This window comes from Scardinius erythrophthalmus (assembly GCF_964197995.2).
Source record: "Scardinius erythrophthalmus genome assembly, chromosome: 2".
NCBI classification, from domain to species: Eukaryota; Metazoa; Chordata; class Actinopteri; order Cypriniformes; family Leuciscidae; genus Scardinius; species Scardinius erythrophthalmus.
In genome coordinates, this window is record NC_138222.1 from 57,793,022 (window position 1) to 57,865,110 (window position 72,089).

The 72,089-nt window shown below is 37.4% G+C and overlaps 2 protein-coding genes across 4 annotated transcripts; both read left to right on the top strand.

Annotated features, from left to right (window-relative positions):
* The first annotated feature begins 2,379 nt into the window (after positions 1-2,379).
* Positions 2,380-23,711, top strand: adisspb (adipose secreted signaling protein b). 3 transcript variants are annotated; one of them, XR_014029738.1, is made up of 7 exons: positions 2,380-2,567; positions 6,103-6,201; positions 13,706-13,842; positions 16,405-16,543; positions 20,346-20,471; positions 21,978-22,468; positions 22,657-23,711. XR_014029738.1 is itself a non-coding variant. In XM_081359934.1 (6 exons), the coding sequence occupies exons 2-6, from the start codon at positions 6,183-6,185 to the stop codon at positions 22,076-22,078; spliced, it is 522 nt and encodes a 173-aa protein (XP_081216060.1). In that variant the 5' UTR covers positions 2,380-2,567; positions 6,103-6,182; the 3' UTR covers positions 22,079-23,711. The 3 variants fall into 3 exon arrangements, 2 of the variants coding, with proteins under 2 accessions (XP_081216060.1, XP_081216061.1); XM_081359934.1 differs by having other exon boundaries at positions 21,978-23,711; XM_081359935.1 differs by lacking the exons at positions 2,380-2,567; positions 22,657-23,711 and adding an exon at positions 2,712-2,823 and having other exon boundaries at positions 21,978-22,338.
* A 7,108-nt stretch (positions 23,712-30,819) lies between these two features.
* vax2 (ventral anterior homeobox 2) lies at positions 30,820-51,212 on the top strand (the record flags this gene model as incomplete). The annotated part of the gene is made up of 3 exons (XM_081359937.1): positions 30,820-31,069; positions 33,986-34,173; positions 50,736-51,212. The coding sequence occupies 3 exons, from the start codon at positions 30,820-30,822 to the stop codon at positions 51,210-51,212; spliced, it is 915 nt and encodes a 304-aa protein (XP_081216063.1).
* Between the last annotated feature and the right edge of the window lie 20,877 nt (positions 51,213-72,089).

Sequence of the window (72,089 nt, forward strand, 5' to 3'; positions counted from 1 at the left end):
TTGCATTGACTAGAGTTATAGACAAAGGGAGTTCACACCTTGTCGAGGAACAGGAGGTCATTTGGATGAAGGACTATAGGGATAAAGTGCACACCCAGTAAGCAAAGTATCTCTTAACCCTTATTGCCATTTGGTTTACTTCTGTGGAAGTGAGACCATTGTTCCAGTCGCACTGAGACCTTTTAAATGAGACCAAACATGACTGCTAATTCACTTCTATTGACATAGAACATAATCATTTTTATATAATCTTTCTAAGAGAACCGAGTGAAGAGGAGGATGTGTAAAGGAAAGAAAGTGGGGAGAGAAGGAACAAATGTGAAGGAAGGAGAGGAGAGAAACAAAGCTTTCACTCTGGGGTGTGGAGACAAATGGCAGTGTGTGTTTGTTGTGTCCATATCTCAGGAGATCAGAGTATCTTTTTAACCACAGTTTACACCACAAAAGTGCTGTTGAAAATGCACCGTTCGAGTGAATGAATAAATGGGTTGAATTAAGTGAATTATTTGAAAATGTGTTGAATTTAGTGGAATTTTAGTGTTGATTCTAGCAATGACTGACAAGCGCAGGCCAGTAGTGTTCAAGTGCGGGTCGTCCTGTGATACAAGGATAGAAGAATGGCATTCATGTAAAATTAATAAAGGACAAAATAATGATTCACTTCACGTTAATGGCGTAATATGGAAGCTTGTTTCGTCACGGAATAAAAAAGGTAACTGTGACTTATCTCACAAAACTTTTTTCTTTATATGTTGCAACTCTGAAAAAGTAAAAATTGCGAGTTTTTAAAAAAGTAAAAATTACGAGTTTATTAAAAAGTTTTGTGAGAAGTCAGTTACCTTTTTATTTTTAACCTTTTTTTAACTGTGACTTATCTCACAAAACTTTTTTCTTTATGTTGCAATTCTGAAAAAGTAAAAATTGCGAGTTTTAAAAAAAGTAAAAATTACGAGTTTATTAAAAAAAGTAAAAAAATGGGACTCGGTTTTTCAGATTCCTTTTGTGTTCCCAGTAAAGATCATGATCTTAAAATGCCTTAAAATCTTGTACAATATCAATTTCGAACCTGTCTTAGTCATAAATAACACCATTTGAACTCTAATAATGTTAAAGTTGTTTTAAAAAAAAATATTTGAAACATTTTACAGCGTTTTGAACTGTCATATATCACACTTTTCCCATGTCCTCAGGTCTGTGTAGCCTATTTTCATGATACATTTTGATTAGATTTTTTTTTACATTGTTGGGTATATCATGATTCTCTCTAATGTATGTATTTATTTACGATGATTACATTTATTTTAACAATTAATCAAGGATTTTAGATTGCCCCTCCACCCTGTTATTTTTGATTACTTTCCCTTTAAATGAATGTTGGAAAAAATAAATGACATCATATCATAAAGCAGCCATCACGTCTTTGGAGGGTAAACAACCTCAATTATTTAAACTGTCTTTTTTTTTTTTTTTTTTTTTTTTTACCAGTTTTATCTTTCAAATCTGACGGTACATCCGCCCTTTTAAGGAAAATATGAAAAAAGGTTAGTAGAAATAATACAAATTTTAAAATGACAGTTTTACAGACAATGCAGTTCATTATTCGATAAACCCTCTATGTTAGCTGTTTTTTGCTCAGCGATGCAGTGGCTAATTTTAGGACTGAGTGTCCATCCTGTTATATCAGTGAGAGTTTACATAGTGATTGTGAAAGTAATTTATGTCTAAACTTGAAGAAGTAGTGCATTTAAGGTTTGTTGGTAATGTTTTACATATTGTTTCCTATCTAAATCCAGGTCAAAGAAAGTAAAATTGTAACCGGTTGTATGTGAGCAGGAAATCATCCATCCATCCATTCTTTATATCACTTGTCCACCCTGTTATCAGTTTGTCCACCCTGTTAAGCAGTTTTTTTCAAAATAATATCATAAAATCATAAAAAATCATATAATAATCATATTATTATACATAATAATAATTCAGTGACGAGAACATTTACTGTAGTATCAATAATGTATTAGGCTACTTTAAAAAGTAAAAACATGTGTCCCTAACAGGGTGGACATTTTTGATTTCCATTTCATTTATTTTGTTTCATAAATAGTTACATTTATTTACCCGAGCTAGACCAGAATATTTTTTTCAAATGTTTTTCATCAACCTATCATGACTACACAAAAACTTATTTTAAAAACCGAGTTTGATTTTCTACATTTTATGCTGGCCAAAAGGCACCGAATACCAGGAATGACCCTTTTTCCTCAGAGTTGTGAGATACAAACGCTATAAAGTCCGAGTTATTACTGTAATGAATAAAAATCCCCACTCAGTCACAAAAGTCACAACTCAGGCGTTGATAACACAGTTGCAACAGCAGAAACCACGTGATTAACACGGAAGTTGTGCCTTTATTAAGTGTGTGTGTATGTGTGTGTGTCGCTCGCAGAACAGCGGTCGGTCGCTTCTGACTGGAGCTTTGGGTTTTTAGCGGGTTCTGTTTCATTTCTGTAACATCTCGAGAAGTTATTGACCGTAATCAACCACAGCAGAAGCCCACTAGATGAGAATAGGTGAGTATTTCAAGCCGTGCTTTTAAAATTGATCGAGGTTGCATAAGTTTGTGATCGACTATCAGAAGAGGACTCGAGAAGATCCACGCGCTAGAAGGCAGTATTTCATTGTTTCACAGAGCAGCATTTCTGTCTCAACATCAGCAGGACCTGAAAGCTTCATCAAAGCTCTTTGTAATGCAACAGACCGAATGCCATTGACTGAAGGAGCTTGATGCATATTTAAATGGATAATATTTGCAACCTATAAATTCAGGTTAGGGCTCATTCATCTCAAAGTATTTTGCCTCAGGATAGTCACAGTTAACAATTAGCGAAGAATGCATGAAAGACAGCAAGCCCCAGCAGATTCTCCTGGGATTTCGTGTTTTTCCAGATGGCTTTCAGGATTAAGATGCATGCTGAGTATGTTTTGGTTGTAAAGGGTCAACATGAGCATATAAATGTCCTCGCTAAAGCAATCCATATGAGACATTGACCCAGTTCTCTCTGTAACTGGTTCATATCTGTTGCGGCGCTTGTGTTGACACTTCAGCCGACACTTCAGTGTGTGATGTAGAGAGAGATGATGGAGGAAATCTGTGCTTTGGTATCGGATTACATCTGCAATTGCGTATTATTTCTGCACTTCTTTTTCTATATGTATTAAGTCATTTGTGAATAGAGAACAGGGGAGAAAGAAAGAATCATTTATTAAGGGACACACCCAACCAACGCTGCATGTGTTTTTACTGTAGTTTCAACAGGAAACAAGTTCCTTGCATCTTAAACTTTAGTTGGGTCTATTATAACATATAATATTAAAGTAAAAAGACTGAGTGAGTCAAGGATAGCAGGTGTTTGTATTTGTGGACTTTGGAATTAGCAACCACACCCTTTGAAAAGTATGATTTAGTTATTGCACCAAATGCAATAATTGTTGCTGCATTTGCCATTTGATGCACAAAATGATTTAGTGCAGTTTGTGCGCAAAAGAAATAGTTAAAGGAATAGTTCACTTTAAAATGAAAATTCTGTCATCATATACTCATCCTCATGTTGTTTCAAACCTGTATGAATTTCTTTCTTCTGCTGAACAGAAAGGAAGATATTTAGAAGAATATCAGTAACCAGGCAGTTTCTGGGTCCCATTGACTTCCATAGTATATTTTTTTCCTACTATGGAAGTCAGTGGGACCCAGAAACTGCCTGGTTACTGATATTCTTCTAAATATCTTCCTTTGTGTTCAGCAGAAGAAAGAAATTCATACAGGTTTGAAACAACATGAGGGTGAGTAAATGATGACAGAATTTTCATTTTAAAGTGAACTATCCCTTTAATGCATTTAGTGCATATAAATGTTTATTTTGCATTTGGTGCACAAAAATGGTTATAACATTAACTGCACAAAAATAATCATAGCATTTGGTGTATAAATGGTTATTTTTATCGTTATTGCATTTGCTGCACAAAGAAATAAGATTGCATCTTGTGCATAAAAATGGTTATTGCATTTGGTGCACAAAAATATAGTTATTGCATTTGGTGCAATAACTCCACCTGGGTGTGCACCAAATGCAGTAGATAAATACATTTTTTACGTTCATAAGAAAGTGTGATGGTGTTTGGTCCATGCAAAAGTCACTGCTACAATGCCACTGTGTTGCTATGTGGTTGCTAAGGTATTCTTAGTGGTTGCTAAAACATTTATAAAGTAAAATTAAAAGTCTCCATGATATTTTTGTCAGCTGTATCGTCTGCCTGGGGAAAAATGTAAGTATGATTGCTTAGAAAAGTAACACATTATTCACTTCTTACAGCAGGGGTTTGTTCAGATCACTAACCCTAAGCAGAAGCAAAAGAAACAGTGAGGCTTCCCTTAAAAATGATTGTTTTCTACTGTCTACCTTCTGCAGTTTCTCTGTATCTTTCATTATTCGGATAAACAGGAACAGTCGTTCTTAAATGGCTAGTCTTGAGTGTTTTGTTATAAAAGAAAGAAAAAATCATTGCAATTCTCATTATGTTCCAGTGCTGAACGTCTGCTGTGGTTATGATGATCTGAGCTCTCTGCCACTTAATTACGTCATCAAGCTTTCTTCTCTCTGATGTGCATTTAACATCTTGACACCCTGATTCTTCTTCACCCTAGGCTCTCTCTCTCTCTCTCTCTCTCTCTCTCTCTCTCTCTCTCTCTCTCTCTCTCTCTCTCTCTCTCTCTCTCTCTCTCTCTGCTCTCTCTCTCTCTATCTCTATCTCTATCTCTATCTCTCTCTCTCTCTCTCTCTCTCTCTCTCTCTCTCTCTCTCTCTCTCTCTGCCTCTCTCTCTCTCTCTCTCTATCTCTATCTCTCTCTCTCTCTCTCTCTCTCTCTCTCTCTCTCTCTCTCTCTCTCTCTCTCTCTCTCTCTCTCTCTCTCTCTCTCTCTCTCTCTCTCTCTCTCTCTCTCTCTCTCTCTCTCTCTCTCTCTCTCTATCTCTCTCTCTCTCTCTCTCTCTCTCTCTCTCTCTCTCTCTCTCTCTCTCTCTCTCTCTCTCTCTCTCTCTCTCTCTCTCTCTCTCTCTCTCTCTCTCTCTCTCTCTGCTCACCGGTGAATTAGAAAGTCTCTCCATATTCTTTCATTCCAGTCACAGCGGTTTTCTAACGAGTTGCGGAAAGATGAGATCCGATAAAGGCGCATTCATCACCCAGAGATGAATAAGGGTGGAGTAATTGAAAGACAAAGACTGAAACTTAAAAAACGCTGACTGTTCAAACAGCATCTGTAGTCTGAACCAGCATAATGCCTGCTACAGACTGAGGGATTTTGGAAATCCAAAGATCAATACAGATCACACTGTACGACATGGATCTAATAATCTTGGATACGACATGTATGTTGACTGTACGATGATGACACTTGTTGAATGGTAGGCTACGACGCAATTAATAAAGAAGAATAAAACGTCATCAGCATGAGCTAGTGGTGAACAAACAGAGCAAGATGAATCACACTATGGTAATTGTGGTTTTTATGTGCGCTGAAAAAAAGAGGAGGAAGTGAAAGAAGAGAATATGGATGTGGTCATGGATTGGGAAAACGCCACGCCATTTCATGTTGCATGTTTATTGGCTAGTCAGTAGACGAGGCTCGTAGCAGCAAACACACTGAGAGATGATCGTGAGAAATTGTCAGGGAATTATCGCAGGCTATCTTTGGTCGCAAGACCGTGACAACAGCCGTCTTTGAGCCTCTCTCACTGTACGACGTAGATCCAGCGTTTAGGATCCACGACCACAGAGATCAATCGCCACGATTGGTCATATTTCATCTGGGGACGACCCAAAATCGTATAACGTGTACTATATGGTGTGTCTGTTCCGTTGCATTATGGTCCGTACAGCTGGCACTTTGTGTCATGGAAACATGCGGCAGATTTAACAAAAGAAATGCAAGCCTCTTAACTGTGTTCAGAGTATGATATACTCTGTACACAATAGTTTTGTTTTTTCTGTATCATCTATCAGCTTCCGTTTTTTGATTTCTTGTTCTCGTTCTGCTTCCATCTCTCTCAGGGTTGTTCTGAGGTCAGACGAGGTCTACGATGAGGTCGTAACAGAAGCTAATTCAGTGTTTGCTCCAGGTTGATGCCAGAATGGCCACTGCTAAGAAAGGTACGTCTCTCTCTTTTCCACACTCACAACTGAAGTTTGTCATTTTTGCAGCAGCTTTGCGTTTAATTTTTCAAATTGGCCAGAAATCAAATATAAACTTTTTCTTTTTTGGGGGGGTAAAGAAACTCACTTCCTCTGTGATTTATCAAATGCGATATATACCGTACTACTGCTGAATATATAAATGAACGTTATCATTAATCATTAGTGGTGCTTCAGTTATATTTCTGTTTTTGTTTGTTTGTTTTATTCAGCAAGGATGCATTGAATTGATCACAAGTGACAAGAAAGACATTTTTAATATTACAAAATATTTCCATTTCAAATAAAATCTCCTCTGTCAAACTTTCTATTCATCAAAGAACCCAGAATGTTATTTTTTTTAATCATTTTCTTGAGCGCAAATTCAGCTCTGCATCACAGGAATAAATTACATTTTACAATTATATTCAAATAGAAAACAGTATTTTAAATTGTAATCATTTTTCACAATATTAAATATTTGATCAAATAATGCAGCCTTGCTGAGCATAAGAGACATTATAACTTGAACTTTTGAACGGTAGTGTATGACAACTTTTAAAAATCCTGTTTAGGAAGGAAATTTAGGAAGTTGAATGCGTTTTTTTTAATGTTTATTTTTTTTTTATAATAATCCGGATTCCCTCCAAACTGACTTTAAACTGCCTTTCAGAAATGTCAATCTGCTTATCATGAGTTTTGACAACCTGCTGGCTTTTCATTCTCAGGAATGAGGCTTCAGAGATTTTAATAAAGCGAGAACAATAATGAATTCCTGCTCGGTTGGTGGTGACTCAGCAGTTGCTAAACATGTGGGCTGTTTCTTATTATCAGGAAATGTGCAAGAGCTCGTGTCTGTTTTCTCGTCTGTCTGAGAAGCCTTTCAGAGTCGTCGGAAAAACTCCCAAAAGATAATGTCTGGCTGCTGTCTTTTCACCACTGATTGTGGTAATCAATCCATCCTGGAGGCACAAAGATGGCCTCCATTTTGTTTGTGTTAGTATGAATGCGATAAAGTTTCATTTTGGATGAAGGCAGAGGGTCTGTTGTCATGCTGTGTATTGTTGCAGCAGAACATCTACGGTTTCTTCAGCTCTGGCAGCTGTGCGACATTCACAAAGCATCTTCCCATCCCAGCCTGCTCGAGGCTGTGTTGTTGTGTGTTAAAGCACAAAACTGACCCCAGAACAGCTTTTTGGAAATGTCCTGTTCCTCAAGGGCCAGATTTCTGGTCGTTGCCATGGCTACGGTGTGAAGTTTTAGATGAGGTTCATAATCTAAACCTCTATACAGCACCACTGAGCATTCGCTTAATAGAGAGTCTGTCGATCTCTGGTCCCTGCCAGACGGCAGCATTTCTGCTTTCAATCAGAAGAACCAAATTGCTTTTAGAGCATTTATAAAGAACAAATATGATTTAGTCCAATCCACCTTTTCAGACATTTATCAGGCATTTGGGCCTTGAAAGTCATGGACATAAATACATAAATTCCTTTGGCCCTACTAGAGGTCTTCTTAGGCCCTGAAATCTGTTCCCGAATCGACTCAAATCACTTCTTACCTGAACTCGACACACATAAATACATTTTTTAACAGAAAAACCCGACCCGAGAAAGAGTCGATAAAATTAGACCAGAGTCCGACCTGACGGTATTTATTTTCTAAGCCGACTGGACCCGAACCTAAACGGCATTGACGTGTCCACAGTCAGGAAAAATCCCGCTGTCCTTCTGACTGATTTGGCCGCTGCTCCATTACTTTCATTTATTTATTTACTTATTACGTTATATTATTGCCTCCCGATGGATACAAGTTATTTCTGAGTTCGCCTTTCAATTTTGACCAGGGGATTTCGGAAAATTAAACGTGATAGCTTAAATCGACAGCCTAATAAATCATTGATTCGCTAGTGTTGTCTGGGGTTCTGCACACAAAAAAGAAAAGCCCTGCAGGAACACGCAGCGTAATGAAGCGAGTGGCTTTTCCTGATGGATCTCTTAGCTATAAGATTCATTTCTGTGTGCGAGGTTACAAACTAGGGGCTCCACGATTAATCGAAATTTTATGCATAAAATAATCACAGCCTTTGCCAAATCGCGTGTGGTTTCATCGTATTTGATGACAGTGGTCCTGACAGAAATGTTTTCATGTTTGATGTACTTTTTTACATTAGTAATATAATCAAAATAAAATGTGTTTTTGTAACTCTTTTTGTCTGTGTATTGTCTTAAATATTCGTTATATCAAGGGCAGCAGACATAGTCATTTGGTATAACCAGCCTGGGTCATTTGGTAAAACTGATATATAGTAAATATTTAAATAGAATAATATTGTTTTTAATAACTAAAGGAACTACAATAATACAAATATAAAGCAAATTAGGCTTTTTTTCCCTACATTTCCCCTTTTCTCATTTCCCTGTGCAATGTTTTACTTGAATATGTAGGAGGGTTTAGAGTAGTCCAAATGATTACATTTATGAGATCAGTGATAATGTTATTTTATATTTCTTCCGTGACACTATATACTATCTCAGCATCAATGTCAAATCAGGTTTTTTCATGAATAATTATCTGCACATTAATAATTTTAGATTTATTCATGGTTAAACCGAATGACTTTTTTGGTGACGAATTTTGTCCATCTTGTAAATAAATATAAGCAGTGTTAACTGATTGTAAAAACCACATAATCTCATTGTTAACACTTAACAATTAAATATTAATAAATTAATTATATCTCCATTAATTATTTTAACACTTTTAAAAACCTTATTCGTCAATAGGCATGTTTCCATTACAGATTTGCGAAACTTTTGCGTTTTTTTATTTATTATTTTTTTATAAATGTCGACAAAAAACTATTGCGAAATGATGGTGTTTCCATTAACCGATGTGATGCGACTAAAACTTCATTTTTTCCTCTCGCGAAGTAAAGTCATTCCAAAAATCATAGCAACGGACGTTGATAGGTTTATGTACTATATCTCAGCCACTGCACTAGCCATTATTATTAATCGAAGGAGACGTATGTGTGTTCTCCAAGCATTAAGGGCAAGGAAAGACCCTTATACTTGTGAGCGGCACATATGAGGTGTTTCTGGGTGTTTCTGCCTCATTTCTGCTTCGAGGTCTTGATTGTGGCATTTCTTTGAGGTTTAGAATCCATTATTCCTGCAATTCTTCTGTCTTTTATCAATTTAATAAAGAACTCTGTCTCGTATTCTGTCCAAACACACCGCGCCATCTACGTCAGGTGACCTGTAAATGCGCAAAAACTGTTTCCATTGCAGTTTTGTGAAATATTTCCGAATTGCCTGAAAAACCACCTCATGCAAGCGTAAAATGGCGGAATTACAGCGGATGATCGGTAGTAAATGCTGCTCCATCTGAACTCCAGAGGACGTCTCACACACACACACGCCAAATTTAACCCCGCAGAAGAAGTACAAAAACACATACATTGAAATGCTTTGATTTATTGATTAAATGTTGTCTTTTGTTGGACAAGAGGTTCATAAATGCTTCTCATGTTTGGAAAGACGCATGTTGCTTTTTCAAATTCACGTTATAAGCGACTCAAACTCGCAGTGCTTTCAGATGGAGCAGCGTTCACTACTGACCACAGAGCCGTACGTCACTGACAAGCTGCACATAAAAAACAATCACAGCCTTTGCCATTTCATAATCGCCATAAGCCAAATCGTTTTAAGCATAATTTCATTTTAATTATGCAGCCCTATTACAAATGATTGTTCCTTTTCTACGTGAGTTTCTCGAAAATGCTCAACACGAACGCGCAAGTATGCGCTGAAGTGCTGTCGATGACAATCACTCATCATCACTGTATCCTCATTACATCCTATAACTTTTGCCGCAATGTTACGTGATCATAAGATGATTAAAGCTTATTTTAATCCATGCTGACGGTGCTCGTTGAAACGAGAAGCAAAAATGTGGAGCAACTGAGTCTAAATGTAGAAGCAATTAAAGCGTAGAGTCCAGATTCAGAGAGAACTTAGCAAAAGTGAGATGATAAAGTTGTCATAGAATTGTTTTAAATGATACAATTTTGTTAAATGCCCGACATAGTTGAAAAGAATTTGGGTCTTCTTGGGTCCATTCGGAAAAAGCATATTATTTTAAATTATCCGTGTCCGAGGTTCTTGGGTCGGACCCTGGGTTTGTGGTGAACCCGTGTTGGTGGATAAATAAGAAGCAATAAGATTCTTGTCTGTTGTGCTCATAGGTTATAAAATGTAGGCTGCAGTGCATATATATCTAGATATCCAGGACAGTATTTTAATGCTCTGTGTTGGTCATCTAGACCATGAGACACTGGTTGGCAGGTCTGTTAGTCATGTGTGAGAGTGTTTATAGTCTTGGTTGAACAGTTGGAGTCCCATAGCCTCTGTAATGAGGCCAATTATGTGATCACACATACTACAAATGTCATCCTGTCCCATGCAGATTACATTACATTATGTGTAATTTTACCTCTATGCCACATGACATACAGCTGCAGGCAAACCGGGTCAACACTGACCCTCCAGATTCATATCATTTCTATATTTGTAAAATATACTCATACTAAAATATACTCAAATATAGGTATCTTAAAATGGCTCTTCTCTTTTCTGCATTTCACTTCTGCTCCAGTTTGTGTGATAATCGTTCTCATACTCTAAACTTGGCATTGTGCAATTATGACAAATTGTTTGTGATGCTCTTCATTCGCAAGTTACTTTGGATAAAATGTAAATGTTACTTGAAGCTAGTTTGAGTGTGAATGTGTCTTGGCGACACCATCTTGTTGTTTTATTACTCTTGTTCATCTCACTAGACTTCCTCTGAATCTAAAATGTCATTTATTTTTATTCGTAGCGCAGGGATCCAAAGAGTCCCTGATGTAATCAGCAGTACGTCTGTCAATGTCCGCTCGTTTCATGAGATGAGTCCCCAGTGCCCACGCTACATTATAGCCCACTCAGTTTTAACAGCAAAGTATTTATTGTGCGATTGCCATGTGTGATAAGACACTTATTTGAATACTTTATAAGTAATGTCTGTAATATATTGCCACTATTGTTGTTGGTGAAATGGCCCAGTCTGTTGTGATCGGTCTGCCGCTTACAGTGCGTGTCTGAAACCAAACGGCCATTACCATATCTGAATTTCAGCCCTGGATCTTCCTCAGCACTTGATACACAGTGATAGGAATGATAGCGTTGGTTTTTCCAGATCAATTCCAGCACAAGTCCTCTTCCTTTTGAAGGGCATCACAGTGGATTCTCAGCGCTGAAAACAGCGTCTTCTCGACATGAACAACACGAACCAAACTCTTCCAGTCTCAGCTACAACTACAGTGTTTGAGGGTCAGAGTAGACGCTGTTCACGGGCAGCCAATGAACACCATAGACTGGCATTATGGGTATTTGTTACAAACCTACATGGGTTCATTCAGGAATTGAGACTGGAAGACAATAACTCCATTTATCGTGCTCTTTGATCTTTGAAACCGACCTTTTACATTGACAAACGGCTATATTACACATTACATTGAAGGTAATATCCAAGAAAGCCTAATAGGGGCACTTTAAATCATGTGGCTTTTTGTGAGAGGTGAGTTGTTACATTATTTATTGAATCCTATCTAGAAACCAGAATATCTTGGAAGTGGGCTCTTTTGACTTTGACAAGTAAGAAGCCCAAACTTCTTAGCTCAAACAGTGCAGCACGGCATTAAAGCCATGGGTCGATTACCAGGGAATGCATGAACTGATAGCATGAGAAGTCAGCATGCACGCGTTTTTTAGAAAATGTAAAAATCTAGTTATCTTTTTAATCTAGTTACTTGATAATTTAATTTAGATAAAAAAAAAAAAAATCACACATAAAAAGGAAATTAATTGCAATGTCTTATCGCCAAATTACAATAAAAGCAGTTTTTTTTTTTTGTTTTTTTTTTTTTTGGCAGAGGCTTTGAACAGACATGGAGGATTTTAGAGTGAAAATGAAGGACAAATCCCCAAAGCTGATGTTCATTACAGTGGGCTTTGTGCTCTGTTGGTCCAGATGTGAGCGTTTGGAGACCGTTCAAAAGTTTAGGGTTAGTATAAGATTCAAAAAGATGCATTAAACTGACCAAAAATGACAGTAAACACATTTATAATGCTACAAAATATTTCTATTTAAAATAAAGGCTGTTCTTTTTAACTTTCTATTCATCAAAAATCTTAGAGAAAAAGGTTTCCACAAAATGCAGCTCAACATTTTTGAAAACAACTTTTTCAATATTGTTAATAATTAGAAATTGACGCGAATCAGCATATTAGGATGATTTCTGAAGGATCATGTGACACTGAAAATTCATCTCTGAATTACAAAAATAAATTGCATGTAAGTAAATAAATAAATAAATGCAGCTTAAAAACATACCAACTTCTGAATGGAAGTGAATTTACTACAATGTAACTATACTGTACTTGAACATGTGGTTTCTCAAAAGCAGTTTTAGCCTAATCCTGCAACACAAATGGATTTTAAAAGAAGAATTAGCATTGATCTTGCACTTTAGTTCAAGACCTAGTTTGATCTGTGTGTGAGAAACACACCCCTGAAGGCCTGACTACCTGCTTTATTAAATCAGACTGTAAAAGAGGAGAGCCAGGAAGAACATTGCTAGGGATTTTCTTTCTCCCTTTTTTTTTTTTTTTTAGTTTTGATATTTTTAGTGCTGGTGCTGTAACTGGCACAGTGAATGTGCTGAAGGTGTTAGACAGCTTGCACAGTGAAACCCTCTCAGAAAAGATGCTTTTTTTTATTTGATTAACTCCTGCTTTGTTTCATTTTGTTGTGCTCCATCTAGCCATGTTTGAATGCATTCTTAGACATGCACATCCCCTAAAAACACAGAGTGAACCTAAAACCAGTTTTCAATCCCTAATAAATCCTGTGGAAAAGAGGAAAACAAACCATTTTGTTAGGCCCAATACTCGTCAATGTCATTTCCTGTTGTGTGCATCATTTTTAGGTGCTTGTTTGATCCAAAGCTTAAATTAAAAACATCCAAGTGTTTTAAACTGATTTAAAACACTTTGAATTGAATGTAAACCCATTCTGCTGTAACTTTCTTTAATTTAAGAAATTAAATGTAGTTATTTAATATACATTAGTCTATTTAAATAAAGTTTATGAATTCTGGCAGAAAAACTTCTAAATGGAAATGAAATTTTAAATTGAATGTAAGCCCACTCTGCTGGAACTTTGTTTGATTAAAGAAATGAAAATATCTCTGATATTAGACTGAAGAGCTTTCAGGGTTTTCGGGTGTCAAATGGCAAGGTCGATTTGAATAATTGCACTTTTGAAAGCTTCTTGTTGAGCATTTTTCATTCAGCGCCTCACAATCTGGATGTGTGTAAATCTGTGGGCAGTGTGTGTTTAGCGCGGCTGTAAGTGCTTTGCTTTTGTTCTTCTGCAGCGTCGTCTAAGACGGGGGGTGTTCGCTTCGCCGAGGAACCGGCCGCCGCTGCTCACTCGCATGTGCATTTTGACGAGAAACTGCACGACTCCGTCGTCATGGTGATACCCGAATCCAATGGGAACTTCCTGGTTAAGGTGAGAGCGAGTTATATAGCTGAGGTTATTCATTAGCCTTATTTGATGGTCTTTAGTCAAGTTTATGAGTTCATATTACAGGAAGAACACTTCCAGAACACTGAGTTTATTTCTCAGCTCACGTCAAATCTTCAGCTTCTTTGTTATTATGCCTTATCATGCGAAGGCATTGACAGAAGTCATGCCAAGAGCTGCATCTGGAATTTGAAGAGAGCGAACGGGGTCAGGAAATGACAAGCCAGATTGGTTGCATATGAGCTCCACAGGTCAGTATGTCAGCATGTGCACTAACCGCTCGGCCACGGCTGTGATGTGACTATTTTTATCTCTGATTAGTTGTTCCATAACTTTTTGGTGCAATGGATTGCCATCAAGCGAATTTAATTATTATTTTTTTTGTAGTGGTTCTCGTTTTAGTTAGATGGATGTTGGATGGATGGATGGATGGTTAGATGGATTGATGGTTGGATGAATGGATGGATAAATTGATAGATATATGGTTGGTTGGTTGGTTAAATGGATAGATATATGGTTGGATAGTTATTTGTTGGATGGATGGTTAGATATATGGAAGTATAGTTAGATGGATGGATGGTTGGTTGGTTGGTTGGTTGGTTGGTTGGATAGTTAGTTAGTCAGTAAGATGGATGGATGGATAAATGGATGGATATATGGTTGGTTGGTTGGTTGGTTGGATGGGTGGATAGATGGTTGGTTGGTTGGTTCGTTGGTTGGTTGGTTAGTTGGTTGGTTAGTTATTTGGTTGGTTAGTTAGTTGGTTAGTTAGTTGGTTAGTTAGTTGGTTAGTTGGTTGGATGGATGGATGGATGGCTAGATGGATTGTTGGTTGGATGGATGGATAAATGGATAGATATATGGTTGGATAGTTATTAGTTGGATGGATGGTTAGATATATGGAAGTATAGTTAGATGGATGGATGGTTGGTTGGTTGGATAGTTAGTTAGTCAGTAAGATGGATGGATGGATAAATGGATGGATATATGGTTGGTTGGTTGGTTGGTTGGATGGGTGGATAGTTAGTTAGTTAGTTAGTTAGTTAGTTAGTTAGTTAGTTAGTTAGTTAGTTAGTTAGTTAGTTAGTTAGTTAGTTAGTTAGTTAGTTAGGTGGTTAGTTAGGTAGTTAGTTAGGTGGTTAGTTAGGTGGTTAGTTAGTTGGTTAGTTAGGTGGTTAGTTAGTTGGTTAGTTAGTTGGTTAGTTAGTTAGTTAGTTGGTTAGTTAGTTGGTTAGTTGGTTAGTTGGTTGGATGGATGGGTGGATAGATGGATTGTTGGTTGGATGGATGGATAAATGGATAGATATATGGTTGGATAGTTAGTAGTGGTCGACCGATATATTGGCCGATATTTGGCATTTTAAAAACTATAAGCATGTTTATTTTAAAGATTTGTTTTCTAATTTATTTCTAATTTATTAAATATTGATTAAAATAAATATAAAGTATATATGTAAAAATATTGGCTTTATATAGGCCATCGGCCACCCTGCTCTCTAGATCTCGGCATCGGCCATCAAAAAAACAATATCGGGTCGACCATTAATAGTTAGTTGGATGGTTAGATGGTTGGATAAATGTTTGGTTGGATGTTAAATAGATGAATGTGTTTTATTAAAGTAAATGGGGTCTGTTTTGTTGTGACTCTTCACTGTACACAAGTTGCTTGTTGTTGTGAGAACAGTGAGTTTTTGAATATATTTGAACGCACAGAGTCTTTTCATTCCTCCTACTCGCAAATATCTGAGACGAGATAGACAAGCATGCTCGCGTAACGTTCACCCCACAGTGGGTGTCATATTCTGTGACTCTTTTCATCGCACATGCTCTCGCTCCCTCCATCTAACTGTCCCATTACTGCCCTGTGTTGCCATGGAGACAGCAGTATATGAACACCTGCACCTCTGGACTGTCTCTCTGTTCGATTATTATGTTTTGATGAAGACGTCATGTGATTCTGTCATCTTTCGCTGAGACCCAGATGCAGTTTGAAGGTTTCCTGGCATGAGTTCTGTCACTCTCTTTTCCACCAGTGCTCATTAGTTTTTAACCCTCAAATTATTAGCCCATTTTCCTTCCTTGGTTAATAAGATCTTCAACAAGTAATGAACATTTAATCTGACAGAATAGTTTTTCCGTTTGTCTTCTGCACCTACAATTCATTCCATTCAGAAATTAGTCAACTATGATGTTATAAATTATCATTTGGCTCTAAATTCATCAAAATATGTTGACTATATTTTCATCATTGATCGTTCAAGGCAGATTTCATTAATAATATCAGCAAACTATGATATCATCAATGATGCAATCAACTATGATTCATGAATTTGTTAATAATAAGTAAACTATGATTCATACGATGGTTTTATCAGTCAGCTAAGATTTAATTAACGTTAACGGTGAACTTATTATTATTTGTTTATCACAGTAAACCATGATCTTCATCAAAAGTAGCAGATCAAGTGCACACAGCAGTTTGACTCGTATCATCGTAGACCCGATGACACACACTCATAACGTCTCTGCTTCTCTCGATCTCCTCAGGTGGGCTTCCTGAAAGCGCAGCACCGATATGAGATCGTGTTCACACTGCCTGAGGTGCCAGAGCTCGGGAAAGACGTGTGTCCAGCCCCCGTCCCCAATCCACACCTGCGGATCACTAATATCACCGCGTCCCCAGATGGTACGTCCCATCGCTCTCTGACCCAGCACGGCTGAACATGCTGATGAAGAAACTTCAAGTTAGTTCTGGTGTTTGGTGGCTTAGTGAAGAGATTCCCAAACTTTTATTGTCAGCCCTTTGACCTAAAATATTTAAGTTAATATTTCAATCATTTAATGGTCACATGACATGATGGTAAACTATTTTTTTCTTCCAATTTGTTTTTATCTTAAATATTTTAATTTGACATTTTTATGATTTCATTAATCATTAGGTTTTTATATGAATTATTAGCTTTTCATAACTCGTCAACACTTCAGCAATGCAGTTCCCTCACGGTTTTAATGCAATTACATGTATTTTTAAGTGTCCAAATCCTTTAGGAGCCTTTTGAATGTTATGATGGATGGATGAATGGATGGACGGACGGTTAGATGGATGGTTAGAGGGATGGATGGATGGATGGATGGATGGATGGATGGATGGATGGATGGATGGATGGATGGATGGATGGATGGTTAGAGCGATGGATGGATGGATGGTTAGGGCGATGGATGGATGGATGGATGGATGGATGGATGGATGGTTAGGGCGATGGATGGATGGTTAGGGCGATGGATGGATGGATGGATGGTTAGGGCGATGGATGGATGGTTAGAGCAATGGATGGATGGAGGTTGGATGGATGGTTAGAGTGATGGATGGATGGATGGTTAGAGCGATGGATGGTTAGATGGATGATTAGAGCGATGGATGGATGGATGTTAGATGGATGATTAGAGTGATGGATGGATGGATGGATGGATGGTTAGAGCGATGGATGGTTAGATGGATGATTAGAGCGATGGTTGGATGGATGGTTAGATGGATGGTCAGAGCGATGGATGGAGGTTGGATGGATTGATGGTTAGAGCATTGGATGGATGGATGTATGGATGGTTAGAGCGATGAATGGATGGTTAGAGTGATGGATGGATGGATGGTTAGAGTGATGGATGGATGGATGGTTAGAGCATTGGATGGTTAGATGGATGATTAGAGCGATGGATGGATGGATGGTTAGATGGATGATTAGAGCGATGGATGGATGGTTAGATGGATGGTCAGATGGATGGTCAGAGCGATGGTTGGATGGTTAGAGCGATGAATGGATGGTTAGAGCGATTGATGAATGGATGGTTAGAGCGATGGATGGATGGTTAGATGGATGGTTGGATGGTTAGAGCGATGGATGGATGGTTAGAGCAATGGATGGAGGTTGGATGGATGGTTAGAGTGATGATGGATTGATGGTTAGAGCATTGGATGGATGGATGGATGGATGGTAGAGCATTGGATGGATGAATGGATGGTTAGAGCAATGGATGGATGGATGGTTAGAGCGATGGATGTTAGAACGATGGTTGGATGGATGGATGGTTAGAGCAATGGATGGATGGATGGATGGATGGTAGAGCGATGGATGGATGGATGGATGGATGGTTAGATGGATGATTAGAGCGATGGTTGGATGGATGGTTAGATGGATGATTAGAGCGATGGATGGATGGTTAGATGGATGGTTAGAGCGATGGTTGGATGGTTAGAGCGATGAATGGATGGTTAGAGCGATGGTTGGATGGTTAGAGCGATGGATGGATGGTTAGAGCAATGGATGGAGGTTGGATGGATGGTTAGAGTGATGATGGATTGATGGTTAGAGCATTGGATGGATGGATGGATGGATGGTAGAGCATTGAATGGATGAATGGATGGTTAGAGCGATTGATGAATGGATGGTTAGAGTGATGATGGATTGATGGTTAGAGCATTGGATGGATGGATGGATGGATGGATGGATGGATGGATGGATGGATGGATGGATGGATGGATGGTTAGAGCGATGGATGGATGGATGGTTAGAGCGATTGATGAATGGATGGTTAGAGTGATGATGGATGGATGGTTAGAGCATTGGATGGATGGATGGATGGTTAGAGCGATGGATGTTAGAACGATGGATGGTTAGAGCAATGGATGAATGGAGGTTGGATGGATGGATGGTTAGAGCAATGGATGGATGGAGGTTGGATGGATGGATGGTTAGAGCAATGGATGGATGGATGGTTAGAGCAATGGATGGATGGATGGTTAGAGGGATGGATGTTAGAACGATGGTTGGATGGATGGATGGATGGATGGTTAGAGCAATGGATGGATGGAGGTTGGATGGATGGATGGTTAGAGCAATGGTTGGATGGTTTGAGCAATGGATGGATGGAGGTTGGATGGATGGATGGTTAGAGCAATGGATGGATGGAGGTTGGATGGATGGATGGTAAGAGCAATGGATGGATGGAGGTTGGATGAATGGATGGTTAGAGCAATGGATGGATGGATGGTTAGAGCAATGGATGGATGGAGGTTGGATGGATGGATGGTTAGAGCAATGGGATGGATGGATGGATGGATAGATATTTCTATTTGTTTATTTTTGGAAGAAAATAGATTGGATAGTAAATAGTATATTTATATTATGTTGTTGCTTATTGGTATGTTATTGTTATAATGACTTTTTAAAAATTTTTATTAATACACATAAAGAAGTGTTTTATGACAGGATTTTTCAGTGTGCCTAGACTCGCCCCCACAAGTAAACTATGGTCGAGATTTACGTCCCCTCAAGAATAAAATCTCACGAGAGCCATACAGGATATTCCAGTGAAAGCCTCTCAGAACCGGTTTCAACCAGTCATTTCTAAGAGTTTATTTAATGTGAATGAATGAGCAAGTGTTTTATGAGGAAAGTATGATCACACAACGCTTTGAGTGCTGTTGATCTGCTGACAAAATGTTTTTAAAAACATACTTGCAGGTATTAGAATAACAAAGCGTTTACGGGTTATTCAATGCGCAGCTAAGTAGCTTTTAGGCAAATATGCACAACATTTGGTGAATTTAAAGGTTAAGTGTGTCACATTCAGTGGTCAATACGTTCTAATATTGCAGTTTAATATGTGTTTAAAAACTCGAGATGCAGGACAGCGGAAGTAGTTGGATTTCATTTAACAACGCCTAAGATGTTCATCTTTGACACACATTGGATTATCATATTTTTAGGAGGTTATGCACAGAAGTTAGTTGGATGAGTTGTAAGTGTTAGACATTTGTTTTAGTTTTTTTGTACATTCACAGATGGTTGTAAATCTTGAATATATGCTAAACTTGTTGTTGTTGGACTCTGATTCGTCATTGACAGTATTTTTAATGTTTTGTGTGTTTAAAAAAAAAAAAAGATATATAAATAATATTTGTGTTGTGTGGACCCCAGGAAGGCTAGCGGTGCTCTTGGGCATCACAAAATAAATAAACATAAAAAAAAATCTAGCGCATGTTTACATAGACAAACAATTGATAAAACAGTGCAATAGAATGCCAAAAGCGTTATTTGTGAACGACCACTAAAACATCAGTACTTTAACTTCGACTTATTAAAGTGTTCTGATACTGCGAGAGTCCCAACATGTCAACTTCTGTCTCAGCCAATCGTATTAGTTTGGGGGCGGGGCTAACTGTTTGCCACTGCAATGACAGCTCATATCAGCTTCAGGCATTTTCCATTGTGACGATAGATTGTGTGCGCATGATTAAATAATAAATAAACATCAGACAGGAGATGTGCCCATTAATGGAGACACTCTCGTCCAGCTGAACTCACGAGTGCGAGTCGTCGCCAGAGCTAAACAAACTTTCTGCCTGTGAGATGATAATCGTTTTACATCATTCATGTACAATGCCTGGAGAATAACCTGTATAAATGATGTTCCTCTGTGTCTGTGTTCAGGAGGTCTGAGGGTGACGTGTGAATATATGGCCCATCAGGAGGGAGTGATGTGTGAGGAGGTGCAGATTGTTAGCGAGAGCAAAGAGGACGCGTGTGTGAAGGTCAAAGTTCACGCCCGTGTCATGGGTAAGCGATGGATCTTAAAAGCCAAACTGGCTAATAACAGAGTTATGGTTCTTGTGATATTTTGGGACACTGTGTTAAATGATACCCTGAATGAAGGAGATCCGATGTGAGGTTGTTTGCTGCCCTCTACTGGCGTTCTAGTGCAAACATTGATTAAAGGAATATTCCAGGAGCAATACAAGTTAAAGGGATAGTTCACCGGAAGAAAAAAAAAGAAGAAAATTCTATCACTCTCACCCTCAAGTTGTTCCAAACCTGAATGAGTTTCTTTCTTCTGTCGAACACAGAAGAAGATATTTTGAAGAATGTCGGTAACCAGACAGTTGACGGCACCCAAAGTATTTTCTTCCTTCTATGGAAGTCAGTGTCTGCCATCAACTGTTTAATTACCAACACTCTTCAAAAAATCTTCTTCTGTGTTCAACAGGACCAAAGAAACTCATACAGGTTTGGAACAACATGAGGGTGAGTAAATGACAGAATTAGTTTTTTTTTTTCGGTGAACTATCCCTTTAAGAAAATCTGTGGCATAATGTTCATCAGCACAAAATAATTTCAACTTGTTGCAATTTGCCTAATAATTTGATAATATGAAATGTGCATATTACACTACTGTTGGTGAGATTTTTAAAGTGTTTAAGTCTCTTCTCACCAAGGAAGCATTTATTTGAGCCAAAATACAGTAAAAGCAGTAATATTGTGAAATATTATCACAATCTCAAACTTTGAATATTTTAAACTGTAATTTATTCCTGTGATCAGAGCTGATTACTCTAGTCTTCAGAGTCACATGATCCTTCAGAAATCATTCTGATATGATGATTTATTGCTCGAGAAACATTTCTGATTATCATCAGTGTTTAAAACGGTTGTGCTGCTTCATATTTTTGTGAAAACTGATGCACTTTTTTCAGGATTCATCATTTCTTTAATCATTTAACGGTTTATGGGGTTGTAAAATTGAAACTTTAGATCGAAACGGTTAGGAAGTGATTTTCCCTCACTAAAATCATGTTGGCACACATATTGAGTATTTTACTTTTGACAAAAATAGGCCCCATTAATTTCCAATGTAAGTGATTCAGATTTTTAAAGAAATGGAGGAACAAGTCCAAATTATTATTATTATTATTATTATTTTTGAAATATTTTATTTACAAAACACAAAAACAAAAAGAAAACAACGAAATAAAACAACAAAAACCCTCTCTCCACAAGGCAAGATATTAAATAATCATAAAAATAGAAATAAACAGTAATAAGCATAGATTTACATCTAGTCTGTGGTCATGTCAAGTTGGGTCAGGATGTTCAGAAAAGGAGTCCAAATCAGTTCAAAGTCATCTAGTTTTGTCCAAATTATTTTTTGTTGTAATAAACATTATGCCACAAATGCTCGCAATTGAGCTTAACTTGTACTGACGGCAGTATTTTAAAGAGTTAAAACAGCCTGTTTTGTGTGCACAACTGATAACGTTCACTTAAGAGACTCTTCTCCTCTGTCAGACCGTCTCCACGGGACCCCGATGCTGCTGGAAGGTGTGCGGTGTGTAGGAGCAGAACTCGAGTACGACTCTGAGCAAAGCGACTGGCAAGGCTTCGACTAAACGCCTGAACACACACACACTTCCCTCTCAGTGCCACACACTGCTTTCTGCTCGCAGCGTTTGAAAACACACTGTGGTCACTGGCTTCTTTACTGTTACAATGGAATGCAGGAATGATCTGTCGTTTACTGTAGCTCTCTGTGATTTGTCGTTTTTCAGGTTTGGAGAGGGAAAAAAACTATCAAATAGAGTGTTTTGCGCTGAATTCCAGTATTATGACTGAATGTTTCTTTTAGATAAAACAAATATAACATGCTTTTATGTCTGTGTTACTTGCTCGAATCTGTGATTTTAAACTCAATCTAGGGCATACCTGGCTGTCAACCCTCCCGTTTTTCCCGGGATTCTCCCGTATTTTACTTTGCTATCATCACGTTAAAATATTTTCCCGTATTTTTAATCTTTCTATAATTATTATTATTTTTTTTTTTTTAATCCCAGTTAAGTGGAAATCCCGCCCTGCAGCTAATTTCATTGGTTAAGGTTACAATGATTGGTAGGTTTAGGGATCAGTGTTTGGTGTAGGCAATCAGTACTGTGATTCACATGACCAGTAAAATCTTTAGAATCGGCTGCAGGGCGGGATTTCCTCTGAAGTAATTTGCGAAAAAAAAAATTCCCTTATTTTCAAATCCCAATGTTGACAGGTATAATCTAGGGTGATGCTTGTGCTCACTGTGAATCAGCCTCTTGTTTGTACCAGTAGGGGGCGCTGCTGACCACAACATCAAACTTAGATGTTGCACCATGAACTTTATTGTATTGTGGCTTAAAAGTGTGAATGTTTTGATTCATGAACTGAAATTGATTTGATAATTATTTACTCGGATCAAATTTCACTTTAGATCCATGTTTGCCCTGATATATTTTAATAAGATCATCACTTTAAGGGCTGTTCATAAATCTTTTTATGTGTAACATTGGTCTGTTTTGTAGAGCCGAAGTGCCTGAAATCATAAACATTATTAGTTTATTTGACTGATGCTGAATGTTTGCAGCGTAGTATTGTATGGAGCCCCTTAAAATATGAGATGGGAATTAAATCAAGTCAATGCTTTTGTTCAGTCGTACGGAGCCCGTAAAGGGTCATTGTGGTAGTGGGAGAAAACATATGAGATGGAAGGAAAAATAATGTCAATGCTTTTGGAAAAAAAAAAAATCGCTAAAAACTTTTCGTTCGCTCAGAAAACCGTTTGAGCTCTTTGCGAGCGAACGCAAAATATTTGATAGAGGACGCAAAAGCGTTGACAAATAATTTTTCCTCATTTTTTTTTCCTCCACCATCTTCTTACTCTAGCAAATGTTTTGTGTTCCCTCTCAAAAAACTTTTGCCTTCTACCGAGAAGCATTCGCTTCTTCGCGCGCAAAACGTTTGTGTTCTTTGCTAGCGAATGCAAAGCTCTTAGAGGAACGCAGACATTGTGAGAGAACGCAAAAGCATTGACAAATAATTGTTTATCCCATATCCTAATTTCCCCCTTCACCATGTCCGTTGTAGCTACTGTGTATTGTCCATTGAACTGCATTTATGGATCTCTGTAAAAGTGAATGCTGCTTTTCAAACGGCGTCAAACCCCCAAAAAAGTCTTTACAGAAAAGATTTCTCCCAGAGCAAATAATACGGTTGACTCAATTTGAGAGCTTTTTTTCTGTGTCTTACTGTTATTATTTTTTTTACTCTCAAATAAAATTGACTTGTTGACTTAAAATGCTTTTATAATAATTAGTGTGGTGTAATAGTTAGTGAATCATTGCGTTGAACAGCCACTAGTGGTCAGTGTACTCTAACTAATGGATCTATTCACAGTTTAGGATTGAACTTCTGGTGTTGTATTGGTAATTGATAAATGTACAAAACAATCACGAAATCCTAGTGCGTTTGATCATGCTTGATAATCAAATAAATAATGAATTACAAATGCACCAATGTCCATGTATTTTCCAAATAAGTGAGACATCCATGCAGAAAACTAAATAAGCTCATTGTCTCGTGAGAACAGGTGAGATGAGAAAGACCTTTTGTTTTCAGTGTGATGAAAATCTGACAGGTGAGCGTTCATTTAATCTGAAACCATTATTTCTGAAGGAGCTTTAACTTCATTTCAGTCTTATTTTCTACTCATCCTGAACTAAAATGTAAATGTAATTCTCATTTCATAAGATGTGGGTAGATACATTTAGAGTGCAAACATCCATTATTCACGTAGACAAATCTAAATTAGTAGCAAATCAGATTAATTTAAATAGGGTCATTGCATTTCTAGAGCCGCGGTAGGTGTATTATTTTTAATCATGCACTGATAACAATGATTCTGTGGTGAGGTAAATACTACAGAATACTACAGCCAATTTACCTGGATAAGGCAATAATAATAATAATAAAAAAGTAATTTCTATAGCCTACTCAATCTAAACCTGTAGAAATCAACGCGTAAATATCAACGTAAAATTAAGTAAATCCTACTCAACTTTCTGATACTGGTGTTCCCATCATGCACTTAGGCATGAAAAATGAATAAGGGTTGCATTTTTCACTGTTTCACAGCTGTGTTTACATTGTTTTATCTTTACCATTGTTTTAGGTTTAGTAACTTGCTGTTTTGTGACATCCGTTCATTTTATACTCAAAATGACACATTCATCCTCAAAAATGATCTGACGAATCTTAACGTTTTTTTAAAGTCTCTGTGTTCGGGATGGTATTTATAGTAGATTGTCTACTCACAATATACTGTTTTAATTACTTAGATGTTCTAGTAGCATTCACTTTAAAAGCATGGTCTAATTTAAAGTTATATTGTTTGAGTAAGATGTTGAAACAGAGTATAGCAAAGTAATCTGGCCAAGTTAAAGTTACTTATTTTAACTTTAAATTGTACTTAATTCCATATGTGAAATGCCCCTAAAGGGATATGGTGAAGAAAAGAAATATGAGAGGAGAGGAAAAGTTATTTGCCAATGCTTTTGCTTTCTCTCGCAAATGTTTTGCGTTCGTCCGAGAAAGTTTGCGTTCGCTTGCAAACTATTTGCGTTCCCCCGAGAAACTTGCGTTCACGCGCAAAGAACCAACGTTTCTCGAGGGAACACAAAGCATTTGCGAGAGAACGCAAAAGCATTGAATTATTATTTTTCCTCCCCTCTCATATTTTTCCCCAACACCATGTCCCCTTGGGGGCTCCGTAGAAATTTAGGGTAGGCCTACTTAAAAAAAAATCTGCGTGCAAAAACTTGCAGAAAGAAAAATTAAGTGAATTATTGTCCAAATCTGACACCATAACATCTCATTTTCACCTGTCCAATGACAAACAGAAAATCATATTTTATCTCGAGCCCGAAACAGCACGTCAAGATTTGTCAGTCATTCGTTGTCAACATCTCTCCCCTCAGGGAAACAGTATTGTCTCTATGCCTGAGTGTCACTATACCTTTGTGCGTCTCAGTGATATCTAACACTGATGGACTGAAGCAGAAAAGTCTGCTTAAAGCCAAATTAACTCTTATAACCTTAGTTTTATGAAGATGTGGCAGCTTCTCATGATAGTTCACCAGTCTACTGCTGGTTTGAGCGGCCAGCGCCTTCGCACTATTGTTTTGGTTATCATTATTGAAACGCAAATCTGACTTAAAGGGATAGTTCGCTCAATAATTGAAAACCCTATCATCATTTACTCGCCCTCAAGTTGTTCCAGACCCATGAGTTTCTTTGTTCTGATCAACACAAAAGAAGAAATTTTGAAGGATGTTTGTTACCAAACAGTTGATGGACCCCATGGCATAATATGGGTGGGAAAAAATAGGCTACTATGGAAGTCAATGGCTATACCGTCAACTGGTTACCAACATTCTTCAAAATATCGTCTTAATAAATTCTAAAAGAAATTCTAAAGAAATTCATACAAGTCTGGAACAACTTGATGGTGAGTAAATGATGACAGAATTTTAATCTTTTGGGTGAACTATCACTTTAACTTTGAGTTCCCATTAATAAATGGCACACGTAATTTGCTGCATGCGCGCGAAAAATGTGACTTAAAAATTACAAGCGTCAAACTATTATTGTTAATTAAAGCCAAAAATAAACTCAAGTGAAACTTAAATGTGTTTGCGAAAATAAGAAGTTTCCCTCTCACACTCAAAACCCTTATTTTGTATAATTTTGGGTAAAATTTCACATCGATCTTATTTACAATAGGCCTAGGCTACTAATTGTTTCGTAAATTACTGTGGCCCATTTTTACGTTTTATTTCGATCAAAAACATGAGTCTGTTCGTATTTCCCAAAAAGCCTTGAATTGTTTGGAGTTTACTGTAGCTTCCGTGTTTCAATGGTTTTCTATTGCATTCTTTAGTTGTTCACCTTGGAAGATCATATTTTCTTGAATTATAGTCTCCTTTTAGGTTCTATAATTTTCTTATAAACTATTAAGGAAATGAACAACACGCTGACAGTTTAATAATATCTAGGTTTGGTTCTCCACAGTTCTTCTTACCAATCTATCAGAATTAAGAACTAAGGAACTATAACATGCGTCTTGCTTTGACCCTTAAGTTGCGGTCTAACTAAGGAATTATTAAGGGTTATTATTCATCATGTATGTTGTCATGGTTGACTGAGTCAGATTAAATCACATTTAAGACTTCAATCATATATTATTGTAACCCCACCAAACATGTAAATATCCAACATGTAACTTTTTAGAAGCTGCAGAACGGAGAGACCGGGGTTAGTTGTCACAAAAGTACATTTGTATACAAACCTTAAAGCATTGACTATTAAATAAATCTGACTTAAAATAACCTTTTTTAAGCAATATCCTCATAAGAACGACTTTTGGTTAAAATCTGTGAAAATACTTAAAATGCTTTTGTTTATGCAAGGAGTGGCGGTTCTAGGATTTTTCTGTAACAGGGGCCACATGTTACATTCAGGGGCCAAATACAGGGTACATTCAAGCACACAAAATAATTTATTCATTACGGTGCAAATACATTTCGGCAGTCATTCCTTTTTCAAACGCTCTAATAAAAAAATATGAGCCAGTAAAGTTCTTAATGATTTTTTTTTTTTTTTTTCATTTATTTATACTGTGCGTAAAGGACACAATGCACTTATTTCTGAATTCCACCTTTTAAGTTTCATAATCATGTCATCGCTTATAAACAGTAAATTATTGTTAATTGTTTGGGGGTGGAATTGCATCTGTGATCGTTGTGAAGAATTCTCCGGTTGCTCTTCTCGTCGACGATTGATGGGTGGGAATATCTAGGCACCTCTCTATTCGTTTCGATTCAGAGGGTAACGATTATCGATTATTAACGATTTTTTTTTTTTTTTTTAACTAGGCTACTTGGAACTTTTAAAGCAAAGTATTTATGATGACCCATACCGAACTTACTTCCAATACATCCTATATTAATTGTATTAATAAAACAAATGGAAGTGATTTGGCAAGTCAACTATAAGGTTACATTTTCCAGCATTTGTCCCAACATTGCAAAGAACCAACAGGAAAATAAATGTGCCTGTACTAGCAGCATACTTGTAGTAAATTTAAACTTGAAGTAACTTCAGCATATTCTGAATCTCTAGCATTTAATAATAGACCAACATCTTGTTATTTCCAATGAGCAATATAATCCTTCAGACAAAAAAAACAAACAAAAACATTTTGCTTTAGCAAATTCACAAACAATTTTCGTTCAAAAATATAGAATTATGTACCAGCTCTCATCTAATGCTTGTGGACTTACGCATATTCTGAATAATTAGTAACATACAAAGCCGCTCTTAATCACAACTAAATAATAAAGAGTTATGACTTGAAATGTTTGCCACAATCAAAAACAGCTTATACAAAAAAAGTGAATGAACATCTGCAGAGAGCACAGTCAAAATGTAACTTTTTGAGACTGGCATTGCACATATTGCAGGGCAGTAGGCTATAACGTACGTATAACAGATCGGTTTACAGCATATTGATGTGAAAACTAAACAATACAGAAAGCAGCTCTCATACAACATTTTTTTGCCAATTTTCCATAAGTTAGCTTTTAAAGAAGAGGGTGCCGTTCGAATTTGGCGCTCAGCCATCATGCGTCTGTTATGTGCACGCCACAGACTGTCCGCTCACTGCACGTGCACGTCCGCTTAGAGTTCCGCCTTTTGCGTTCCGTCAATATTACGTTATTAGAAAAAAAAAATATATATATATATATTTTTTAGAAAATCGATTTTTGACATTTGTGAATGGATTCCGAATCGTCCACGTCCGCATCGCGATGCATCTAAGAATCGATTTTTTCCCCCACCCCAGGAACGGGGGCCAATCAGGGGCCAATCAGATTTCAGCAGAGGCCCCGCCCATAGAACCGTCCCTGTATGCAAGGCTATTGCAAAAAAATAATAGGCCTGTAGGCCTATGTGTGGTGTGTGTGTGAGCGTAAAAAAATATTTTTGGTTTAACTTAAAGTAAGTTAATTTTAATATTTTTATTCTTTTTAAATGGAGATTGGTTTAATAAATAGAAACTTAAAATATTGTGTTATCTGAACCACATTAAGTATTGAAGTTGATATGACAAAAGATAAAAAGCTGTAATAAATCATTTACAGCGTGTAGTGTGTGTGTGTGTGTGTGTGTGTGTGTGTGTGTGTGTGTGTGTGTGTGTGTGTGTGTGTGTGTGTGTGTGTGTGTGTGTGTGTGTGTGTGTGTGTGTGTGTGTGTGTGTCTCCTTTTTTGAGCATGTTCTTGGTTTAGTCAAGTAAACCCAAAATGGCAAAGTCTGTTTGTGTATTTGGCTGTTTTGCAACATTAGTGTGTTGGAGGAAAGGGCCAGTGTGTGAGACTGTGGGGCCAGAGAGCAGTGGAGGCAATTAAACCTCTCTTGACTGTACAGTTGGTTTGAGGAAGTGAGTGACAGCTCCATTCATCACGTTCACTGTTTAATCTGTGCTGAACAGCTGAATTCAATAATGAGCCATTTCGGCACTGAGTGATAAACACTGCTGAAAGTGGCAAAACTGCAATTATGTCATTGCGGCCTCCGTAATGGGATTGCGCACTCAGATAAAAGATTCTAATTTAGTTTTTTTGTGTATTATGGCAACGGTTCAATGATGAGATGAACACCTGCGGTTCGTGTACCGTGAGGTAAACGCAAATAAACCCCTCGTTCAGACTTGCACAATAACGCGCATAATGTGTATTCCATCTTACACTCTTAAAATAAATGTTCTTTGTTGGCATATGGTTCCATGAAGTAGGCTACCTTTAAAGTAAATGGAACCTTTCCATTATACAAAATGTTCCTTATGTTCTTAAGAGAAAATGGTTCTTTTGAAAACTTTTCACTGAAAGGTTCTTAACTAAAAGTGTTATTATGGCATCGCTGATAAATGATAAATCAACATTTTCCATACAAACCGACCCTTCTCTCAATTATACCACTTTTGTAGAGGCACATTCCCCCTAGCACATACTTTGTGAGGAAGTTAGCTGTGCATTTATCAACTTAAAAAATAAAAAGGTAGCTAAAACAAGTGTCAATTATGCTCTTTAGTTTTTTTTCTAGGCTTTTTTTTATTCAGTTTGAAAGAGTTTAAGTTTAGGCTACTTAAGTTTATTTATTAATGTATCTCTGCAAGATAAATATTACGTCCCTCGGCGTGTTCCTCTTCTTGCTGATTTAGTAAAAAAAAAAAAAAGACTTAGCCTAATTAAATAATCGTGCCGTATTTTTAGGCGCTTATAATCATGACGCATTCGAACACACTTGCCTTGTCCGTTATTTAGCGAGCGCTAAATGAATTAAACGCGAATTCAAAAAACGACTTACCGAGTAGCATAAAAGTCTAAAGACAACAGGGATAGTTTCATTCAAATTGCGCTGAAGGCTAACGGGCGTTGAAAGCACCTCGTGCTCTTACTCGTCTCTGTTTATCAATCAATTGATGGATTACACTCCGGAAGTGACGTCACTGCTGTCAGTCAACATAAAAAAACCCCTATATACATATACTCTGGAATTACATGTTAACGTGACGGCTGTAGCCAACGGATTGTGTTGAGAGTAGACCGATATTATTTATTTACTTGCATTTTGTCGCTGATTATAAGATATTCCTGACTTGGTCCCATGCATGTAAAAAATGAGCACCTCCCTCCTCCCGAAGAAATCCTGAAATACGCTGGCTCTTCCTCCAGGGCTTCTGTAGCCTAACCCAGCCCAGAGCAAATACGGAGAAAAAAAAAAGAAAAAACACTCAGTGTAGTCATGGAGTAAATTGACTATATAAGTCATGCACGGGGGGAAAGGGAAAGTTTGCGCTGCTCGGGTCCATGTTTGGTGTGTGGAATTACTTCTACGTGGTTAAGCAGTGAAGCGCCTCCCAGTGCCTCGGTCACAGACCTTGAAGCCCAGCGCATATATGCACAATGTATTTTGGGTTGAGCGCGATCCTATAGCGGAGGAGGGTCCTTCCACATGCCCACAGGGTCCCCTCCACCTCCACCTTCCTTCCCTTCTTTACACATCTCCTCCTGCATGGACGCCCGATGCCGGAACATGCGAAAACATTTGGGCAGAAACTCGGTTCCGTCGCTGGATTCTAATTTGATGTTGTTTTGGGAATAATCGATAATCTCCCCATTTCTGTCAGGAAAGAATTTACGCAGACTATTCATTTAAGTTAAAAATAGCCCAATAAAAGTAAGTGGACACATAAAACAGTTCAATTATTAGATGTTTGATCAAGCCACGAGTATGGGCGATGGAATCGCCGAGGACCGAAACCACTGTGGATCCAAAGCATTGTGCCGTGAGCGCGCGAGAGACTCTAAGAGCCGGACGGAAGTGGGGAACCGGTCACCTGTGCAGAGCTCTACCGACACACCGGGGACCTCGGCGTCCACACCGACCTCCTCCAGCGAGGATGGACACGATAAACTTTTAGGAGTCGATCCGGACTACTGTCGAAGGATTCTGGTCAGAGGTGAGGGAGCGAATATTTACTGTAAATCTGTGGGACTACATCATTTCCTGTTTGGTTTTGAATAGGCGTTATTTAGTAAAAAATAAACAAATATGTTACTAATGTTTTAAACAAAATCCGCTTAAATTTACACAAAACTATTTATTGGTTTTGTATTTTACTTAGTTCTCGTAGCTTACACTGTTAAAATAAAAGGTTCCATAAAAAAGAGATTCCATCAAAGAACCGTTTTTTTTTTCTTAGTGTGAAGAACATTCTAAAATTCCAAATAATCGTTTTCTAGGCTACTATAAAGCATCTTTTGTGGAATGGAAAGATTCCATGGTTATTAAAGGTTCTTCATGGAGCCATAGATGCCAATAAAGAACCTTTCTTTTTAAGATTATTAGTATTAAATGTACACCAAAAATATCTGAGATTCGTTTACAATTTACAATTAATGTCACACATTAAAACAAAAATTGATGCACAAAATAAACTGCCAATAGGCCACAGCAAAATATTAAAAGGATGCCTATTAAATTAAATAATATAGCCTACATCAATATCTGAACTTGAACAAATATTTAAAACATCATACAGTTTTATGCAGTGAGTTTATCTGAAACATATACTAGATATATGTTATAAATAGGCTATTATAAATATTAAATAGGCTGTTTAAAACCATTGTTTTCGAGAGGTGTGTCTGCTTGAAATTTATGAAAGAGATTATGTATTTAACGTCATACAAATTACTGGTAAACCAAACATGAGTGTATAGAGATAAAACAAAACATAGAAAATGCAAACACTAGTCGGTTCTAAATTCCCCAAAAATATCTCAATTTTTAAATGGAATTTTACTAACACAATCCACAGCATATATTTATTTGGAAGAGCACATATTATTCACACAGATAAAATATTTATATTATTAAATTGAGAAAAAGGAATAATAGGTCCATGCAAAAAAATCACCAAATAATACTCACAACATCAGAAATAATTTTAAAATGAACCGTTATGCATTTGTTCCTGTTCCCATTTCAGTTTTAAAAACAAGAAAAGACGAGCAGCGTGTGCTCCAATTTTGAAAATAAAAACGCCACTAATAATGCTTAAACATATACATGCATATCAATGCACTCAATATTTTACCATCATCTGAATTGTTTGCATCATGCAGCTGTAACGACTTTTAATATGTATTGTAAATAAAATAAAATTCGACTATTCAGTGCATTTATGTTTTCAGTTTAGCCATGTGTGTGGCTTATAATAATGTATAGGTAGCATACATCAGGGAAATTAAATGATTAAATGCTTTTAAATACCGAGACTTTTGATTAAGATGGACACTAAATGCTTTGTGAAATTGAAACTGTCGCAGCAACAGTCCTGCAGTGGTGTGTGAGCGGCTCTGGAAGCCCACAATCCCCACACAATCCCCGGTGCCACTATTTGTTTTTAAAGCTGCTATTGAATACGCCCGAGTCCTCGTGAGATCAGGGTCACTGAAAGGTCAGCTCGTCTGTGTCGTCATGCTCGATGAGCTCGCGCTCATATTAAACCGTGAGGAAAACGCAATCACAGACGCTTTCGCCATTAACATCTCACTGCTCTATATCAACAAATACCATTAATCTTACTGTGATATTACAGTTCATCAAAGTGTGATCCTATACACTGAGCTTGGTTGCCAGGCAGACATCAGATAGGCGGAGCTATGAATGTCAGGCTGAATATTAATACTTCACTTCATTTTCGAAAATAGAGCTGATTGAATCCATTCTAATAATATCATATAATTTAATAATGACCATTTTTAAAGTTCTGAAAAGCCAAGTATCTTCTTGTACTCCCACCCTGACAGATATGACTTTCCAAAATACTGCAGTTTTAGGTAAAGTCTTGGTGCTGTTTTATTTTAGGTTTTCCAGGTCAAAGGATTTCAAAATAAGTCTCTCAGTTGGGACATTCAATTTCTTCAATTCAATGATAATATCATTTAAAAATATATTCACTGTATGTTTGGTTTCATTAAAAATATGGAATCAACGGGGTTACCTTGAAAAGTTCTGTATAATTTCATTACCTAAGGATAATAATAATCTTCCTGGGTTTAATGATGCTGTTGCATCTCATGCACACAGACTCAAAACAACTTAATTGTAAAAAAAAATTAATTGTATAGATGGAAACATATGATGATAAATAAAAATGTTGCGTTGGTTATGGCTTCCCAATATATATTATCCAAGGCATAATGCTTTTGATGGAACATGTATTACATTATGCGTTGAGCATATTGCCAGCACAGACATTTGCTTTAATACATTATTATCTGACATCATGATTTCTGCTGTCGCATGTCAGTCGTGATATCAATAAAATGTTGTATCACTGTGTCGATAATTATGTTTCATGTTGATAAAACAGTTTTAAAGTGATTGCCAACTAATATAATTATCGTTAAGCTGCTCTGGTCTGCTTGGATGAATACTTGCATAAATGTTTTTTTTTTTTTAATGTCCACAAATGTAACATGATGCCATTTCAAACTATAACCTCAGCAGAAGGGCAAAATCATCAAGATACTGGACTTCTCTTTGGCAACTCCTTTGGAAACTCATGAGTTGTGTGCTAGAAACTGCATATTGGTAAAACAAAATCGAATCTCGATTTTTTTCTTCTAAGCTGGCACTAACCAGTTAAACGAGTGAGGAATACAAACCTTTATAATTAACTAAGTTCAATATGTCCTGTCATGAAAAAGAAAACCTAAACACTTCTTTTCATATCGGTTTTTTAAAAACGCGTCACAATATATTTGCCCTATTCAATAAGGGATTGTCCCACTCATAATAATCTACGAGAAATTGCTCTCTCTCAACACATAAAAAGTAGCCTAAATGATGTGTGTGTCCCGAACAGACGCCAAGGGCACTATCCGGGAGATCGTGCTGCCGAAAGGCCTGGATCTGGACCGGCCGAAGCGCACGCGCACGTCCTTCACGGCGGAGCAGCTCTACCGGCTCGAGCTCGAGTTCACGCGCTGTCAGTACGTGGTCGGGCGCGAGCGCACGGAGCTCGCGAGACAGCTCAATCTGTCGGAAACACAGGTACGACACGGAACCGTGCTTGAAAGACATGCTAGCGCGCTTCACTTTTGAATTACGTATACTGCTTTTTAATGCAATACATAAATGCACGTTTTTTTTTTTTTTATAAAATATTTTGTTGCATGGTTGATGTATTTATTATTATTATTATTAGGCTATATATATATATATATATATATATATATATATATATATATATATATATATATATATAGACAACAGTTCAAATTGCAATTTGATTGTGTCTGTGAATTCAGCAGAATTCTTCTTTATGTAATATGTTTAATGACATCAGATCAAAGTTGTTTTATCGATTTTCAAGTTTTTTATTTATTTATTATTGTACCAATGTATAGCGGTTAAGGGGTTTAGATTTAGCCCTGAAGTAATGGTGGTGTATGTAAGATGCATCAGTAGATTCAAAAAGAAGCATTTACATCAGCTCTATGTGTCCATTTTCAACATTTCTTTTGGAGACTGTCTATTATTTAAAAATGACTCTTAATATGCATATTGTTCTTGATTTTTACAGCGCGAGAAACACAAAACCTATTTACTGTCTTATAAAACTACAGACATTGTTTACGTGAGAGTGTGTTAATATCCTCAATGACAATGTCAAAATACAATGAACGCAAAGAAAATGCAACATTGAAGTATAGGCTAAATGAAATTAAATGTAAAAGCTAAAAAAGTTTAACACAAAGGACGGTGTGTGGGATAAATAAATAACCCAAAATAAATAAATAAATAGTAAATAAATAAATAAGTTTGTATATGAAGAAACGACCATAAATCGACAATCGGATCTGAATAATAGAATAAATAATAAACGAAAAAAAAGAGAAAAAAAAAGAATGAATAAATGGACGCAGCAACGATTAAATAAGTAAATAATAAATAGCCTTTATAAGTTGGGATATGAATAAACGACCATATATCTATCGTTCAATCTAAATAATAGAATTAATAATACACGGAAAATAAGTAAATATAGGCTAAATAAAAAATGAATGAATAAATGGACGCACCAAATGATTAGTGTATATATATATAATATATATGTATGTATATATGTATGTAGGCTATGTATGTATGTATGTGTGTGTGTGTGTGTGTGTGTGTGTGTGTGTGTGTGTGTGTGTGTGTGTGTGTATGTGTGTACACACACACACACACACACACACACACACACACACACATACATATATAGGCCTACATATAAGTTGGAATATGAAAAAAATTATCGTTGAATTATTCTGAATAATAGAATTATAGCCTAAACGGAAAATAAGTAAATGAATGAATAAATGGACACCCAAACGATTGAATAAACAAACAAGCAAACAAATGAATAAATAAATAATTCGTTTTACTAAGTTAATTGTTTTGTCAAAGCAATTGCTACTGATTACAGATGGTGTGGAAACTGGCAAAAATCTAACGTCAAATCGTGCGCGAGAGTTAACAATCTCCTGTCTGCAAATGCTGCATGTCAGCTTCCATTGTTATGAGCACAATACTCATAATTAGTATTCGCACAGTGGGCGTTAGTGGGCGGACCATTTCTTTATCCAGACGTGAAAAAAAAAGAAAAAAGAAAAAATGGGGCCCCAGTTGTCCAGTCATCTTTCGTGCATTACGAACTGCGTCACTTCAGATTGAATATTTACTTGTCTCGTTTTTTTTTTACGTGTCGGAATTCATAAAGTTGCATTTACTTTAGTCTGATTTTAGCCATATGGTATTATCCAAGTGATTAAAAATATCGAATAATCACTTTCCTCGAACAAAATCGATACGATTAAACGACTTATTTTTTTACTCACGGATCCACCTGACGTGACTAAATAAGTCATGTGTCAAAATAGACTATTACACAGAGAATATCCTGTATATTTACCTTATAAATCACCTGAATAAATCACACAAACACGAGTGTAGACGCACGGCATTATGTGGACATAGTCAATTTTCAAAACACAAGCAATTTTGGTTTAAAGCGGTATTTTTTATGAATAGCACACAATGATGTAGCAATTTCAAAGCAATTCCAATATATTATCTGCACAGACCACGGGTCTTAGATCGCCCTGAAAAAGATGATTCAATACAATGTAAATATAAACTGGCAATGATTTAATTCAAACAATAGTTTGACGGCATTGCTGCCTCATGCAAGGGGTTATTTAAATATTTTGGAGAAATATTATGATGTTTGCAGTTATGGTTTCAAACCTTGCCTCTTACCCGTCTGTTATATTCTATAATGTTTTAATCTGAGCCAAACAAAACATTGGCAAATTGTTAAAATAGAAATGAATGAATTTAAACGAATGAATGAATTAATAAAACCCCTATTCCAAATTCGTATGGATCTGCGATATATATATAGTAGGCTATAAATTTGGTCGGAATTTGAACACTAGGGGCGCATGACTGAGATCATTATTACAGCTGGAAATATTAAAGTGAATGTGTAAAACACGATGATATATTTTCATTCAAAAAAATGGGGAAAAAGGGGTTTGAGGGGAAAAAACATAGACACAACAGCATTATGGTTGTAACAAATAAAAAGTCTGTTTTGTAGCCTACGTTTTGGTAGAGTATGGCTCGCATGGGCAATTGATATGTGATATGCTATAGTCCAGCTAAAACTATAAATTATAATTATTATGCATACAGTTTTTAATGAGCTCATATAGGCTACATGGAATATTTTTTCTTTAAAAATAGATATTTTTCAAACTACGGGATCATTCAAAATTAAAATGGTGAAAAACAAAAGAAGTGACCAGTCCAGTTCTTCTCTTAGCATTAATATCTTGATGATCCATGAAAGTCCATGACAATATGCGTCAAATAGAAAAAATAGATGGATGAATCAAAACAAATCAAGAACTTATAGTCAGCTTTAAACAGTGTATTACTGGCTCAGTCGAAATAACTCTGGCAAATAGATTTATTGTATAACATATTTCTATAGAACTCTTGTAATCACTAATATTAAGATTTTTCTTAATTGAAATCAAAACTAAACTAATTTACACAAAATGAATCGTTCTGTCAAAGCAGCACGAACTAGCCTATTTAAATTATAGCAGCATAATGGAGTTCATTAACTTTGAAATATTAAAATAATCTGGATATTCTGCTTAATTAAGTTTTAATTAAACTTCAAAAGATAAATACAGCATTTAAATCGTTTCTCTGAAATAATTCCCGTTTTGAACAGATGCTTGCAGTAAAACTCAACCAAAGACTTTGGAGACGCTCAACAAATCGTGTTCAATACACCAAAAAGCATTTCCATTTTCATTTGCATGAAATTGCTTTTTAAATTTACATAGGCCTATAACAGAGATTGTAAGTGCTAATACTAATTCATATTCATATTCATTCATGCTCATACAAATTCCCTTGGTGCATCAAGCTTCCCTTTCGGCATGTGCAAAATATATCTACATTTCAGTTTATTCCAATGAAAATTGTATCTATGTAAATATATTTCTCTTTACATAAATTTCTAATATTTACTGAAAGCAAAATAAGAAACTTTACCCGAGTGATGCACATGCAACGTAGACGTTTAACGTTTATTGCGGGTCTTAGACTTTAAATCATTTTATAATTAATGCGCATTCATTTTCATATGCTTCAGCATCACAGTGACATCTGTAGGTGTTATGTTTCCAGCGATATTGAAGGACATCGCAATATTCAATAATTCAGTATACATCTGAATCTAAATCTAATCCAACACCATTAATTATATAGCCTACTAAAGATTTACAATGATGGGGAGAAATATGTAACCGTTCTGCACATTTAATTGTTATGAAACATGCATTTCACAAGAAAGAAAGAAAGAAAGAAAGAAAGAAAGAAAGAAAGAAAGAAAGAAAGAAAGAAAGAAAGAAAGAAAGAAAGAAAGAAAGAAAGAAAGAAAGAAAGGACCATCTCCTGTCAGGCGCGCGCACGAGACTTGTTGCGCCTCAGTTGTGGAGACATTTGCAATGGCACTAAAACACGACTAGATCTCTGCAACACATCGTGATAAACTGTTCACCTTTTCATTGAGTCTCTTTCTCCTGAAAGAGAAAATGTGCATAAGAAACTTCATAATGACAGACACGATCTGTGATTAAAATATTAATGTAAACGCCATCAATAAACGAAAACGGTTTTTATTGTTGGCTTCAAACTCAATCCATGTGGCTCTAAATGGACTCGTTTGAGAAAAGTGACGATTCATAAACTAAAAAGTCACGGTTTCTTGCATCAAATTGGAATGTAATTATCAAGTCTTTAATTGTTTTTTCTCTTTAATTGTGATTTAATAAGAATACAGAAACTGGTCAGCCTAGAAGATAATAGAAACTCAAATTCAAATTAGAATTCAACGATCAGGAATAAGATTGAACTTTTTCCTTTACAATTTCAAGGAAATATATTGGCTTGCATTAATGAAAAATATAGGCAAATAATATTTTCCTCAGGATAATGCCATTAGATGGATAGATGGATGGATGGATGGATGGATAGATAGATGATGGATGGACACAGACAGACAGACGGATAGATAGATAGATAGATAGATAGATAGATAGATAGATAGATAGATAGATAGATAGATAGATAGATAGATAGATAGATAGATAGATAGATAGATAGATAGATAGATAGATAGATAGATAGATAGATAGATAGACAGACGATGGATGGATGGATGGATGGATGGATGGATGGACGGTTGGATGGATGGAACGACAGATTGATAGATGAATGGATGGATTAATTGATTGATAGACAGATAGACAATGGATGGATGGACACAGATAGATAGATAGATAGATAGATAGATAGATAGATAGATAGATAGATAGATAGATAGATAGATAGATAGATAGATAGATAGATAGATAGATAGATAGATAGATAGATAGATAGATAAATTGATTGATGATGGATTCATTGATTGATAGATAGATAGATAGACGATAGATAGACAGATAGATAGATAGATAGATAGACGATAGATAGACAGACAGACAGATAGATAGATAGATAGATAGATAGATAGATAGATAGATAGATAGATAGATAGATAGATAGATAGATAGATAGATAGATAGATAGATAGATAGATAGATAGATGGACAGATATTATATGACACCATCATGATACCATCATAGTATTCTTTTTGTAATAGTATACAGGAAACCACTCTTATGAGCTTTTAAAGAGTTTATTCAACTTATAATTTTGATGAACTGCATTACAAATTCATAGAGCCGATGAGTGTGTGACGGCGTCATGATGAAGATGAGGGTTTAAACGCAGCTTTCATCTGCCGCTTCTCACAGGATCAGTTTAGCGTTTTACACACGGGGGAAAGTATTGGCTAAACGTAAACTATTGAAAATCATAGGAATTCCCATGAAAATGTGTGTTTTTGGGCAGAGCCCGTCCCCAGCAGGTGGCTCCCCGCTCCAGCGTAACACAGCAGGACACCTGAACCACACATGAGTGTGTGACGCATTGATCACGGAGAAGATCTGCTAGATATTCATGATCCGAGATGCTGCCGTGAGCGTGTGTGTGACCAATCTGTTAGTTAGCATCCCTGAATGAGAGGCTCATAGAAAAATGAAATAAAGAACAACTACATCCCGACCTGCTCGTTTAAAGCTCGAGGAAATGAACAGGTTTCAGCAGCACTTTGTTTCTTCGCGTTGATTCAAGTGAGAGGTTTTTATTAGCCGAGTGAGTGACAGTTCAGAGTCCAGCACAATGAGTCTTTTCCATCAGTGTGGCCTGAACTAACATAAGCAGAAACCAGGGCTCCACTTCGACCCGGACACTTCCATGAAAGGCCACATACTGGGATTATGATTTATCAGGTTGTAAAGCAAATATGTTTAATAGAACAAACATGGGCAGCACATTTTTTGGGCTGGCAAACATTCAATCTGAACGCGGCTGAATTCGCAGGTCCTCGCGGTGTTAAACCGTGGCTTTAACAGAAATAAATTGGCAGTTCTGAAAGCCTCGACTGAGACTGTGCTCAATCTTTTCATCAATACAGCCAGCAGCGTGTTTCCGCAATCATTCACGCACAAAAAGTCTCGTGCTAATGATATACGTGACCCTGGATCACAAAACCAGTCACATGTCGCACGGATGGATGTTTGTGGCAATCGCCAGCAATGCATTATATGGGCAATTTTCTCAATGTTTCGATTTTTTCCAGATTTTCAAATAGTTGTATCTCGGCCAAATATTGTCCTATCCTGACAAACCACACACCAATTAAAAGCTTTTTTGTTCAGCTTTCAGATGATGCATAAATCTCAATGTCCAAAAATGTACCCATGTGACTGGTTTTGAGGTCCAGGGTCACATATAAGGGTCACACGTCATTTTTTTTTCTCCTTTTGTTCTAGTTGAACAATCTTTTGAACCTGTTGTTTTTCTCTTTATACCTTGAAATTAGGGGTTTACAGTAATATTTTGGGTAGAGAAACGTCCTGTCACTCAGAAATATGTTAGACTATATAAACACACCAATGTTGGAACACTTTAAAAAGTTACAATTTTTAATTAATTGCTGTATTTTTTACTGGGTTTTAGAAAAGTGCATTATAAATAAAATGCATTATTATTATTATAAAGTGGGGCTGAATGTGTCGTTGACAGTTGACACATAGTCTGTGTCTTTCTCACTGGTTTTGAGTTAATCAGTTCTTATCTCTGTCTTTTTAAATATAATATCTCAGTCAAGGACAGAACAGAAGGGCTTATTTAATGAAAAGATTTTGCATGTTGCCTCAAAGCGTTGGACTCACACTCTCTCATACATGCACATCAATTCTTGTGCTAATGATATATAAGAATACCATTTTTGTCTTTCTCACTGGTTTTGTGTTAATCAAGCCAAAGACTTGCCATTTTCCTTTTTTTAAATTAAATATCTCAGTCTAGGACAGAAGGACTCTCACCAGAAAGACAGAGCTGGTTGCTTTTTCCTCACTCATGTCTTGCTGAGCTGGTGACCGTACGAATGTTTTTGTTGTGCATTGTTCTCTTCTACACCCAGACAGCATGTAAAGTAACGTAACGTCTGGCGTGAAGAGAAGAGAAGAGATGAGATGAGGTCTAGAAGAACAAGAAAGACCCCAGTTCAGACAATCTGAAAGTTTAAAGGGGACAGTGTTAGGTAAGTTTCATCGCTGGATGTGGTTGGCATTCGCTCCATGTGAACGTTTCACCAGCACTGGCCAGGCCTTTACATTACACCTCAGAGGAGCGGAAAAGTTGATGAGATTGAGGGGCTGACGGTGTTTGCATGTAAGTCTTTGGTTTGTCATTCGCTGGCCAGATTGTAATACAATTATCTGATGGGATCAGACAGAACAGAAAAATACAACACATTTAACTCTGCTTTAAGAGACTCAGATCTGAACACTGATAGGACTGGTGAATATTAGTGGCGCTTGATATATCCAATCAATCATTTGCATTTAGTTTATATATTTCATTACATTAAAAACAAAATGTTTGGAAGAATACTTTGTTTCTCAGAATGCCACCACCTATCATTCCAAATTAACTGTTCATTTAGGATTTGATTCACACTCATGAATTAAAAGGAAGCCAATTTCGCACAACCTTCTAGCATACTATCGGGTTTAGAAAAAAAAAAAAAATATATATATATATATATATATATATATATTTCTTTTTTTTTTTTTTAAATAAAAAATATTAAACCATTTTTTTCTGCATTTATTTGCATTTATTATATATATATAGGCCTATTGCACTACTATGTTTTTCCAAAAGTAGAAGAAAATAGAGAGATTGATTATGAAACCCCATCACATCAGAGTTGAATGTTTTTTTTTCTTAATTAATGTAACAATATTATTATATTAATATTATTATATTAATATAACAAAGCAGTGTTTTAAATGTACATGAAATAATTAAAATATAAAATAATATCAATATATTCATATATGACTATATCAAAGTACAGTGTTTTAAATGTACATGAAATAATATAACAATATAAATATATTAATATAACAAAGTACTGTGTTTTAAATGTAGGCTACATGACATAATTTAAAATAATTTAATTAAGGTGGGAATGCAAATGCTGCATTGGAGATTAGACTGTATACTGTTGAATGTGGACCACTAGAGGCGCTGTGGTTCAGCAGGGATGCCTTTTAATCCACTGAGAGGACACTATCTATCAGTATCTGCCCACACCGGGTAAGCCTAATTTGCCTGATCACACTTGCACGCGGGTCTCGTCAGCCAGTAGTGCTGGGGGAAGGGGACTAATAATAGTCCAAATGCTTTTGCTGTTAGGAGGATTATAGAGCCATATCTACCAGCCATCGGTAAGACCGGGTTGACCCTTGGCTGAACCTGCGTGAACATGTGCTTCGATAACACTAGAAAGAAGTGTCAGGGTACGAGGGCAAGAGGTTAAACATGTGCAACTGGGATGATCAGCAAGTGAGGAAGAAAGAATTAGATATGTATGCAATAATGCTCATTTCCCCTTCCATAACCATTACGCACGCGTGCTGCATGTTACAGAGTGTGTACAACATCTAACATGGACATTCTAGCACAAGTATGTTCACTTCAAAACATGTTGTGCCACAGCACATACTGTGTGTGCAAGAGAGTTTCTAACACGTGTCCTAACCATACACGCGATGCGCGATAAAATAGATAAGACATCTTTTCCATGTTTAATCAGTGTTTGTCCTAACCAGCCGCGACGAGTCTATTTTAGAAACGGTTTCTATTTTTCTGCGACTTCGCGGCTGGAACAACAAACATAAAGTGTGGCAATGATATCTCAGGTACTGCTTAAGTGCTTTATTTAATGTTAAAATCATGCAATGTGACTTTGAATATCATTTAGTGCTCCAGCTTTGTATCTGTAAAAGCAACAATGGATAAGTCAACTCAGATCTTTAAATTAAACAAATGGAAACAAGAATGTTCAAACTGTGAACATACACTCAGTAGGCCTATGTATTTTTAATAATGTTTAAATGGTGTAATATTTGTGAATTTGATTATGTGGCTACTTATCCATTTTCTTGCGAGTGCCGTCAAGATGACTCTCTAGTGCTGTCAGCCCGTCTACGGAGAGCCTTGGCACTTCCGATCAGCCCCATTGTATCGATCTTGGTTGCAGTTCCATTAGAATTCCACTGGAGGTGATCGCGGGCGAGTGCAGACTGAATGGGAGTCTATGGGGCTAGGCGGCTAAATGTGTCTCTTTCACCCAATTGCCGTTGAGAAATCTCAGATTTTATTGTAGGTTTTGCAAGTTCAACATGGGTTATAGGTCGAAAGTTGAATGAACGAGTACTTATTTATTTTCGATTTCTTACAGGTTGAGTTGTTGTTGCCCATAACACGCTAGCATTCTGCTAATGACGTCAGCATTCTGACGTCAATGACATTTTAAAAGACTTTTTAAAGCAAATAAGTGACTCAAAAAAATCGAACACCCAGCAATGTGTAATTTCTTTGCATCTCCTTTCGAATACAACATTCAAATTACTAGACAAAAAATTATATCCTGAGAAAAGTGGATTTTGAGGGGTATTTCGCTAGCCTGGTTCTACCAGACTCTCGTACATTTCATTTGTACAGAGAGTCTGGCCTCGCTCCATTGAGAAACGTTTACTTCCTTGTAGGCGGGTTCTCTGTTAAAGTTCAAAACTATTGGATCTGCCCAGAGTCACTCAGGATCTGCCATAGCCAATCGCTAACGTGTGGTCGTCCGAATGATCAGAGGATTATGTTTAGAATAAGATGTCTGTCTTTTATAAAGTTTATAAAGCGACGAGAATACTTTTTGTGCGCAAAAACAAACAAAAAAACGACTTTATTCCACTATTCATTTCCTTCTCTCTGTTCCTCGAGTCTTGATAAAGCAGCGCGTCTGTGTGTTGTACGTCACACGTAGGCTCACTATTGGCCGACGCTAGTCATGTGTGTGATCACATCAACGTCATCGTTCTCAGCCACTCCCTCTATTCGCTGATTGGTCCTACAAAAAATTTGTTTCTGGAAACCTAAGAATATACAGCAGTCCCAGACGTAGTACTGAAGGAAAATGAAATTGAGCGGAAGTACGTAGGAGGGCGGAGCCAGGCTAGTATTTCGCCATAGACCTCCATTCAATCTGCACTCGCCTGCGAGCGCCCCCGCATGGACAGAGACGTGTTACTGCAGCCAGTCCAGAAACCGGAAGTAAACAGAGAGTGCCAATTCTCTTCCTTTTAGACATTCTCTGGTGCTGTGCACTCGCCGTGAGACTCCGCCCACACGCTGTTCTGATTGGCTGTGGGTTTTGATTGATTTTGATGCATCTCGCAGTCACTTCGAACTAGTGTGGACAGACAAATTATTTGTCGCTGGAATCATATCGCATCTGGTTAGGACACACGGTGTAAAGACATCAACTCAGGCCTCGGCTAAAGGAGAAATCCCTCGGTAAAGATGCATGAGATTAATGACCTAATAGCTTTTCAAAGAAGAGAGGTCAGAGAATGGTCAGGAGGAATAAGCAGAATGCGTTATCACATGTGTGGGATCAAGAGGGCAGCGAACGGGCAGCTCAGTTTCTGGACGGGGTCAACAAAAAAATAAAAAGTGCCTGAAGGATCAGCATAGGAACAGGTGTTCATAATACAATAGAATTTTGAATGTGTTGGTCAGGGTTGTGCAAAATTCTATCTATCTATCTGTCTGTCCGTCAGTCCGTCCATCCGTCATTTTAATTTGACTCCAATATTCAAATCTAAATTGCATTGAATTCAAGTTTGTATGCTTAAATTAAAAGTCAGGAATATAAAATGCAAACTCATGAGACCTCATTCATGACACATGAGCTGTGCATCAATAAGTGTAAAAATGAAATAAGGTACAATTTTAAGTATGCTTCATGAATGAGTCCCCTGTCAACATACTTACAACCTCATTTTCATTTGTGTCACATTAAATATACCATTTACCCTGACTACAGTCCATGAAATAACCATCATTCATGCCTACATACACAGAAGAACGACACACACGCAAACACACAGAGAAGGTTATGGTGGAGAACGCAGGAGCTCATATTACAGGAGCACTGATATGGTTTCAGTAGGATAGCAAAAATATCTGATGAACACGCTTTGGAGTTCATTGTGCACCAGTGCATTGTGCTGAGTTTGAGAGCGGAGAACGAGAGCGGAGTGGATTGGGACGACGCACCAAATCCAGGTCATGCAGATCCTGCGTTTGGTAATCTCTGCCCCAGCAGTGAACCCTCGATCTCATTAAAGAGGATTTCATTCCAATAGTGTAGATGTACGATTGAAGAGATTTGCTTTCGTCTTTTCTCTCCTCTACTCCTGTACTTTTTTTTCTTTTACGCTGCTTAAAATCACAGTAAAGCTGAATGCTGTTCTTGGGCTGAGTTTTGTAATCTAAAGCAAGTTAAGCTCGCCCACTATAGGCTAAAAAACAACATTTGTCATAGGACTACAAACACATGTTATAGCAATAAGAATAAAACCTTTAAATATATACATATTTTGCATACTCTCAAATACATTGGTGTGTTACAGTGTTAGTTCACCCAAACATTTTAATTACCCTAAAATTATCCCATAATTTACTCACCATCAAGCCATCCTAGGTTTAAAAGACTTTCATCTTTCATCCAAACACATTTTTTTATTATTTAAAAAAATATCTTGGCTCTTCCAAGCTTAATAATGGGAGCGAATTGAGTTTTTGAAGCTCCAAAAAGCACATCTATCCATCATAAAAGTAATCCATACGACTCCAGTGGGTTGATAAAGGCCTTCTGAAGTGAAGCGATGCGTATTTGTAAGAAAAATATCTATATTTATAACTTTGTAAACTATAATCACTGACTTCCGGCAACAGCGTTATGAGAGTCTAGTTCCGGCGGAAGAGTGACCTCTGACCCGACGCATGACGTAGGATGTAGGAGTAGCGTAAGCTTTGACGCCTCTCACGGTTCAAACTCATAGTTCTGTGTGACAAACTTAAGCTCTTTCCACATTTCTCTTTTAAAAATCCTCGTTTTAGACGTATTCGTATTCCTCGTATTCGTAACCTGTAATCGGTTCACATCACGCTGGTTCCCTCGACAAAAACCCAATAGAATTTTCCCATAGGCTTTTGAATTATTGCTAAAAAGAAACTCTGTGATCAACAGACGTTTATGATACTTGCATGTTTTGTCCAACAAGATAATTACCACAAAACTTTTATAAATTTTGAGGCCTAAATGCAGTCGGCAGAAGTAAAGAGCTAAAGGTGGGCTATAAACAAACCACGGTCCCAGGAATTCAATGTCGACCATCACTGAACTTCCCATAACTCTTTCAGTTTTATATAATGTTAAACTGTATATAAAATATAAATATAAAATTATTTTCCCAGAATGTTTGAGCTAAAATAGTTTATAAGAGCACAATTATAATCATAATGAGGCTGTAAAAGCGGACTGAGTTTACCTGTTCGGCGTGATGACGTTTACTCTCCTCTGTAGTCACATTTGTTTGCAACCACCTTTTTCAAGACACGTAACAGCTTAAAACAGCTTGTGTCTATTGAGCTTGTGTTCACCACAGACATTATTTTCAGCCATTTAACAGAAATCCCAATTTAAAAAACAAACAAACTGTAATGTATTGACTGACTATGGAAATAGTGATTTGTTCAGTAAAGATTCACGAACTGACAAACGTTTCCTCATGTTATTCAAGTATACTACACAAACATTTACTTCGGGATTATGGAACCGGAAGTGCTAAAATGCAACTTGCTCCTGCGTTTCGGCCTACAAAGTGATGTCATACCTGCACCACACTCCCGGGCTGGCAAACAAACTCAAGCTCCTCCCACATTTCTGTTTAAAAATCCTTGTTTTAGACTTCTAGACTTCTGTGTTGTTTTGTTTTGCTCTATTCTCTGCGCTTTCGCGTTCGTCAATAAGTCATGCGTCAGGTCAAAGGTCACTCTTCCGCCCAAACTCGACTCGCATACAGCTGTTAACGGAAACTAGTGATTATAGTTTATAAAGTCACAAATGTAGATATTTTCCTACAAAAACGCATGGCTTTGCTTCAGAAGGCCTTTATTAACCTGGAGCCGTATGGATTACTTTTATGATGGATGGATGCACTTTTTTGGGCATCAAAATCAGAGCAAGGATATTTTTTAATAGAACTCCGATTGTATTTGGCTGAAAGAAGAAAGTCGTATACACCTAGGATGGCTTGAGGGTGAGTAAATCATGGGATAATTTTGTTTTTGTGTGAATTAAAATCCTTTAATGAGCCTTTGGAACACTAAGGGCCCCATCATACACCCGGCGCAATGCGGCGCCAAGCGCGACACAAGTGTATTTGCTAGTTTCAGCCGGCTTGTCCCGTAGATAGTTTGCTTGCTCGTTTTAACCTCGCGCACGAGCAGATCCGTATCCTCTCTGGAGACACGTTCAGTTTATTCGCTTGCAGATTCCGCCATGTAAATAGCGAATCCGCCATGGCACGAGCGCAACTGGCTTTTAAAGGGAATGGGAAATTACACTCTGACTGGTTTTTTACACGTTACGCCCAAAACACACCCATTACGCAAGAGAATAGGGACAACCTTTTTAGACCATGCGCCGAGCGCGCCAACCATTTTTTCCATCGTTAAACTAGCAAAAGTGAATTCGGATTGCGCCCTGCGCTTTAGCCCATGTGTTTAGATCATTAAAATAGGGCCCATAGCATCAGCAAGCTGGCATAAGCTCTAAGGGATCACTACACAATCTCATTATCCTCACACTAATGGCCACGCCGAGTCCATGATCTCAGTGTTACAAACTCAGCTTTATTTCTGCTTGCAAAACGGTTTGCTCCAGGTTTTATTCAGCTGTTAGCAACTTACTGAATTTACAGGAACCGAAATTAATTTCCTGTGTGTGTTTGCGAGCACAAGAGCTGCTGTCTGTCACCATGGAGGTCAAAACCAGACACTCATACTGTCATACACACGTAAACAATACAGGTCCCGGGGTCATTGGTTCTTAAAGCGCCCTAATGGATGCAGTTCATACCAACGAGAGGCACTGAAACAGTGTGACGTGCATGAATGCTTGAAATTTAGTATAACACGTGTCTTGACATGTTAACCTGGGATCTGAACCTCAATCATCCCATGTTCTTGAGCTCTAAACATTAAGAGTAAGAAAATGAGTGTGAGTGTGAATGTGCATTTCTGAGAGCTCACGATGTGTTGATTTGAAATAAAATTCATGAAGTAGGTTGTAGATTTATTGGGGCATGTTAAACTAAATGACAAAAATGTATTTATTTTTTTTCTAATTCTTTCATAATTTTCCTCACCTATGAAATAATTTTCCTTTTCAACTAATGTCATCAAGGCCTCTTAAGTTTTACCCAAGGGTTGCTGGTGGTGTTTCAAACCTTTTTTAAATTTCAATCAATGGATCCCATTGGATAAAATAAAGTCCAATCCTAGGTTTTTCTCGTTGAATATCCTATTTCAAGTAAATATTGTTTCATATTACCTCAAGCAAGTATTGCACACATATCATTAAAATCATTCTGGCTATTATTCTGTATGTCCATGAATCTATAGCACTTGTAGCAAAGCTAAAATCCTAATTTTTTTTTCTTGAGCACGGAGAAAAGCGTCAAAAGTGTCTTATGTAGCAGACAAGTGTGAAGTGCTCTACTCGATGGACGTGGTTCATAGAAGTGGGATCTGAACCTCAATCATCCCATGTTCTTGAGCTCTAAACATTAAGAGTGAGAAAATGAGTGTGAATGTGTATTTCTGAGAGCTCACGATGTGTTGATGCGTTTGTGCGCATGTATAGTCCTACTTTATGGTCCCCAGGGTGGGTCAAAGCAGCAGGTGACAGGTAAAAACCCGGTCAGGATGAAATGCTGATGAAATTTTCATAGGCCTGATTTTCGTACGAGTAGAGCTTGATCTCGACCCATCATTGACCCCAGAATACACTCTGCACTAAAGCAGCAGTGTATCAATTAAACATGCAGGACAAGGACATGCAGAGTTCAGTGCACTTTTTAACCTGAGGTCAGCAGCAGTTTAACATGAGTTCAGTGCACTTTTCAGCATGCTTCATTGATCTTCGCTTATGAAGAAAGCCATAAGAAGAAGCTTTGCTGTGACATCCCGTGGGTCAATGTTGCTGAACAGACAATCCCTGATTAGTGGTGCTTTATAAGGCACGTTTTTCCAAACACAGGATCCACAAATTAAACTTTTTTTACGTAACTCATACAATTCATGTTACAGACATGAATGGCACCTCAAGCCATGTAGGAAGTTGTGTTGTTATTTCTCAAAGTGATTATTTGACAAATTATCCTTAAAGGGATAGTTCCACACAAAATGCAAATTCTGTCATTAATTACTCGTTCCAAACTTTTGTTCATCTTCAGAACACAAATGAAGATATTTTTGATGAAAACTGAGAGATTTCTGTCCCTCCATTGACAGCTACGCAACTACATTTTGATGCTTCAAAACGTCCATTAAAAGATTGTAAAACTAATCCATATGAATTGAGCGGTTCAGTCCAAATTTTCTGGAGACACAATCTCTTTATGTAATAAAGAGATTGAATTTAGGCTTTTATTCACATATAAACATTCATCAACTCACACATCAGTTATGGTAAACATAAGCTCAAGCATGTTCGCTTGACGTGCGAGAACCAATGAGGTTTATTCGTGTTAAGCATCACGTTTGAGCTTCAGCAAGAACCAATGAGGTTCATTCTCGTGTTACGCATCACGTTTGAACTTCAACAAGAACCAATGAGGTTCATTCTCGTGTTACGCATCACGTTTGAACTTCAGTAAGAACCAATGAGGTTTGTTGAGGTTTGTGTATATGTGAATAAAAGCCTTAATTCAAAATATAATATAAATATAATATAAAACAATCGAGTCTCTTCAGAAAATTTGGACTGAAAATTACTTTTACCATATCTTTATGAACTTTTTGAAGTGCCAAAGTGTCAGTTGCGTAGCTGTCAATGGAGGGACAGAAATTGCTCCGATTTCATCAAAAAGATCTTCATTTGTGTTCCGAAGATGAACGAAAGTCTTACGGGTTTGGAACGACATGAGGATGAGTAAATAATGACAGAATTTTCATTTTGGGGTTAACTAACCCTTTAAGAAATCATTCTAACATGCTGATTTGAAACTCAAGAAATATTTATTGTTGTTATCAATGAGGAAACAGTTATGCAGACATTTATAATGTTACAAAAGAAATGTATCACGGTCCCCATTTATTCTTTTACTGTATTTTGATCAAATAAATGCAGTCTTGGTGATTCTTAACGAATTCGAAACCGTTAGTGTATAGCACTAGCAAAATTGCTTCCTCTTTGAAAAATAGTGTGGATTTATTCAAAAACTTCACTCTCGTTTCACAGGTGAAAGTGTGGTTTCAAAACCGCCGCACCAAACAGAAGAAGGACCAGACAAAGGACACAGACAAGCGCTCGTCGTCCACCTCCGAATCCCTCGCCACGTGCAACATCCTACGTCTCCTGGAGCAGGGCCGTCTCCTGTCTCCCCCAAACCCTCTGCTGGCTCACCCGCACTCCGGAAATGGCTCTCTACTGGCCAGCCCATCCGTGTCCACCTCCTCGGGGGTGAGTAGCACCACCACGGCTCCCGGGTCGGGCAACGGTGGGACGTTCGGACTGTCGCTGTCTTCTTTAGGTGGGACTCCACCTTCGCCTCGTCTGGGAGTGCCACCACCCTCCCTTTGCTTTACCATGCCTCTCCTGGGCGGAACCCATCACGAACTCCCATCGGGATACGGCTGCGGATCCTCAGCGTTCGAGCCCTACATGAGGATTGAGCGGAAGGACGGTGAGTTAGGTGGGAAGAAGACGGTTTCCTAAAAGCGTTCGCCTACCTACTGGTACCTTCCCCCACTCTACCTGTCTCAGGGGTCTCACCTGTGCCGTGAACAGCCGGTCGGATGGAGCGGAGGTTTGCAAACTGACAGTTCGGATACTCGTCTTGCTGGCCTCTCTAGCGCTAGTGCCTACAACCAAATTTAGGCCAGTCGGACTCCATCATCGGTAAGGAGGAGCGTTTGGGATGAAGCCTGTAATTAAGCATCGCTGTGTTCGGTGAATTTTGTCGTCCACAGGTTTCTTTGTGGTGTGTGGTGAAGAAAGCCTCAGATCTATAAGGCCCATTCACAACAAGAACGAAAACTATTGCGATAACTATTTAAGCGTCCACACGAGCGCATGATAACGTTCTGTTTATTAGAAACGCGCTGCGGTTTTGTCGTCTGCCGCTTTAAATGCTCGAGCTCTGTAAGGCAGGGTGGAATCTGATTGGCTGACAATGTTTTTATAATCCATCAGCTGGATTGAAATCATTCTGAAAGTGATTCCAACAATTTGCTTTCGTTTGCCGACATTGCTATAGTTGTGGTGTGGACTCTGCTATTCTTTTATATTTATAATGATTTTTAAAACTATATGTTTATCGTTATAGTTATCATTCTTGGTGTGAACTGGCCTTTATCGTTTGTGAATGATGGAAAACGCTGTAAATGTAACTGTAACTAAGGCAAAATTATTTCACAAGTTTGTTTCCAAATGGGTGTTAAAAAAAAGAAAAAAAATGGACGAAAAAAAGACATTGATCAACAGTGGTACGTTTTTATGCTGCTCTAAATTAATAGACTAGAGGAGCTTCTTGTCGATGTAAATGTGTGTCTGTATGAAAGTATAAGAATGAGAGAATTATCTGAGTGAATAACAATAACAAGGCACTGACAAATTGTGTGGCATTTACTTCAAACTGGACCTTGGTGATGGTAATATTGAGAGTTCAATGGACAGAATGCTAATTAATATAGCAATGACGCAACACTAATTGCATAAAATTTAATTTAAATTATACATGTCTTTATAATAGCATCTAAAATTACTCTTCACATGCAATGCACATGCACACCCTTTTAAAATATTTCCTCTTCTCTTCGTAACACATGAAATTCTCAGTTGATGCCCTAATCCACTGGCTCAATTACATTGCCCCAAGTTAAGATGCTTTCTCTTGTTGTTTCCAAATGTATTTGATGCAAAGGGCTAATTATTGACTTCCAAAACAGACCACCAGTCACTTTGAGTCTTTCAGCATCTGGGGCCGGTTGCACCAACTGTGCGTTTAAGTTACAACGTAGCCTAGTTTTGACGTAAACAGACACTAAGTTGCGCACTACTAAATCTTTTTAAGTTGCACCTTTAAACTTAATTGAAGCGTAACTCTACATATGAACTAAATATTTACGGAAGCCTCTTACCTGGAGTAACAGTTGTAATAAAATAGCAGACCGACTGAACTGCTTCAATAAGCTCTTGTTTTACATTATGTGAATAAACGTACTTTATTCGCAGCTCTTCAACACAAACACAATCTACATACAGCAGCTAACTGGCGCTAATCGCGCCTCTGTGTGCATCGGTCCGTGTCGTTCATGTCAAATGAAATCAGCCATAACAAATAAATGCCATTTCTTATGTTTTTTGTATCAGTGTTTATTTATTGATCCTTAGAGTTTCTCAATGTTATGTACATATAAAATAGTCTACCTATTATATTTTTCATGATTAACTAGTATCGTATTTAATGTAAACTTATTTTTACCGTTAGTTACGTGTGGCAAAAGAAGTTCGAATGAAGGATAAACTGAAACTCACAGCATTTTAACTTTTGATGACGTATATGACGGCTGCTATTGGATCATAGACAGTAAACGTCATGTTATGCGACTACGCATTACTTTACAGAGAGTTTACGAACTGCTAGTTACTTTCTGCCTTAAGAACAAATGGTGCAACCGAATTAGTTACCGAGTTACTAAGCCTCTAGTGTGGATTTTACGTTCCAATTAAAGTAAGAACTCACGAATGGTTGGTGCAACCCTACCCTGGAGATCTTAAACAATGTTAAATTATGAATTGAGCGTGCATAGGATCAGTTTCACACTATGTGCACATGATTCAGACACCAGTCGCAGTTTACATGCACTATTGCTGGCCATTGCAGTACTATAGGTTTGGAAACTGAATCAAAGCCATTACGTACAAATAGAAACTCACCAATAAGTACTTTGAAGTGGTACTGAATGATTGCTTTAAAGATTATGGTAGTAGTGAAGTTTAGACATTTTCCATCCCAAATTATGACTTTGGAATTATGTTAATTATTATGTCCTACCCTGTCAGCATTAGTTATGCATGCTTCTCAGAGTCATTGGGTCAGTTTGGTGCTTTATATGACTGCAGAATTACAGCCTACAATTAATCAGCATTCTTATATTCCTTCGAATCTATGGAGCCCCTAAAGGGACATGGTGATGGAAAAAATATGAGATGGGTGGAAAAAAAGAACTTTTGCATTCTTTCACAAAACCTTTGCGTTCCCTCACAAAGAACTCAAAAGGTTTGATGCAAAGTTTCTTGGGGGAATGCAAACATTTCGCGAGTGAACACAAAGTTTCTCGGGGGAACGCAAAAACATTGACTTATTTTTCCTCTCAACTCATATCCCGCTGAGAAGTTGCTGAGTCTCTGTCTGGTTGAGTTGAAATTTGTCTTGTCAGATGTTTTATTTTGGATAAAGCGAGCTGGGTTGTATTTTGCATTATAGCTTGTGAAGTGCTTTTTAGCTTGGCACTAAGGTAAACAGACCTTTTGTCTGCACTTGTTTGTTTTGCTCTTAAGGAGCGTTTACAGTGACAGCGATTTCAACCGCTGGGAGTTGCTGAGTCTCTGTGCTTAAAGTTTGAATTCAATTTAACGTTGTTGCTCAACAGTTGCTTCCACTTACAGCATGTCACCCCTACATCTCTCACTCGCACTAAAAATAATGACTTCTGGTCATTTTCGCTGTCAGAGAATGGCCCTTTATTGTGAATATGCCTTTAGTGGCATTGCTCAGTGGCGATCAGCTAAAACACGGTACTTTCATCACTATCCTCTGACAGTATCATAGGTTGGCCGTGGAAGGAATAGTTAAGTCCAAAATAATAAGTGTGTCTTTTACTCACCGTTGTGTCATTCTTAACCCTCATTGACTTCCATGGAATGTTGGGTCTTCTATATGGAACACAAATGAGAAACATTAAAGAATGTACAAGCAATGACTGATGCACTATATTCCAAAACAGCAAACTTCAACTTTTAAGTTGCTTTTTGAAGCTTGAAAGTGCAGACCCCATTTAATATACTTGCATGGAAACATTGATAATAATAAAAAGCATTATTAATAATTGAGTAACAATAATTACTGAGCAGCAAATCATCATATTATTATGATTTCTGAAGGATCATGTGACACTGAAGACTGGAGTAATGATGCTGAAAATTCAGCTTTGATCACATGAATAGATTACATGTTAAAATATATTCAAATTGAAAATAGTTCTTTCAAATTGTACCAATATCACTGTTTTTACAGTACTTTCGGTCAAATAAATGCTGCCCTGGTGAGCATAATAGACTTCTCTTTAAAAAAAAAATCAATCTTAATTATTCCAAACGTTTAACTGGTAGTGTAAAGTAAATGCTCCAAAAGCAAGAAAGTCATGCAGTTTTGACACAACATGAGGGTGAGTAAATGATGACAGAATCAAGCTGTAACAGATTTATGTTGCACCTTATTGAAGTGCTCTGCCATTGCTTTCTGAAGACGACCGAGTCTTCTTATACAGCTTGATTGCAAATTAATCTTAACTTGTGCATGAAAATTCTCAAAGGCAGAGGTGGTGGTGGTGTTGTTGTCGAACATGGTTATTTATTTTCTATAAGCATCATGTATGATTCATTCCGCCTGTACCGCTGAGACAGACACTAGTTCACTAACATTAGCGCATGCAGTCCAGACCTTAACACACCCGCACACATCACACATTTTCTTTTCTCACTCTGGTTTCCGCTGACATTTTTCAAAATGTTTCCTTAAAGACGTGTTAGTCATTTGGCCCACACTATTATTGAGAGAAACAACTAAATGAAGCATCTCACAGACCTGTGCATTTGGAAAAGCAGCAGATTATTTGTAAACGGCTTTAAAGAGAGTCCAGAAGATCTTTACCATCACTGTACAATGACATTAAAAAACAAAAACTCAACCCTTTAATTATGGAACATATGCTTGAAATATGTTTTCACAGTGTGGTGAACAAGCAAAGACCGTATATATGAATAGCAATGCCATAGATATGATTGTAAAATGTTGTTTGAGTTTGCTGTGATTGAGTGGAAAGATTTTTTTTATTTGATCTCACGTCCACATTTCCTTCCATTGTTAAAGAGTCAGTGGCACAAAGATTATGTGTAAGTAAGCCATAAGCTTTTTGGCAGTGCAGCATTTGTGTGACCGTGTCGCATAGAATGATGATGATAATAATAATAATAATAAATTACATAATGGCACCAGCTTCTCACGAATAAAGAAAACACTTAAACAGTATGTAAATATATCAGTCTTTGCACAGTATTTTCATGTTGTATGTGATCTTACAGAAAAAAAAAATGGAATGGAAAAACATATAAATGCTTTACAATTCTTTGTCTCATTAACTATTTGCACTTATTTAAAGAAGTTTGTGTTCTGTGGCAAAATAGCCTTTCTCATGGTTTGGTTTGGCTAAAAAGCCAAGATATTGTACAATATGTACATTTGTGTTTTTATTCATATGCATATAAATATATGTCTATGTAATTTGCCTACACTTGTGTCTTTCTTGTGAGACTCAGTCGTTGATACATCTTAAAGATTCATATCTATCTATCTATCTATCTATCTATCTATCTATCTATCTATCTATCTATCTATCTATCTATCTATCTATCTATCTATCTATCTATCTATCTATCTGTCTATCTATCTATCTATCTATCTATCTATCTATCTATATCTCATCTCTATATACACATATACATTTATATATATACTGTATATATATATATATATATAACCAATTATTTATGCCCAAAAAGTTATATATACAGTATATACACACAGTATAGAGTGTACAAAGAACCTGAGACGTTGCTCCTTTTTTTTTTTTAATAACAGCGTAGCATATGCCAAAATTCCTACTGTTCTTGATATTTATCATATGAGTTCAGGCTGATCAGGAATAAATGTGTTCCTCTAGCCCTTCGCTCTCTCAAACCAGCTCTGTTCTCGAGATGAGGGGGTGGCGCGGTTATTTTTCAGGAAATGGTGGACAAACGGACACAATATGTTTAACCACATGTTTAGTCCCCTCGATCTCCTCTCCCTTTCAGAGTCTCGCCTGGACAATCAACTCCAGGGTGCCAATTAAAATGATTGGCGGCTTTTCTTCACGGGAGTGGATGGATGGAGGGAATGGGGACTGGATGGGTGGCCTGGTGGTTTGGGTTTACGTGAAAAAAATAAAATAAATAAATATATATATATATATATATATATATATATATATATATATATATATATATATATAGCAACAGTGTTCTTTAAGACAGGTTTCGTTCCAGGACCCAGATTTTATATTGGACATCAAGTGGCGACGCAACACCAGACCGAAACTGTTTGAAGTACACCCCTAAATAAAACAGACCTATGGTCCATTTTTGGTCATAATCCAAACATCAGTTGAGAAACATCCCTTCATCTGGAGTGATGGCAATGCAATCCCTACATTAGAGAACATTTTGTCAATTTGTTAACACAATTGAATTGTATATATTGTAGGCATGTAGAGTTGAAACAATTTAAAGAAAATTCCATATTATATTGTTTCTTATTATAGGAACTGTTCCAGATGGTCATTATTTACTCACCCCCCAAACTATTTTGTTCAGGCTTCTTCAAGCTGCTCTTTTCCAGACAACATTTCAAAGTAAGCGTGCCTTTACTGCTCCAAAAAATACGTTAAATGATATTTAAAAACATTCAAAGGTCTGTTAAATTAACTCCTAGAAGAAAAGGTTCTATATAGAACCTCAAAGGGTTCTGTCAGGCGCTGGGAACATTTTAGGGGTCCCATCATGGGATCATTTTATGGATTTAGTTTTAATTAAATACATTTTGTTTGAATTCATTTTTTAGTTGTAGTTCAATTTTATGAATTAAGCAGCTCGTAAACATATTTTATCACAAGGAAAGAAAAAATGAAATAACCTGATAAACATTAAAGTATTATGCAATCATTTCAGACATTTCTCCTTATATAGAACCTTTCTTAACGGGTTCTTAAAAATTCTATAAAGAACCCCAATGAACATTGTATTGTGGATGCCAAATATTTACTGTAAAAAACAACAACATGATTTTACAGGCAAGTTTCAGTGTATAGGCATTGTACAGTGTTTCTCTAACACAAAACATGAGAGCAACAAAGTAACACATCAAATGACAACAAACTTAAATGATCTAAACAACATAAAATGTAAAATAAATGAATAACATTCAGTCATATGATGTGTTACAGGGATTTCTGGGAATGTATTTTACTGTTGTCCAATAGAATAGCTGTAAAAGTTAAAATAATGCAAATTATATAATGCAGAAATGATTTCCCATTTATTATAATAATATTCAAAATATATTTTTGTATTTTATTGAATAGAAACTCCAAATCCAGATTGTAACAGTAAATTATAAGGTAATTCTTACTTTGTGCTTCCAAAAAACATTTTTACAGTTTTTTACAGTACATTTGTTATACTGCACATAAGGTGGCATACAGTTAACCAGATAAAACATACATCATACATTTCATTAATTAAAATTAGAAATATATTTCACTGCTTTGTGTGAGTAGCACAAACTATTCAAACTGAAATGATTCATCTAAAACTTGCTGTTCAGCTCTCAAATCTCATTCTCAAACCAACATGCCATATTCGGTCACAAGATAATTTTTCAACTAAAAAACAGGTTTGAACTGACATAATGGAGAATCAATAAATGACAAAATCTTAATTTCTTTGGGTGAACTATTTTAGAAACCTTTTAGAAAATGTCATAATACCACTGGACTTTCAAAATCTAGAGTTTTTATCCATCCACACTCAATAGTACAGCTTGGCAACAATTCAAACGGCACCTTGGCGAGAAAAAAAAGTCCCATTAAAGCAACTCTGTCCATCAGCAACTGCAATATTTTCCTTTTCAGTGTAAAAGCCGCTTTGGCCTTCACGCCTTTAACCACGCATCACTGTACCACCGCCACCCTCCCTTTTCTTTTCTGATTCTTTTCTCTCTCTCTCTCTCTCTCTCTCTCTCTCTCTGCCCCCCTTTCTCTCCCCGTCTGCGCTCTCTAGACCCTGTTCAGTGACCCTGCAGGAGGTTTCGTCACTAATTAGGGTCGCTAATTGGAGGGCAACGGGGCCGGGGTCCTCTCCACACCTGCACCAGTCATGTGACCCATCGAGAGGTGCGCGGGGTCAAAGGTCATGTAGAGCGGGGGGGTCAGCTGCGAAGGTTCGGGATTAGCGCGAGAGGAGGGAGCGCTAAGGGTTAATTACAGGAAGACCCCTGGCCCGGCCGGCTCAGCAGAGCCCCCTAGCATGAGCCGATTTTTTCAGCTCAGAAAAGATGAAGGCTGCTTGTTTTGACAGACTTCACGCAAGCGCCTGACCCCGCCATGAAAGAGCGATACTGCATTCCACAGAAAAGAGAGGCGTGAAATGAAGGAGAGAATGATCAGACGATGCCTCGAATAAACCCCTAACCCTAAGTGTTAAACTTCAGGACGTGACTTCTCCAGTATCGTGAATGAAATCTCTAATCGTGTGTTTTTGTCGCATGGGAAAAGATTTGCTGTAGCATTTCTAAGCAAGGTCTCATGGTGGAAAATAAAATGAGCAAAGAGGAATGTGAACCATTTCTAGTGAACACAATATTCCATATCCATTGAAGTAATAGTGATGTAGCCTATGAAAAACCCCTCAGAAACCTTATAAACTGCATACCATAACAAGGGCTGGGTGATAAGTTATATCATATCGAGATCGCAATAAAATGTATGTCGAAAACTCAATATGGATTACCCTACCAGTGTATTACACAGCTGAACAGCAACAACCAGTCTGTCTGCACGGAAACAAAGGTGAAACCGAACTTGTATTACCCTTCAAAGCTGAGGAAATAATTGAAAAAATAAAAACACACAACGTCATTGTACATGGAAGAGGTTTGGGTTTCTTAAGCCTCGTTCATACTGTCAGTCCAAATCCATTTTTTGTGCATATTGAAATTGAAATTCGATCAGATTTAGCAAGTGTGAACGGCAAAAAAAATCACATTAAAAATGCATTTACAAATCCTATTCCCTGAAATACTATTCAAATCGCATTTCTGAAATCGAACCACGTGAATGTACATCGAAACTGATTTGTAAAAATCGCATTTCATGTAATATTTTGCCGTTCACACATGCTAAATCTGATCAGATTTCAATCGGATATGCACAAAATCTGATTTGGACTGAACGTAGCCAATGTTTACAGTCAATAATCAGATTCCAATCAGATACACAAATAATCGGATTTTGACTGACAGTGTGAACGTATCCTTATAAGTGACGAAGTGCAGATTATGGGCTGGTTTACATAGTTTTTGCCGTTAAAAATGCGAGACGGAGGTCAGTGAAAAAAAAAAAAAAGCTCTTGAGACTTGTTTTTTTTTTCAGCTCAGAAAAGATGAAGGCTGCTTGTTTTAGCACAAGATGCTGCAAAAGACGAGAGCGCAACATTCAAACATGTCCGCCTAATGCGTGTTCACATAGAAAAACACTGGAAAAGTAGCGTAGTGCAGTGCAAAAACACTTTTTTAAAAAAAATTGATTTAAAGGAATTTCTCAAATAAAGAAATTAAAGGACTCACAAATAAAGACTTCACTTGTTTCATTACTCAATGAATCAGCGTTTTTGAACGTCTCTCTAGAATGAATGATTCAATCAATGATGTTACTTTCAAAAGGTGATTTGCTCTATTTTGTTCGCTAACGTACACAACAGTGTTTATGTCTAGGTGTTTTACACTTTCGACTCAAATTTCTACCTCTAAATCATTTCATAGATGTCAAATATTTGAGGTGTCAATCAACAAACAGACCATGCAGAGGATTGTGTACTCGTTTCCTTTTAAACTATGTTTAATGGCTCATTAAGACACAGATGTATGTCTGGTCGGATTGAGTTTAAAGGTTTGGTCCACCGTGAGATGAGCACCTCTCCAAACTTGAAGCCCTTTCACAGAGAACGAGAACGAGAAACAAACGTTGGGGTTTGAGAACAGACAGCTGCTCTTTCAACAACCGAAATCTCCTGAGAGCTGAAGAGAGAATGACGGCATTAAAACGAAGAGCACCTGGTGAAAAGACCAGGGGGCGTCATTGTTTGTTCAGCAGGACTATAGAAACTAAAGCAGTTTCCTGATATTGGTGGCTCAATGGAGACAAAGTTTTTGGTGGCCCTTAACAAAGCAGTCTGCACTTTAATGAGTCTTTAACTAGGTACAATAAAAGCTTTGTTGAGCTGTGTGAGGCAACCGCTAAAACGATACTGAAATATATACGTGAAATCCTATTATTTGCAACTGCTCAGTGACCTTTGTCTCAGATATTTCTCCAAAAACTAGGAGAAAAAGAAACAAAAAGGTGACGTATATGTAAAAATGCACTTGAGAGGTCCAATTAAAATGGAATTAATCATCCATTTCTGGCACATCATCCACATAATATTTAGCCTGGAAACCAGATCTCTCAGTTATTAGTGTCTTGAACCTTTCATATTTTTTATGCTGCACTTTCAATAAGCCTATTCTATTTCTCCCATTTAGTCCACAATACGGCAATAATTCTTTAATTTTTAGTATAAAAAAGTCATTGCATGGCTTTCTGCAAATGTTAACAAAAATGTGATGAATAAAATATTGTCACTTTTTCTTTGAGAACAAATAAATTCCTCACCTAAATCCATCAATTTTTATGACCCAATGACCCCAATTTTCACTTGTAGTCCTGCTATAAAAGCCAAGGACGCTTTTTCTCCATCTGTGCGATCAAGACTCCTCCACAGAGACCATGAATTTGCTTTGTGTCCTCTAACATTTGTTCAAAATCAATTAAATCTTGCATCCTTGTACTCTTTCCAGCTTCTTTTGTACAGTGCAGTGTCATAAACTACTGAACCTGTTTCCCCTTACACAACATTACTTCCAAAGCTTTTCAGTGGTACTATGAACTAATCACTAATGGATCAAAGAGTTTTCTGTTAGTTAACTACAGAAAGAAAGCATTCAAGTCTATCTGACACTCATCCATTTATCTTTATAACATCCATTTAAGTTAAACTTTCTAGCATGCTTGCATGAAAGTTAATGTCTGTTTGATCATGCACTTAACCTGGTGCAACATGGCTGCGTTCAGAACTGAGTTGAGAATGCTTTTAATAGGCTGATGTTCTTGAATTTACATTGAGGTAAGCAAACATGATTCAGAATTGCAATTCAAATTTGAACGCAAGGAAAAAGAGTTAAAATAAGAAAGAAAGGACTAATTCAAGACAAATTTTAAATGTTGGTTTGATAACTCCATATTTGAAAGTTTTGAAATGGATAGAGCGATAAAATAACAGACAGACAGATAGACAGATAGACAGATAGATAGATAGATAGATAGATAGATAGATAGATAGATAGATAGATAGATAGATAGATAGATAGATAGATAGATAGATAGATAGATAGATAGATAGATGGACAGATGGATAAAGAGACAGACAGTCAGAATGACAGATAGAACGATAGAACTATAGAACAAGAGACAGAATGACAGATAGAACGATAGAACTATAGAACGAGAGACAGAATGACAGATAGAACGATAGAACTATAGAACGAGAGACAGAATGTCAGATAGAACGATAGAACGAGAGACAGAATGACAGATAGAACGATAGAACTATAGAACGAGAGACAAAATGACAGATAGAACGATAGAACTATAGAACGAGAGACAGAATGTCAGATAGAACGATAGAACGAGAGACAGAATGACAGATAGAACGATAGAACTATAGAACGAGAGACAGAATGTCAGATAGAACGATAGAACGAGAGACAGAATGACAGATAGAACGATAGAACTATAGAACGAGAGACAAAATGACAGATAGAACGATAGAACTATAGAATGACAGACAGAATGACAGATAGAACGATAGAACTAGAACGAGAGACAGAATGACAGATAGAACGATAGAACTATAGAATGACAGACAGAATGACAGATAGAACGATAGAACTATAGAATGACAGACAGAATGACAGATAGAACGATAGAACTATAGAATGACAGACAGAATGACAGATAGAACTATAGAATGACAGACAGAATGACAGATAGAACTATAGAATGACAGACAGAATGACAGATAGAACTATAGAATGACAGACAGAACGACAGACAAACGGAATGAACGACAGAACATATTTTAATGAATAGTTGATGACGACAGCTCGATAATGTGTCTGCGTTCAGAGAAACACCTCATATCTTCTCTCTACCTGACCATTGACCCACAGCTCATTCCCTGTGGCCTCATTAATAGCGAGAGGTCAAGCAGTTGCCCTGAAAAATGTTCAGGTCACGGCCACCCACCACACACACACACACACACCCACACACACACACACACAGCGATGCTCAGACACGCCACCACTAAACCAGCTACAGAGCGAGAGGTTGCATGAAACAGAATACACTGTATATGTGTGTAAGCGAGAGAGAGAGAGATAGAGAAAGAGAAAGAGAAAGACAGGCATCAAGGCAAACGGCAGAAGGAGGGGGAGGCCGAGAGAAGCGCTTCTTTTGAACAAACGTGTGAACAAAAGCCCGCTCAAACTGTCGGGCCGGAGGCCTGGGGTGTTTACGGCTTCTGTATCTATAACCAACAAATCAAGGCTTCCCCCTCTCCGCCGCCCCCTCAGCCGCCTCTCTTTATTGGGAACGACAAATTAGAGCCCCGTCCATCTGGGTGTTAGCACCAATTACGAGAGGAAGCTGTCAGGCCAGATTAGACCCTGTAGAGAAGGCGGGCATATGAACGGCTTTTATCAGAGGGAAAAAAGAAGGACAAGCAGAGAAAAGTGTTGTGCAAATTTCAATTATTTCATCTTAGAATGGCTAAAAACAAAGCGAGTTTTTGATTTAGCTTGTTTGACGTTAATTCTACCACTTGTTTTCGACATATTTCTGCATAATGTAATAGCAGATAGCAATGCATGAAAAGAAAGTCAAACTAAGTAAATGGTACATTCAAAGAGACTCTCCATTTTATGCCATGTTGTTCCTTTTGCTAGCAATTTTCTGTTCCACAAACTTTTTTTTTTTTTTTTTCGCTGTCAACTGCACTGAAGCGCCCGTCATTAACTTTTTGCTCCGTAGGAATGCTTAAAGACCCGATGTAGCCCCCACTCTTTCGCACTAATTTGCCAGGACCAGGTGTGCAGAGGCCTGGCGGAGGGGGCGTGCAGTGAACTAGAGGAAAGACTGCCAGAGTTTGGGGCTTTGAGGGAGGGAGGACAATGAAAGCCACACAATGGAGTCCGAAAATCATGCCAGAGAGCAGTGATGCGCATCCTTAGGCGGAGTTTTGGGAATGCCGTGCCCCCCCGGCTCAATGGGCCAGAGCCAAAATTGTTTCATCAGTATTTGAGCGTGTGAATAAAACAAACAAAAAAAAATAACTTCGGTGCATCACATAATTGCCTGACATAATTCGTGCAAAGTACTTACTTGTTGGGTAAGTTACTCTAAAAAAGTAAATAATTTCTTACTACTAATTACATCTTCAACCGTGCAATTTTGCTTACTATACCAATTACTCTCTCTAAAAAGTATTGCATTACTTATTACCAATTACTCTCTAAATCCCATTTCATTAATCCCATGTATAAATGCTTGCATCACATTTTTGCTTCCACACCGGCACTTCAGGCTTACGCTGACACTCTGCATCTTCTTAACTAAAACTATAACCCCAAACCATTACTTGTAATAAAATGAAATATAAAAAAATTATTTAATTTCAACTAATTTCCAAGGCAACATTTCTCATTTTCATTTAGTTTTACTTGATGGACTGAAATAGCTCAAACTAAAACAAAAACGCACAACTAAATTACTACAACTGAATAAAATAAAAAAAAAAAAATTAAGAATAAAAGCTAACTTAGAATATTAATAAAAATTATTTTGCAGCTTTAAATAAAATATTTTTATTTTATTTTTAAAATGCATTATGACTAATAAAAGCTCACATTTTATATATATAAATAATATATGTTTTTATTTCAGCAATGTGATAAAAATCGGACAGTTTCCAGTAAATAAATAAATCTAAAATTGAACTGCTTTTGTTAGAGGAAAAGAGAAGGGCAACTCGGGGAAAGTGTGCAAATTTCACTGATACTAAAATAAAATGTGCACAAGAATCAACAATCAATTTCTGAACATACGATACTATACAATATATATTAATATAGATTATCTGAACATAATGATACACTGTTTCACAACCCAGTGAGATGCGCTCTTATTTAGGCAACACAGTTGTTCTCCCCGATGTAAAGTCTGTTAAAAAAGGCAAGCAAACATTCTATTACTTCATAAGATAATTTTGTTACTGGCCAAATTCTAAGGCAAAATCACATCCTTTGTGGAAATAATGCAGTGCTATAACCTCTGTAAAAAAAATATTGTGGAAGTATGTACACTCATATAAAAACTTTGCATACTGAAACCAAGTATTGATAAAATAGGTCCTCAATATCTGAATGTTATTTCCATGTTTATAAGAGTAACGCATTTTTATCTTCAGATGTGGTGTATGAACGGACGCAGCGAGGGGGGGGGGGGGGGGGTGAACGGTGAGGCGGGGGAAGGTCTAATAGGCCCTAATTGAATTGGATGTGCAGAGCAGACAGAGACTGTGGAAGTAATCTGTAGTGCCATAGCAAATAAAGCGCGGCAGGACCAGAGTGTCCGCCTCATGTGACAGACTGTAACGTAGCCTGCGAGAGGGCAGCGGCCCCCTTTGTGCAAACCACAAAAAGAGGCAAGAAAGCCTGGCAGGCACTAACAGTTGAGAGCCGCCGCCCAGCCGCAGGGGGAAGGTGGGCTTCAGCACTGAAGAACCAGCGTGAGAAGTTGTAGAAGGATGAGAGAAGAGAACATTCAGTTATGGTGTGTGCTATTCGAAATATACTAAGCAACAACAACAACAACAACAACAACAACAACAACAAAAAAATCTTTTCCACTTTCAACTGCTTTTTTTCCAGCAAATGTCATGTGTAAATATTAGGGGTCTAACAATATATCGTGTCACAATATATCTCAATACAAAACTGCCACAATATGTATCGTGGATAGTTCACCCAAAATGAAAATTACTGTGTGAGACAAAAATCTAGTTTACAGAGTTTTAGTGTCTACTTTAAACTACAGTTAAACTACATTAAACTACTATTTCTATAGTTAAATATAATGTATAATAATGCAATGGAGGAATTTCTGTGGGTCCTGATAATGCCAAATGTCTTATGCTACCAGTAAAAAGTGACCAACATTATTTAAAATATCTAGTCAGTGAAAGAGTGCAAGCATATTCGCCTAAAATAATTCTGTATTTTCAGCTTCTGAATCATGAATATTTTTATTCTGGTGTCTCTATTGTCCTGTGCATTGGGTTTCCAGCACCAAGTCCAAGATATTCATTTACACACACAATGTAATATCAAATTTAGCATTTTAATCAACAGTGCATTTTTTGTTAACCTTTTATCATATGTCTTGGAGTATCGCAATAATACCGTATTGTGAGTTCAGTATCGTGATATGTATCAAATCGTGACACGAGGGTATCGTTACAGCTCTAGTAAATATTTGAATGAACATAAAAAGATTTAACAACTGAGATATAAATGGTTATGGACATATGGTTACAAGCGGTTTGGCACTGCAAGGACGATCAGATTGCACAAACTATTGCACGTTCACACGAGTGATCAGGGACCAAGAGTGAGTCACGATTATGTTCAGTTAGTTTCATTTTCATGGACTTTTAGTTCGTTCATCATGTGTTTCCTTATTCCTTTGTTCTAGTTTTCTTGTCAGTCATCTGTTAACATGGATATTCATTTAATTATAACAGCTGATAATTTCTGAGTTTGTTATCATTAGCCGCGTTTGGACCACAGGAACTTTCCCCAGGAACAAGGGTCTAAATGAAGTTCCGGGTAAAAATTTCCCCCTCAGAAAGAAAGTCCCTGCTTGCGAGGTAGTACTTTTTCAAGGTTCAGGAACTTTCGGGGGGGGGGGGGGGGGGGCTTAGGCGCTGAACATGCGGATTGGTTGAGTTCATGCCGCATTTTGATTGGCTGACTCCACACAGCATTTAATTTCAATCACCATTTAAAAAAATCTGTTGCGGTGCGTGCAGTCCAACGTCAGCGGACTAATTTGCCTAATCTTCACGGTACTTTAGGCCACGGTGGAAATGCAGAAAGCAACAGATCTGGGGGGAAAAAAAGTTCCTGGGACAAATTGTTCTGGGTAATTTAGAAATAATTTAATAATTAATTTAGTTTAATAATTTAGAAAACTTATTTAAAAATAATGCCCGCTAAGGACCCTGAGCATGCAGCCACGTCCACACGGGTGTCCCACAGTAAGTCTGACCAGGTGTGTGAGCCTAGAACATCTGTGACAGAGAGGACATTGGCTGGACACTGACGAGTGCTTGATAGACTGAGAAATGGAGATAAAGCTTCCCACCCTGCCCCTCCCCGTACCTTCATCATTCCTGATACCTGTTATATCGTCTTGTATTGAGATGGAGTTATCGACACTGATCCCACCCAGGCTCTCTCCCACATCCAATGCAAGTCCGTCAGCCCCGCCTCCGCTGGTTCCCTTCAGCCCAGCGACTTCTCCCCTAACACCATGCCGTTGTGTGGTTAAGCTTCAGGTCTTCTGGTCACCAGCTTCGTCCAAGCAAGTGGATCCCCGGCTCCGCCTCCCACCGCTGATCTAGTCCGCTGTGCTCCGTCTCTTTACTCCTTTGGCTCAGCCTTCCTTCCGGCTACGCCTCAGTCCTCAGGCACTCTGGCTCCACCTTGGACGCTCATCGCTGCGCCTCCACCTCGGCCTCCAGTACCATCAGTTTCCGCCGTCCACATCTACACCCTGGTCTCCAATTCCTGCTGCTTCATCTCCGTTAGTCGCCCCCCCGGGTGTCGTCAGCCAAAGCTCCACCATGACTCCCCTTCTGTCGATTCCACCGTGGGCTGTCGTCCCGGATGTGCTCTGGTCTACCACCTGGCCGCTCCTCCCATCCTCACCTCCCTGGTCCCTTCCACCGGGGCTTTCTCCTTCACCAGTCCCTCATCCACCTCCACCACCTCCTCAGCCATTTCATAGAGCGAGGCCACGCCTTCCCGGAGGAAGCCGTTCTGTCACGATTACGTTCAGTTAGTTTCACTTTCATGGACTTTTAGTTTGTTTATCATCCGTTTCCTGTTTCCTTTGTTCTAGTTTTCTCGCCCATCATCTGTTACCATTGATATTCATTTTATTATCACAACTGATTGTGTTTGTTATCATTGAGTATTTAAGTTCCTCATATCCTTTGTCTTGGTCTGGTATTGTTGGTGTTTGCTATGCACTCTGCCTCGAGTTGTTTGCTTTTGTTAATAAATCTTGTTACTATTTTGAAACTCTTAACCTGCCTTCATCTGTATCATCTTTGGAGTTTTAATGCATCAGCATGAACTTTGAAAAACACCAGGAGAAGATGTTTAGTCAGTAGAAAGGTCTCTTTAGTGTCCTAAGTTATTGATACTGTGACCTACCGCCTGTAAACTGACTGGTCCACAGGTGCATTTGCAATAATTTTTTATGGTTCATTGAACGAGCATGAAAAACATTGTTTAAACACTTTTTACAAATTGTACAAATTTATCTTTAAAATATAGTATCCTGAAAATGGGATGATTCTCTTTTTTGCTGAGGAAAGGTGACCTGAGAATATGACAATCAAAAACAATCAAACTGCTTTTAGAGGGGAAACAAAGAATGACGAGTAGGGAAAGTGTCATGTGAATTTTAATTATTAATTTTAAAATTACAACAAAGAATGGCTGAACCAAACAAGCTTTTGATTCAGTTATAAAAAAAAAAAAAAAAAATGAAAATGTTTATATGTATTTTTGAAACGCTTTGTGACTAATAAAAGCTCACTTTTATATTAATAAATAAATGTGTTTTTTTTTTTTTTTTTTTTTACTGCAATATGACAGTTTCAAATAAATGTATTAATAATAAAAATAAAAATCTGCTTTAAAAAATGAAGGAAAGGTAGGAGAAAGTTATACAATTTTTTTTTTTTTGGTCTAATAAATAAATGTTATATTATTTTTGACTGCACTGTGATTAAAAAAATCTCACTGTTTTAACATAAATTAAAGGTCCCGTTCTATGCCCCTTTTCACAAGATGTAAAATAAGTCTCTGATGTCCCCAGAGTGTGTATGTGAAGTTTGAGCTCAAAATACCCAACAGATCATTTTTTACAGCATGTTTAAATTGACATTTTTTGGGGCTCAGAAAAACGAGCCGTTTCAGTGTGTGCCCTTTAAATGCAAATAAGCTGCTGCTGGACGACACAGGGGGCGGAGCTTCATGAGCTCGTGCTCAGTCTGTCAGGAAAAATTCATCTCACGGAATGATGATAATATCAGAAACTCTCAGTAACGGCGTTCATTTCGAGTCGGACAATAATGCCTACAGAGTCAGATTGCTGTATAGAGATGAAACAGGTTTGGTTTAGTAGTTTAATTACGGTTATTAAAACGTATTTGTCATCTGCTTGTAGGCTATGTATCCATTATTTATTAATAGCCTACAAGTCTGCTGTCTGAATGATGATCAAACATGTACTGATGAGTTTAATAAAGTTTATTGTACATCACACAAAAGATGAAGTGTCAGTTTTACTTCAGAAAATCACCGTAAGAGCTGAGTAAACACAGTAGGCTAAGTTATAAGAAGTGCGCAAGTAGCCAGTAGAGTTGAGGGAGCATTCCTGTGGGCGGAGGTTAGTCAAGAAACGGTTCTGGTGATGTCACTAATGCAGGATGTAGAGGGGTGTAGTCCAATCGAGCCGTTTTTTGTAGTCAACTTCTGTTAAATAAAATATCTCGCTTGGCATTGAACTTTGAGCTTTATAATTTTACAGATATTATTTATGCTCTAACAGCAACATTACACACTAACTAAAGTTTGAAACATGGAATCGCATGCAACGGGACCTTTAATAAATAGGTGTTTTTATTTGACAAATAAATATAAACTTTCATAATGTTTGTATATAGTACAAAAAACAGGAGTTAAGTGGTGAAGTTTAACAAGCTGGTTTGTGTATTTGGTAAATATTTTCCTTTCCTAATTTTTTCTTGCATATATACTGTAGTAAATAAAAAAATAAAAAATGCACTGCCACTCACTTGCTCAATGATAATGTTGTTTGCTTCACTGTGCCAGTCTTTTAAATGAGTGGAAACAGCTTTGTACAACGAGAGACAAGAAACATGTTGTCTTGCTGAACAAGTTACTTTGTGAATTTGGAGAGGATATGGAAACACGACACACACACACACACACACACACACACACACACACACACACACACACACACACACACACACACACACACACACACACACACACACACACACACACACACACACACACACACACACACACACACACACTTTTTCATGATTTTTCCTGCTTTCCACTAGACTAGAGCCACCTGCAATTTTGGTACAAATGCCAAATTTGGATCATGTGACTATAGTGTATCCCACCAATCAGAGCTCAGTAAGGAGAAGGAGGAGGAGGAGGAGGAGGAGGAGGAAGTCTTTGGCTGTTTTAAATAACATACTACTGATATTTCTGCAGTGACTGTACAAAAAATCTCTGTGTGCATAGAATACCCAGATGATTTACTTTAAGCAGTGTACAACACTTTTTTTGAGTGTTTTTTTTTTTTTTTTGTCACAACAATTCATAAAACATTACGATAAACAAAGAGCCAATCACAGTTTCTAACTTGAAACTGTGAGATTTTCTTGGTCACTGTGCAGGCAAATCGAATTAGTTATTTATTCATTTTAAGAGTAAACATCTAGAAACCACCCAGAAGACCCTGGCAACACCCTAGCAACCACCTAGTACACCAGCAACCACCAGAGCACCATAGCAACAGCCTGGCAACTAAAACCTTGGCATTCTAGCAACGAGTTTTGCATGGGAAAACACCACTAACACCGAAAAACATTTGGTGTAGAAAAAAATATTCACTCAGAAATTGCAAGTAAATTTGCAATGCTTGCAAATGCAACCACCAAGAACACCATAGCAACAGCCTGGGAGTTTTGCACGAGAAAACACCACTTGTCGTGCAGAACTTGCAGGCTGTTGCTATGTGGTTTTTGGTGGTTGCTAGGGTGTTGCTAAGGTGTTCTGGGTGGTCGCTAGAACGTTGCTAATATGGTAACAAAGATGATTGGATTACGTTTAACAAGAAAATACTTAAACATTTCATGTTAAATTTTAATTTCATGTTTGCCATTTCAGATGGCATAATTTAGAATAATTAAAAAAAATAAATAAAAAAAAAATTTTACTAGCAATTTCTGAGTGAATATTATTGTTTCTACACCAAATGTGTTTCAGTGTTATTGTTTTTTTCCCATGTAAAACTGGTTGCTATAGTGCTCTAGGTGGTTGCTAGAGCATTGCTAGGGTGTTCTGGGTGGTTGCTAGAACGTTGCTAGAGTGTTGCTAGGGTAACAAAGATTATTGGAGTAGGTTTTTCAGTGCACCTTTTTTCACAAATTTTCACTCAGAAATTGCTAGTAAAATCTACAAATAATTACAAAGAAATGGCAAGTAAACATGAGATTAAGTAAACGGCGAAAACAGTATTTCCTTGTAAAACATACTCCCATCTTTTTTTACAGTGCACATTTCCTTTATAAAATGTACACATTTCACTTTTAACTTGAAAATAATAAATATGTAAAAACACAAAATTTAAAAAAATTCAACTGAATTAAAAACTAAGATTTAGGTGCAGAGAGAAGAGAGAGAAGTGCGCAGTGTGTGTTGCGGATCTTCGGGGTGTGAGAGCGTGTCAGAGGAGAGAACGGGGGAACGCAGTGGGCAGCGCTGGACTCTCGCACGCAGATGTGTGTGATTACACCGGACTAAAACCCTGCCAAGACCTGCTGCGCGAGGGCCTGACCTTTACGGCATCAGTGGTCCTGCATGTCAGAACTAATGGAGGTTTGAGGGGGGAGAGAGAGAGAGAGAGAGAGAGAGAGAGAGAGAGAGAGAGAGAGAGAGAGAGAGAGAGAGAGAGAGAGAGAGAGAGAGAGAGAGAGAGAGAGAGAGAGAGAGAGAGAGAGAGAGAGAGAGAGAGAGAGAGAAATCTCACCAAACTTCTGTTAATACTGCTTGTCTATGCTAAAATCTGTGGAGAAAGGGGAGTGTTGTAACATTATCCATTTACCCAATCAGAAGAAGCGAGTTACATGGTGAAATCACTAAAACAAAAACCACAGGCTCAAGGCTAATTTCAAAGCTAGAATTTAATATCATTAATGCACACAAATTTAACAAAA

Excerpts from the sequence above, each read along its gene's own strand:
- adisspb (XM_081359934.1), top strand. Across the intron at positions 13,843-16,404 it reads ATGGGAACTTCCTGGTTAAG|GTGGGCTTCCTGAAAGCGCA; the intron begins GTGAGAGCGAGT and ends CGATCTCCTCAG. Across the intron at positions 20,472-21,977 it reads AGTTCACGCCCGTGTCATGG|ACCGTCTCCACGGGACCCCG; the intron begins GTAAGCGATGGA and ends CTCCTCTGTCAG.